The following is a 72089-nucleotide window of genomic DNA, read 5'->3' as shown; positions in this document are numbered from 1 at the left end:
TACCAGATGTCTATGGGAGAGCGCTTTGCCATCGACTTAGCTTGTCTTCACCAGACCCACTAAATTGACATTGCTGCAATGATCGCACAGTGCTGATTTAGCCAGAAGTATAGAAAAGCCCTGGGTCAGATTTATCTCTAGAGTCAACAGTTAATTTGGCTCACTATGCCTGTGACTTAAACTTGTGCCTTTTACTTAATGCTACACAATATCACCAATCGATGGACAAAGCAGCCCTTCTATGGTCTAGCACAGGGGTAGGCAACCTATGGCATGTGTGCCGAAGGTGGCACGTGAGCTGATTTTCAGTGGCACTCGCACTGCCCGGGTCCTGGCCACCAGTCCAGGGGGCTCTGCATTTTAATTTAATTTTAAATGCAGCTTCTTAAACATTTTAAAAACCTTATTTACTTTACATACAACAATAGTTTAGTTATATATTATAGACTTATAGAAAGAGACCTTCTAAAAACATTAAAATGTATTACTGGCATGTGAAACCTTAAATTAGAGTGAATAAATGAAGACTCAGCACACCACTTCTGAAAGGTTGCTGACTCCTGGTCTAGCATATTTTGTTTAAGTAAAGATGGTGGATGAGTATCAGGTGGTGGATGACAATTCAATGATTATACATGCTTTGAGGTTAGAAGAATAATGTTTTCATTCTCTGCATTATCACTGTGATTCTTCCCTTACATTATGTTTGCAGATCGGTGCCTGTTTGTGCATCTCAACAGGCGAATACTATATTTAGCTAATTTGAGATCATTTATTTTGGCAGCACTCTTACTTAATTTAAGTGAAAATCTCCCTTGCATGTTATGCAAATACACAATACAGCCTTCTGACAAGAAAAGAATATCACATTCTTTTCTATTCTAATTTGTCCCACTGGGACAAATTGAGAAGTCTAATGAAATTTGCTTTCTTCCCCTTTTATTTTGAAAATAACAAAGTTGTCAACACATAGAAAGTGAAATAATTTTCTGTGTCATACACCTTAGCAGGAAGTCTAAACAAGCCATATTTGATGTTATCTGACCATTACTACCTTCCAATGGGTACAATATTTCCTTATTTATACTATGAATTTAGTTAAGGCACTGTTGAAATTACTGTGTTATTGCATATCTTATTGTCCAGAAACAGCATTAATGTTATTACAGATCTTCTAAAATCACCTTATCAGAGCACTGAAGCAAATGTGTGTGGCTCAGGTAGCTTTCTTCCGTTTCATCTCAGAATGGTGTCGAGAACAGGGATGGCCTGAACACAAGAGATCCTGGCTTTGTTCCCAGTCCTGACAAGTGTACTTCCACTGTTCCAGTTAATCTCCCTGACCAAGTCTTCCTCATAAGGTGGGGGAATAATACTTTCCTACTACACAGGCAAGCTGAGAGGGTTAACGTTTAAAGTTCCAAAGATAAAAGTGCTAATTACTATCCTTATTATCTGAATCGTTGGCTGCTAGCTTCAGTAAGATAGGACTGGACAAGGCAAATGCCAGGCCTTCATTCCCAGCAAAAATATCAAATGGTTGCAAATAATGGACCCAGTCCTATTCAGCATGGAATTCCCCTAGACATCATTGCAAGTCCCATTGCACAGAACAGTTGCTGGAGTAGGCCCACCATGACGGATGCTGATTGTCAGCATTTTAGTGTGGTATAGTTCTGTCCACCACTGACAAATAAATAAAATAAACAGGCTTCCAATTCTACTGCATTGTTTGATGGGGTGGTGTAACATGTAAGCTGAATGGATGTTGGAAGCTAGTTTTCTCCTGTTAACAAGTAAAATGGGAAAGAAGCCAAATATATTCATTGAAAGACTGGCCCCTAGCCACAACAAGCTTGTTTGCTGCATAACTGATCTTTACTGATCACAAACGCATGCTCAGTAGTTGGAAGTACTGTATTATTTAGTGGTGCTATTGTGTTATTGGCTGGGGACAGAATCTTGTTCTTCCAGTCTTATTCACAGTTTACTTATAACTGGGTTGATAAGGCTGGGTTCGTCCCTTCATTTCCAACAAATCGCTTCCTTATTTTCTGATCTGTTTGTGAAATTCAGATTGATGTGTATTATGTTGACAGGTGGTATTAATTTGCAGTGAAATCATGCTGTACAATTACTAGCAATTCACACTGGTTAAGGGGCATTTAGTTAACAAAATGAAGCTATATTAACTGTGCTGTAGATACCAAGTTTATGATAGTTGACAAATCTCAGTTAGTAAAATATTTTCAGTTATAACTGAGGTTAATAGCTAGTCCCCTCAATAGTCAAGTTACTGTGTTTTACTGCTATAACTGTAAGACAGAGCAAAACTTTTCATACTAAACTTTGATTTCTCCTATGAGACCAATCAATTGTGACTTAGTGACCTGAAGCAATGAATATATATATATAATAGATGAAATTATAAGTCCATGACGAATCTCCCATTGTCTTCAGCGAGGCCAGGATTTCATCCCACTTATATGCACATAGTGCACATGGAGTTGCAAAGTCATAACTGAGCAATATTTGGATCTTGGTATGGCTGACTCTCTAGATAATGTCCTCCCCTTGAAATTTAATATTAACATCATGAACAGGAGCATATTGCAAAGCACTTTCACTTCTGTTCCTGGAATAAACCAGATACACTAAAAATAAAGTGTTGGGCATTGTTAAAAATACTGCTTTAATTCTGCAGGCTTAAACACTGTAGTGTTGAACTATATATGTCTAGTGAAAACTCTATTGAAAGTGGACTATATAGTATTAAATTATGGTTGCATAGGGATTTCTCCTTGCATCTTCTTGAACATTGTTTACCAGATAACATGGGATTTTTTTTCCTTTTATGCTTTTAAAAAGAAAAGAAAAAGAAAACAGTTCCTAACAGCAGCAGTAAATACGGTAACCAACACCCAGTGAATTGAATGGAAAGATTCCCATCGACGTCAGTGGCATCTATTTAAACTCCTGATCTATGTTCACTTATTGTCAGTTTGACAATATTTCTACCCCAATCTATTATATATTTACAAAGCAATACAATTTGTGTATTAATTGGAAAGGCCTGACCTGAACCTTGATTGAATTATCCTGGTTGAGAAAGGTTTCAACCCTGAATAACATTTTATTCAGGGCTTAAATTCAGCTGGAGCCCACTAGAACAGAGCTCCGGTAAAATATTTTCAAATCTGCGGGAGCCCTGGTGCACATGACCGGGCTAAAGCCCTTAACCCTAGTGACTGCTGTAGGGCTGAAGTCCCAAACCATGGCACCTGCTGCAGGGCCGAAGCCCCAAACTCTGGTGTACTCCACCTTCCCACCCCACAGGCTCCAAACTCTGGTGCCTACTGTGAGACTAAAGCCAGTTTGGTTTCTGTAGCCAATGGTCATTAGCTATTTGTTTCTGTGACTATTCACCCATTACAGACAATTACAGGAGGGCACTATAACTATATAAACACTGGGTTAACACCTTAGGAGTTTGGTTTGTGCTGTGGATGATGGCAGGTGAGTTGAAATGCAATAATTATGCAATACTTTTGTCTGAATTGCCCTCAGCTGCTTACCAACCTCTGTTATCAGAACCATTTAATCTCTCTTAACAACCTTATGAACATTGTCGGGGGATGGTCAGTTAAATCCAGGGCTACGTTACCAGTTTGTAATTTTGTCTGTAGAGGCTGGCAATTTTCATGATACCAGAATGGAAAAAGAGAGTTGGTTTCCAGTCCTGTGGAGGAGATCCAACAATCTATGTCAGAAAGATATTTTGGCTATTGGTCACCTCTCAGCATATTGATGAATGGAGGAGTTTGGTCAGTTATGTAGGTGAACCAGGCAGATCTGCACAGCTGTTGAACCTCAAGATCTAACTGGAATTTCTACCACACCAGAAATTTGCTGAAATATACTTACAGGACTGGACTGAAATGTGAATGAAAATTTACTATATTCTCAGCTAGCAGATGGAGTTTCCATGGAAAGGGAGACGTGAACCATGAGCACCATGCACTCCCCAGACCTGGCATCACCAGCAAATCTGACCCTTCTGCCTGCCTAACAATCATAGAATCACAGGAGTGGAAGGGACCTCAAGAAGACTAAGAATTATGTAGAGCATCCCTGGCAGGTGTTTGTCTAAACTGCTCTTAAAAATCTCCAATGATGGAGATTCCACAACTTCCCTAGACAATTTATTCCAGTGCTTAAGTATCCTGATAGGAAGTTTTTCCTAATGTCCAAACTAAACCACCCTTGCTTCAATTTAAGCCCATTGCTTCTTGTCCTATCCTCAGAGATTAAAGAGAATATTTTTTCTCCGTCCTCCTTGTAACAACCTTTTATGTATTTGTAAACTGTTATCAGTGGTGAAGCGGACAGGGAAAGAAAAAGATACTCCACAACTGTATTTCATTTCCTGACGTTTCAGATCAGCACAACAAGCCACTAGCTATCCACAGCAAATCGACACTGCACTGCATTTGTCCAACTACCAGACTAGATCCTTTTCTGATCCCCACCCTCCATTTTCACTGGCTTGCGCAGAATGGCTAGGTGCAGGGAGAGGCAGACTTCAGGCAGAGGGACGGGAACAATTTTGAAATCTTCTTGTGGAGAAAGGACTGCTGTAATGTTCTTTGGATTATCAAAACATTCACCTCATGGATCTTATGTTCCTCCATCCCATTCCATAGGCCTTAATTTATAAAGGGACAGTATGATTGGGGGTTGGGGTGGGAACCAACCATACTTTTTCCTACAACTCTCCTATCTCTATATAAGAAATTTCTAAACCAGTCTTCTCCCTTCTCCTGGTCTGTGTGGCCCCAAGACCATCACTGCCTGTGTGCTGGCTGAGAAATGCCTTGACCCAGGGGCACAATGATTGTTCCTTAATAATTTGTTTTATAACTTCTGCCAAATGTGTAATAGGAATGTATGGGAAATCAAAAAGTCATTGATTTATAGTTGTGTCTTGTTCAGGGACTATTTCAGGGTAGACCAGAGAAGGGGCTGCATTTAAAATCGGGAATGTAGCAAAAGGGGATATTGGTGGGGAGAGGGAGGGTCCATTGTAACACACCAGCCTCAGGTTCTGGTTCCAGCTGTGGCTTGGGATCCTCCTCAGGTTTGTCAGGGGGTTAGCGGCAGGGCTTCCTCAACTAGCTCCTCCAGTAGAGATGCAAAATGACATGTTCTTCACCCTCTTGGTCTTCCAGGGCATCCTCCATGGTCCCTGCTGTCTCCAAGCCCTGGCTTTCATTGGCATCCCATCAGATGATGAGGCCACCAGGGTTGAGGAGCGGGTTATGAGGCTCTTTAGCCTCTGTACTGGGACCCCTCGACAGACCCCAGTCCAGCTCGTTGTAGAAAGGACATGTACAATAAAGCTCTCAGAGCCACTGTTAAGAGCATCTTTGTTCCTCCAGTACAGGAGCCTCAGGTGCTTGAATAAAAGAGCGCAGAGGAAAGCTGTTCTGATGGTCAGTACAGTTTGCTACTACCAGTGAAAATGAGTGGACAGGGGCCTTTATAGATTGATTAAGGGGCAGGTAGAAAAGGGTTTAGTGCATTGTGAGAATGGAGGTGGAGGAGTACTGAAATTTGTCACCTGGTGCATGCCCCTTGCCCCATCCACACTGCACACTGGTATGAGTATGGGACCATGCCTTAACCCTCAGGTATGCTAGCTTACTTCCCCTGTACTCTCTTTCAGACACATGCTTCTGGGGTTTAAATGTGGACAGTAGGGGATTATGGCACAACTAGACACATGGACATGTGTCATTAGTGTAGATGTATATGCAATAACTGATTTGAAAGATTGAGTTTTTCATGAAAATGTTTGCAAAAAAATTGTCATATTTTGTCAAAAAGTTGGAATTTGAAATTTTTCAATCAGCTCCAGTAGAGAATTATATCTGAACAAAAGCAATTTCTCTCTCTTTCCCTGCCTCTTTTTTATAATGTAAGAGGTAGCTCAAAACTTCTGAGAAGAAACACTCAGATATTGAAAGTATCTGTTTCCACCACTCCTATGTCACAAGAAATAAAAGAGATTCTTATTCATTACTGAAATATCTTTTTTAATGCTTCTAGCATTTCTTATTGGCATTGCAATCAGCAGACTTAGCAGCAATAATGAAAAGTAGAAAGGTGAGAATGAAAAGTGAGATGAAAAGAGAAATGCTTGAGCAATAAAGGAACATATGTAAGGCAGACAGGTGGGATTGCGGTAGTTAAAGGTCTGTCAAGCTTTCCATTACCACAGCAGTGCAGCCCTAACTGAATGTTAATATAAGTGAACCACTTGGAAGACACCTTTGAAAGTCTTCAGAAATTGTTGAGAAAATAAGAGAAGCTAAAAATACATGAGAAATAGACAAGATTTAAGGAAGGAACAGAGATAAGCAATGCCTGAATGGTAGGAGTAAGAAATACACCCATATATGAGTGAGAAACATGAGAAGCAAGAAAGAAAATTAATGCCCTTATCTCATCTATTTTTCTTTTAGAGGCTCTGCAATAAAACAGAATTAAGTGAGCCAGTTTGGGAGCTCCTATTTTTAAAGTATAGTTTTATTTTATTGTCACGTAATGATAAATGGCCAAACTGGTTAATTTAAAATATGTATGAATGAATGGGGGAGCACTTATAGGCTGAAATTGTATCTACTGAGTTTCAGCCTGCAGTACATTCTTATGGCTGATTTCCAAATAACTGAAGAATGGGATTTACAATGGAAAAGTTGACAGGACCTTAATTATAATGGCATTAGATGGGTGCTACTATAATTAATTTGTTCAGATAAGGATAGCAACTGCAACAACGAGTTATTGGCTACAATTAAGACTGTTTTGGTACCTCCCATCAGACTTCTGATATTGTAATGGAAAGGTTACAAAACTCTGGATGCTAAATTTTCTTCCTGGCTTATATCAACCTTAAATACAATTGAAAAATCTGACAAAATAGAAAGCATCTGCTCTTCTCTGACAGAGAATAATTTCTTTAATGTTAAACAAGACACTAAGTGCTGTAAAGTAGACTGGTGGGCTTTAATTCAGCACATTACTTTTCTCCAGATCCTGGTTCCAAATTGCTCTGTCACCTTCCATTCACTCTCAGTGCACCCCCTTAAAAATTATATTTTGAAAGATCAGTCCAGAAAATTCCCGCATGCAAACACTCATTTTAAACTGTAGCCAAAGCAGAAATATAGCAGTCTTAATTTCTGCTGTAAAATGGAAAGGGAAGGGTTAGGATCACAGAAACTTTTGAGGAGCCATTCATTGGTCATAGTGATGGGGTAACCATCCCACACAAAGCAGAGCAGACTAAATTAGGCTAATTAGCCTGATAAACTGCAACTGGGGGAGAGCCAGGGCTTGATGATGGAGACCAGTTGGGCAGGGGCCAGCTGACCCAGCAAAGTGGGAACAGAGGAGGGTTACAGGGGAAGTAGTCTATAGTCATTCACTGGGAGGAGGGAGTTTGGGCTGGAAAACCTGGGAGACAGAAGAAAAAGCAGAGTGGTAGGAAGGAGAACAGGGTAATAGTCACAAGGTCTGGGAGGAAGCAGACCATAGTTGCTAGACATAGGGTCCCTGGATTGGAGCCTGGAGTAGTGGGTAGGCCTGGTTTCCTCTAGCAGACCCTTGAAAAGCGGCATAGGACCTTGCCTTGGATTGTAAGGGTACTTGGAGTGGCATGAGGACAGCTGACCCACTGTGACTTTGATACCCCCAGAAGAGGAAATGTGGATAGTGACCTGGCTGTAGGGCCAAGTCACTAAGGGGGGAGCATGCTGAATCCTGGGAAGTAAAAGGGGATGCAGCAAGAGGAAATGATGGAAGGGGTCTCAGGTGTGGCTGGAGCAAATCCCTGAGCAGCTAGGTGCCCTAGCAGTGAGTGAACACAGTTATATTCTAGAATTTGCCAACCATATTGCTTGTTTTCACTCGGGGGTACCATTTTCAGATTGCTGACATACTATTCATACTTATTCAGATTTTTGAGTTCCTTCCCATTAGTTAACATAGTGAGAATTCAATAATACACTATGTAGGCTGAGAAAATATTAGCTGGATATTGTGAGTAGATACAATAATTGTATTTCATTTGTTCTGACAATGAATCATCATTTCTTTTACATTACATCTTGTTGGAGGCATATCTGGATGATTATAGTCTGAATCTAGAAAGATTTCAGGCAATTTTCATGTAAAGCTTACTGGACAAAAAACTTGGTCATCTGTAAATTTCCAATTATATTTTTGTTTGGTATGAAGCACTGAGTCAATGTGAATATTGTTTTGAGGATTTTTGAGCTCATTCTCAAGAGAAACAATTCCAGGTTTTTCTAACTTCCTTTTTTAGGCCAAATGCTGAATTTTCAATTATCACACTGAGTTCCTAGGATACAATATGTATCCTCCTCCATAGAGGAGTCATGTAAATGGAACTCATTACCAAAAGAGCACAGAATAGCCAGGCTCTTGCCATCTTAAAGATAAAATGTAAGATACTTCTTTGACTTAGCTTCCCTGCACAATCAACAAGAGAGTTAAATCCTATCTGTCCAGGGGCAGGAATTATGCCCTTGCTGGAGTTTCGCAGTTCTGTAGGGCTCTCAAATCCCAGCAATCAGGCCTTGTCTACACTACAAGACTATTTTGAATCAACTTAGTTCGAATTTGTGGATTCGACCTTATGAAGTCGAATTTGTGTATCCATACTAAATACACTAATTCGAATTTCTGAGTCCACATTCACGGGGCCAGCGTCGACTTTGGAAGCGGTGCACTGTGGGAAGCTATCCCACAGTTCCCGCAGTCCCTGCTGCCCATTGGAATGCTGGGTAGAGCCCCCAATGCCTGCTGCGGGGAGAAATGTGTCGAGGGTGGTTTTGGGTAAGTGTCGTCATTGAATCGTCAATCACAACCTCCCTCCCTCCTTGAAAGCACCTGCGGGCAATCTGTTCGTGCACTTTTCTGGTCAGTGACAGCGCGGACGCCACAGCACTGCAAGCATGGAGCCCGCTGCGATCATCGCCGTTTTCTCCTCCTCGCACTTTATCGTCCACCTCTTCCACAGTCAGCTGATGAGAAATTGGGCTACTTTTCAATGGTGCTGCAAGCACTGGGGGACCATAGGGGACGTTTTACAAACATCAACGTCGGGTGGCCGGGCAAGGTTCATGATGCGTGTGTTTTCAGGAACTGTGGGCTGCTCAGATGCCTGCAGGAAGGTAGTTTCTTCCCGGACCACGAAATAACTGTTGTGGATGTGCAGATGCCTATAGTCATCCTCGGGGACCCAGCCTGCCCGCTAATGCACTTGCTCATGAAGCCCTATACAGGCGCCTGGGACAGCGACAAGGAACTCTTCAAATACCAGCGAGCAGCGTGACCTGTGACTGTTCAGTTTCTTTACAGAGAAGCTGAACCTGCCCCTGTTTCTTTACCCACTGACTGTTGACTCTCCTCTTCGGTTACATACCCCGTTCACCCCGTTACCCCCACTTCCAGCACACGTGTAAAAATAAAATACATGTCCCATTATTACTTAACAAAGGTTTCTTTATTCATGACTTTTCGTGAAAGGGTTGAAACTGGGACGCAGACTGTGCTGGGTAGGGTGTGCGGTGATGTAAAGACCGCCTCTAAACTCAAGGAATGACAGGGTCCTGCTCCTAGAGCGGTCCGCAGTGCCAGAATGCTTCTTTCAACGGAGCCTGCCATCCCTCTTTATGGAATTCTGTGTGCGGGCGGATATGTGACCTTGTGGTGGAGGAGGACGGATACAGATTCCTCAGCTGCGTGACTCAGCGGTCCAGGACAAGGACCGCTGTATAAGATCTGTAACCGCCCTCCCCCGCTGCAAAGTCACATCTCCCCCGCCCACACAGATCCTGGAAACCACCTCCCATACCGACCAGGGTGCCTACTGACTGCACCGTGTGTGTGACCCGCTGCTGATCCTGCCCCCGTGTCTGTACCCTGGGAAAGGTGACTGTCCTATGCAATTAACCACCCCCTTCCCCACGCCCCCCATTCAAACACAGTCTTCTTTGAAAAAACATAACGGAAACAGTAATTAACAGCAAAGCATTTTTATTAATTAAGTAGACAGTTAGGGGATGGGACTGGGATTGGGACTACTGTGAGTCTGGAAGTGAAGGACTTCGGCAAATGTAGGGTATGAGAGCTTTTGGGTACTTGAGCACTGTGCTGTGGTGCAGTGACAGTGTTCACGTCCCCGGCCGCCCCTCCTCCTGATTATTTTCGGTGAGGGGGGTATGGGACTTTGTGGCACGGAAAGCGCGGTTGCAGATACACTGCAGGGTGTCTCTGTCCTCCTGCGGTCCTGCAGAACATCCACAAGGCGCCTGAGCGTGTCCGTTTGCTCCCTCACTAGTCCAAGCAGCGTTTCAGTCGCCTGCTTGTCTTCCTCACGCCACCTCTCCTCCTGTTCGCTGTGTGAGCGCTGGCACAGAGAGACGGTCTCCCTCCACTGGCTCTGCTGGTCCACCTCTGCTAGGTAGCAGCCCATACGTTCCTTGAACATCTTGTCCCTTGTCTTTTTCTTTCGCCGCCTAATCTTTGCCAGCCTCTGCGAGGGGGATGCTGTGGCAGGTCTGGAGACAGTGGAAGCTGTGAGATGGGAAACAGGGAGTGAATTCCTTGCAAAGATACATTTTTGCGAACAATTAACTGAGTCTAGGCTGTCTCTGTGAATTCTGGGTTGAGACCCCTGTGCCTGCTGGGGCACAAATAATTTTCGCGGTGGAGTCTGGGTAAATGTTGCCAGTCATTCCTTCCTCCGGGAAAGCAACGGCAGACAATCATTTCAAGCCCGTTTTCCCAGAATTGCCCTGGCATACGCCATAGCGTGGCAACCATGGACACTGTTTTGCCTTTTGTGTATGTCACCGTATGTGTACTAGATGCCGCTGACAGAGGCGGGCCAGCAGCGCTACACAGCAGCATGCTTTTGCTTTTGCATGACAGCAGAGATGGTTACCAGCCATATTGTACCATCTACCATACCATAAATTGGTAATAAGATGGTAATAAGATGGGCATGGTTACCTGTCCTTTTGCACTGCACCATTTGGTGCTGTCATAAGTGCCCCTGGCCGAGCAGCCAGGGGCGCAAAAGCAAAAATTGGGAATGACTCCCTGAGTCAATCCCTCCTTTTTGGTATCTAAAAATAGAATCAGTCCTGCCTAGATTATGGGCAAGTGTACTAGAGAACCACTGTATCATAGAACCAGAGAGCACAGCTGCTCTGTGTCCGATCCTGCATAAATTTGGAGCTGTATGCTATTCACAGGGGGTGCTCCTGCAACAACACCACCTGTTCATTCTGGCCTTCCCACAGCCTTCCTGGGCTACCATACCATTGTCCCACCACTTGTGTGATGAAGTAATAAAGAATGCAGGAATAAGACACCAGTGACTTGTTTGTGAGAAATGAGTGGAAGGAAGCCTCCAGCTGCAATGATAGTCCAGGCAGGACATTAATTACTGTGGATGAAGGAGCCCATCATCCCTCTGCTAGTCCAGGGTCAATTCAATCTTTTCTTTACACAGGAAGGGTGGGGGCTGATGGAGCTCAGCCCCCTGTTGCAATGATGAGGACGGTTACCAGCCATACTGCACCATCTACCATGAAAAATTAGGGCCAGGCGCCCTTGATCGACCTCACAGATGCTAGTACGCATGGTTACCAGTCCTTTTGCACTGCCCCATGTGCCAATAGGCTGATGATGAGGACGGATACCAGTCGTTTTGTACCATCAGCCATCCATAGCGTGGGGGGAGCAAGGATGTTGGTGTTGAGTGCTGCACCATCGCGTCTATCTGCAGCATTCAGTAAAGATAGGGTGACATGTAAAAGAGTCAACAGAGGATTGTTTTCACTTCTGGTGGTGGGTGGGGTGTGTGCGCAAATTGCCGAACTATGCCCTGACCCACCGCAGACACTGTGTTTGACCCTAGAAGCATTTGGAGCTCATCCAAGAATGCAAATACTTTTCGGAGACAGCAGGAACTGTGGGATACCTTGCGTCCTCATTCCCCCCTCCCTCCATGAGCGTCCATTATATTCTTTGGCTTTCTGTTACGCTCGTCACGCAGCTGCGTGCTGAGTCTGTGCTATGCCGTCTGTCCGTAGATTTTTTAAAAATACTTTGGACCAGGCGTAAAATTACAGTAATTACCCTAATTAGATGCAGGAGTCTCCGAGCGAGATCACCCTGAGGACGGTCACTGAAGGAGATAGAGAGCGCATGCTGCGTGAAAGCTAGCACGAACCAGGGCCCGATGCAGCCGTGCTCGGGGAGGCAGTGCTCCCTGAGTACCTCATGAAAGCCTTGCGCGGAAAAGTGTGCTACCACGGAGCACCCAATAAGGCAGCTCTCTCCAGGAACCTCCTGCTGATGCTTTTTGATTAACGCAAGGAAAGCTTCGTGGAGATCTCCAAGGATGATTACTGTTCTATCCCCATATATAGAGAGCCCTCCTTTTCACAAACTTAAGATTCCTGTTATATTAAGAATAAATGTTAACATGGTTAAAGCACTTACCGACTGCTCCTTCCCCTGATTCAGGATCAGGGTTCATGGCCGGGGAGGGTTGGTAGGGGATCTCCGTGACGGTGATGAATAGATCCTGGCTGTCGGGGAAACCAGCATTGTAAGCGCTCTCGCCTGCCTCGTCCTCCACAAACCCTTCCTCATCTTCCCCGTCCGCGAACATCGCCGAGGAACTGTCCGTCGACACTGTCCCATCATCAGAGTCCATGGTCACTGGTGGGGCAGTGGTGGCAGGCTCCGTAGCGTCCGTTTGCCGGTTTGATTTTTTGGTTGCCTTGTCTGGGGTCCTTTATTTTCACGCGGCACTGCGTTGCATCCCGGCTGTATCCTCTGTCTGTATCATGGCTTTGGAGACCTTCTCGTAGGTCTTTGCATTCCGTGTTTTGGAGCGCAGCTCCGAAAGCACAGACTCCTCGCCCCACACACCGATCAGATCGAAGAGTTCCCAGTCAGTCTATGCTGGGTCCCTCTTTCTATTCACAGATAACATGAACTCCTCTGCTGGAGAGCTCTGCATCATGGCAGGTGCTGCGGAGCTCGCCCCGATGTCCAGCCAGGACGTCAGATTCAAAGTGCCCAGACAGGAAAATGAATTCAAATTTTCCCGGGTCATTTCCTGTGTGGCTGGTCAGAGAATCCAAGCTCCGACTGCTGTCCAGAGCGTCAACAGAGTGGTGCACTGTGGGATAGCTCCCGGAGCTACTAAGTTCGATTTGCATCCACACCTAGCCTAATTCGAGCTAGCCATGTCGAATTTAGCGTTACTCCACCTGTCGGGGTGGAATACCGAATTCGAACTAAAGAGCCCTCTAGTTCGAATTAAATGGCTTCCTGGTGTGGACGGTTGAGCAGTTAGTTCGAATTAACGCTGCTAAATTCGAATTAAAGTCCTAGTGTAGACCAGGCCTCAGCATGATACAAATGACTCGTTGGCAGAATGTCAAAACCAGAATTTGCAGGCTTCCCTTCATGTTGGTCTGAAGACCTAGGTTGGTTTTACATTGTAGGAGGATCTATAGCACTTAGTCACAGATATTATTATTGATATTTAAGATTTGCACTACCGTACACCAAGTTTGGCCCTATTATACTAGGTACTGTACAGATTTAAAAAATAGACCTGGTTTAAAAGAAAATGTATATAAACACACTTGCACAGAAAAATATAAAAATTAAATGAGAATATTTAGGTTGCAAATTCAAGCATGTGATAAAAAAATGCCAGATTTATGATTGATAGTATAACTGTAATTCTGCCCCCATGTGCATCCAAACAGCAATTTCACTTGCAGTACTAGTCAAAAAAGAAAATGGTATTTCTCAACAATTTATATCTCAGGAAAAACCTTAAAATGTTGTGGGCCAAAGAAAAGACACTTCTGGTCTTGAGGGTTTCTCCCAGTCATATTTCAAAGGCCTGTTGCAGACAACAGAAGAGTTGGAACTTCCCCAAAAGAGTTGCAAGAATCTTTTATAATGGGAAGCATTGCACAATGTAAATATAGAGATTGGTAACACTTCCAATTATAATCCAATTTCTTTATTGAAAGATATAGAACCAGTAAAAAGGAAACTTAGGTAGAAATGATGAAGACATGTTAAAAACTTTGTTAGTATGAAATTATGCTGCTGTTCATATTGAAAACAAAACAGATATTCACAAAATACAGAAGAACAGAAATAGGATTTTCTAGGTATCTTTTAAAATTATAGCTTGATTTTAAAACTGTTATAAAACAGTATGTTCTTCTGCTGCAAGAATGATCTTAGAGGCAAATAGGAGATAGGAAAACAGAATCAGAGGTTAGCTGCCATATTCAATGGGGTTACATAGGATGTACGTCTGGGAAGAATTTGACTGTAAGCAACTGCACAGTCAGAGAGAGCATGAGTATTGGAGTTTTGATAAGAACTGAAGTCTGAATCAGGTGGTCTTGCCTCCTAGTCCTGTGTGCAGACCACTAGATTTTGCCTTTCTTGCTTTCAAGTTATCTGCCTTTTTTCAAATCTATTCAATTAAACAATCTAGGTTAAATGCATAGCACACAGGCATGTAAATACAGACAGGCTTTTACATGTCAAAAAGAGGTGATTTAAAACACATGAGAATAGGTTGACCTTCTCTTTATAAATACTCTTGTACTGGCTGAAAGAGATGCATGGAAGAAAGCTGCACACCCTGGCAGAAACCATTGACCATAATATGCAGGTTATATTTCAATCCAAAGAGAGGTTCTGACAATATAAAAAAAGCTATATAGGAGATAAAGCAATTTAACTTGTATTTCCTTTGTATTGCTAAATATCAATATTTTACAGACCAGTGCCTATATTGCATGTATTGTATTACTTTACTACAATGTTTAGAATAGTTTACAGTCTTAATTTTTCCAGTACTGTAGTGTCATGTTTATGATGTTGATGGAATGAAACTTCTCATCCTGCCTAGGATAAGTGAATGGCAGGACTGTATTGATAAGTCAATCATACATATTTGTAAATTTTATATGCCTTGTAGTTCAACTCACATGTCGGAAATTGCCTTCTGATTATCATCTTCACCAACAGTTTGTATCTTTAATAGTTTGTATCTTTGGTATCCTCTTACCTACAATGGCTTGAAGCTGTTACTACATTTAGTGTGTGAGGTACTGTAGCTACTTTATTTGTCTTCCATCTGGAAAAGGGTGAGAACTATAAATAACTTTTGGAAGCTTCCTGTTTTTGCAAAAAGTCAAAATGGGCAAAGTGTTCCAGAGCACTTAAGTGAATGAGACTGAAGTCACTTAGATGATCTTGAAAACATTGTCCAATATGCCTAATAATCACGATAACTGGTTGAATGACAGAGGTCAGAAGCAGGGAAGGTACTACTGGCTTTTGTTGATATAAATGCTACTTGCAATTCAGTAAAGGCAGGTCCTCAGAGATGCTGAGTCACACCAAATGCCTATTGTTTTCAGTGGGAATTGAAGGTGTTCAGCAGCTTTCAGAAACAGACCCTTGGTATGTCTATGCTGCACCTGGGACCATTCCTAACAAAAGGAAGAAAGGAGAGTAGCAAAATATGGACCCTGGACTTCAGAAAAGCAGACTTTGACTCCCTTAGGGAATGATGGGCAGGATCCCCTGGGAGGCTAATATGAGGTTGAAAGTTGTTCAGGAGAGCTGGCTGTATTTTAAAGAAGCCTTATTGAGGGTGCAGGAACAAGCCATCCCGATGTGCAGAAAGAATAGAAAATATGGCAGGCGACCAGCTTGGCTTAACAGTGAAATCTTCGGTGAGCTTAAACTCAAAAAGGAAACTTACAAGAAATGGAAACTTGGTCAGATGACTAGGGAGAAGTATAAAAATATTGCTTGAGCATGCAGAGGTGTAATCAGGAAGGCCAAAGCACCACTGAGTTGCAGCTAGCAAGGGATGTGAAGGGTAACAAGAAGGGTTTCTACAGGTATGTTAGCAACAATAAAAAGGTCAGGGAACATGTGGGACCCTTACTAAATGGAGGAGGCAACCTAGTGACAGATGATGTGGAAAAAGCAGAAGTACTTTTAACCTTGGTCTTCACAGACAAGGTCATCTCCCACACTACTGTCCTGGCAACACAGAATGGGGAGGAGGTGAGCAGCCCTCAGTGGTGAAAGAACAGGTTAAGGACTATATAGAAAAGCTGGACATGCACAAATCCATGGATCCAGATCTAATGCATCCAAGGGTGCTGAGGGAATTGTCTGATGTGACTGCAGAGCCATTGGCCATTATCTTTGAAAACTCATGGTGATCGGGGGAGGTCCTGGACGATTGGAAAAAGGCAAATATAGTGCCCATCTTTATAAAAGGGAAGAAGGAGAACCCGGAGAACTACAGCCTCACCTCAGCCCCTGGAAAAATCATGGAGAGGTCCTCAAGGAAACCATGTTGAAGCACTTGGAGGAGAGGAAGGTGATCAGGAACAGTCAACATGGATTCACCAAGGGCAAATCATGCGTGACCAACCTGATTGCCTTCTATGATGAGATAACGGTCTCTGTGGATATGGGGAAAGCAGTGGACATGATATATCTTGACTTTAGCAAAGCTTTTGGTATGATCTCCCAGAGTATTCTTGCCAGCAAATTAAAAAAAGTATGGATTGATGAATGGACTATAAGGTGGATAGAAAGCTGGCTAGATTGTCGGGCTCAACGGGTAGTGATCAATGGATCCATGTCTAGTTGGCAGCTGGTATCAAGGGGAGTGCCCCAGGGGTCGGTTCTGGGGCTGGTTTTGTTCAACATCTTAATTAATGATCTGGATGATGAGATAGATTGCACTCTCAGCAAGTTTGCGGATGACACTAAGCTGGGGAGACAGGTAGATATGTTGGAGGGTAGGGATAGGGTACAGAGTAACCTGGACAAGTTGGAGGATTGGGCCAAAAGAAATCTGATGAGGTTCAACAAGAACAAGTGCAGAGTCCTGCATTTAGGATGGACGAATCCCATGTACCGCTACAGGCTGGGTACCGACTGGCTAAGCAGCTGTTCTGCAGAAAAGGACCTGGGGAATACAGTGGATGGGAAGTTGGATATGAGTTAGTAGTGTGCCTTTGTTGCCAAGAGGGCTAATGGCATATTGGGCTGCATTAGTAGGAGCGTTGCCTGCAGATCAAGGGAAGTGATTATTCCCATCTATTCAGCACTGGTGATGCCACATCTGGAGTACTGCATCCAGGCAAACAGGAGCTGATAACAGGGAGTTTTGCAAGGGAGTTCTCCAGGTGAAAGAGGAGCAAATACAGCACCCTTGAGGTAAGTGACTGTCTATAGTGTGTTTGTTTGTGTTTGGGGGTTACTTGCTGTGTGCTGAACTTGTGTTTGTCCGTCTGTTTGTTTGGTTGGTTGGTTGAAGGACCGTGTGCTGTGGCTGGCAGTTGGAAGCTGTGAGTTTCAAAGGAAGGTTTGAAAGCTAGAAGCCTCTGTTAATTGGCTGAGCCTTAGCCAGTGGGTGGGGCTATCAAGCAGTCCAGGGCTTTATAAAGCTGTGCACAAGCAACCAGAGAGCTTTGCGACCAGGGGCTGCTAGCAGGGAGTTTTGCAAGGGAGTTTGGAAGGGGGCAAGGGCCCCGTGCTGTTTTTTAAAACTATAAACAAAACTACATTCAAAACTTCTTGATTTAAACAAAACCCTTTCATTAACTAGGAGACAATGCAGGCAGAAGTCCAGCAGCAGAGTGGGGGCTATACAGTTTATTGTGCTAAGTGCAGCATGTATGATTACCTGCCCTGTGGGCGGGTGGTGTATGTGTGCATTCAGTGCAAGGAGCTCCTGGCCCTCAGAGACCATGTATGGGCTTTGGAGGCCAGGGTGGCGGAACTGGAGGCGCTAAGGGAGGCAGAGAGGTATGTTGATGAAGCTTTCCAGGATAATGTAGAATTGTCCCACCTTTGGTCACACAGCCCCTGCGCTGTTGAGGAGGATGAAAGGTCTAGGGAAGCAGAACAGTCAACAGGAGCAGAGGGAAACCTTCCTATAGTTGAGGCCCTCCTTCCAGATGGTGCTGGGGTTGCCTCTCTGGGGGAGGGAACTCCAGTTACTAGGAAAAGGCAGGTGTTAGTAATGGGAGATTCGATCATTAGAAACATAGATAGCTGGGTTTTCAATGACCAGGAGAACCATATGTGATTTGCCTGCCTGGTGCGTAGGTTACAGCTCTCTCGAGGCATCTGGACAGACATATGTGCAGTGCTAGGGAGGAGCTGGTGGTTGTGGTGCATGTAGGTACCAATGACATAGGGAAGGATAGGAGAGATGTCCTGGAGGCCAAATTTAGGCTGCTAGGGAAGAGACTGAAATCTCGGACTTCTATGATGGCATTCTCAGAAATGCTCCCAGTTCCATGCACAGGGCCAGGTAGGCAGGCAGAGCTTCAGAGTCTCAATGTGTGGATGAGATGATAGTGTAGAGAGGAGGGGTTTAGATTCATTAGAAATTGGGGAAACTTTTGGGATACAGGGAGCCTATACAGGAAGGATGGGCTCCACCTAAACCAAAGTGGAACCCGACTGCTGGCACTTCACATTAAAAAGGTTGCAGAGCAGTTTTTAAACTAGGAGATGTGGGGGGGAAGCCAACTGCTGCAGAGGAGCATGTGGATCGGACAGAGACTTCTCTTAGAGGAGAGTCTATTGATAGAGATTCTCTAGGTTATAGTCAGGAGCAGAGGATGGAAGCTGATAATGTAAGGGTCAGATCAGATGAGAAACATTCACATAAAGAATTGGACACATCAGAAAAGGGTAGACAAACAGTGACAAGTTTTTAAAGTGCTTGTACACAAATGCTAGAAGTCTAAATAATAAGAAGGGTGAACTAGAGTGCCTCGTGTTAAAGGAGGATATTGATATAATAGGCATCACAGAAACCTGGTGGACTGAGGACAATCAATGAGACACAATCATTCCAGGATACAAAATATATTGGAAGGACAGAACAGGTCGTGCAGGGGAGAGGGGAGGGAGAGGAGTGGCACTATATGTGAAAGAAAATGTAGAATCAAATGAAGTAAAACTCTTAAGTGAATCCACATGTTCCATAGAATCTCTATGGATAGTAATTTCATGCTCTAATAATAATATAACATTAGGGATCTATTATCGACCACCTGACCAGAACAGTGATAGGGATGATGAAATGCTAAGGGAAATTAGAGAGGCTATCAAAATTAAGAACTCAATAACAGTGGGGGATTTGAATTATCCCCATATTGACTGGGAACATGTCACCTCAGGACGAAATGCAGAGACAAAATTTCTTGATACTTTAAATGACTGCTTCTTGGAGCAGCTGGTACAGGAACCCACAAGGGTAGAGGCAACTCTAGATTTAGTCCTGAGTGGAGCGCAGGAGCTGGTTCAAGAGGTAACTATAACAGGACCGCTTGGAAATAGTCACCATAATATAACAACATTTTACATCCCTGTGGTGGGAAGAACATCTCAACAGCCCAACATTGTGGCATTTAATTTAAAAAAGGGGAACTATGCAAAAAATGAGGGGGTTAGTTAAACAGCAATTAAAAGGTACAGTGACTAAAGTGAAATCCCTGCAAGCTGCATGGGTGCTTTTTAAACACACCATAAAAGAGGCCCAACTTAAATATATACCCCAAATTAAGAAACACAGTAAAAGAACTAAAAAAGAGCCACCGTGGCTTAACAAGCATTTAAAAGAAGCAGTGAGAGATAAAAAGACTTCCTTTAAAAAGTGGAAGTCAAATCCTAGTGAGGTAAATAGAAAGGAGCATAAACACTGCCAAATTAAGTGTAAAAATGTAATAAGAAAAGCCAAAGAGGTGTTTGAAGAATGGCTAGCCAAAAACTGCAAAGGTAATAACAAAATGTTTTTTTAAGTACATCAGAAGCGGGAAGCCTGCTAAACAACCAGTGGGGCCCCTGGATGATCAAGATACAAAAGGAGAGCTTAAAGACGATAAAGCCATTGCGGAGAAACTAAATGGATTCTTTGATTCAGTCTTTACAGCTGAGGATGTTAGGGAGATTCCCAAACCTGAGCTGGCTTTTGTATGTGACAAATCTGAGGAACTGTCACAGATTGAAGTGTCACTAGAGGAGGTTTTGGAATTAATTGATAAACTTAACATTAACAAGTCACCGGGACCGGATGGCATTCATCCTAGAGTTCTGAAAAAACTCAAATGTGAAGTTGCGGAACTATTAACTAGGGTTTGTAACCTGTCCTTTAAATCGGCCTTTGTACCCAATGACTGGAAGATAGCTAATGTAATGCCAATATTTAAAAAGGGCTCTAGAAGTGATCCTGGCAATTACAGAGCAGTAAGTCTAACGTTGGTACCGGGAAATTAGTCAAAACAATGCTAAAGAATAAAATTGTCAGACACATAGAAGAACATAAATTGTTGGGCAAAAGTCAACATGGTTTCTGTGAAGGGAAATCGTGTCTTATTAATCTATTAGAGTTCTTTGAACATGTGGATAAGGGGGATCCAGTGGATATAGTGTACTTAGATTTCCAGAAAGCCTTTGACAAGGTCCCTCACCAAAGGCTCTTACGTAAATTAAGTTGTTGTGGGATAAGATGGAAGGTCCTTTCATAGACTGAGAACTGGTTAAAAGACAGGGAACAAAGGGTAGGAATTAATGGTAAATTCTCAGAATGGAGAGGGGTAACTAGGGTGTTCCCCAAGGGTCTGTCCTAGGACCAATCCTATTCAACTTATTCATAAATGATCTGGAGAAAAGGGTAAACAGTGAGGTGGCAAAGTTTGCAGATGACACTAATCTGCTCAAGATAGTTAAGACCAAAGCAGACTGAAGAACTTCAAAAAGATCTCACAAAACTAAGTGAATGGGTAACAAAATGGCAAATGAAATTTAATGTGGATAAATATAAAGTAATGCACATTGGAAAAAATAACCCCAACTATACATACAATATGATGGGGGCTAATTTAGCTACAACAAATCAGGAAAAAGATCTTGGAGTCATCGTGGATAGTTCTCTGAAGATGTCCACGCAGTATGCAGAGGTGGTCAAAAAAGCAAACAGGATGTTAGGAATCATTAAAAGGGGGATAGAGAATAAGAGAGAATATATTATTGCCCTTATATAAATCGATGGTACGCCCACATCTCGAATACTGTGTACAGATGTGGTCTCCTCATCTCATAAAAGATATTCTAGCACTAGAAAAGGTTCAGAAAAGGGCAACTAAAATGATTAGGGGTTTGGAGAGGGTCCCATAGGAGGAAAGATTAAAGAGGCTAGGACTTTTCAGCTTGGAAAAGAGGAGACTAAGGGGGGATATGATAGAGCTATATAAAATCATGAGTGATGTGGAGAAGGTAGATATGGAAAAGTTATTTACTTATTCCCATAATACAAGAACTAGGGGTCATCAAATGAAATTAATAGGCAGCAGGTTTAAAACAAATAAAAGGAAGTTCTTCTTTACACAGCGCACAGTCAACTTGTGGAACTCCTTACCTAAGGAGGTTGTGAAGGCAAGGACTATAACAGTGTTTAAAAGAGAACTGGATAAATTCGTGGAGGTTATGTCCATTAATGGCTATTAGCCAGGATGGGGTAAAGAATGGTGTCCCTAGCCTCTGTTTGTCAGAGGATGGAGATGGATGGCAGGAGAGAGACCACTTAATCATTACCTCTTAGGTTCACTCCCTCTGGGGCACCTGGCATTGGCCCCTGTTGGTAGACAGGATACTTGGCTAGATGGACATTTGGTCTGACCAAGTACAGCCATTCTTATGTTCTTATGTTCAGTTTTGGGCCCCCCCAAAACAGAAAGGATGTGGACAAATTGGAGAAAGTCCAGCGGAAGGCAACGAAACTGATCAGAGGGCTGGGGCACATGACTTACGAGGAGAGGCTGAGGGAACTGGGGTTATTTAGTCTGCAGAAGAGAAGAGTGAGGGGGGATTTGATAGCAGCCTTCAACTATCTGAAAGGGAGTTTCCAAAGAGGATGGAAGTAGGCTGTTCCCAGTGGTGGCAGATGACAGAACAAGGAGCAATGGTCTCTAGTTGCAGTGGGGGAGGTCTAGGTTGGATATTAGGGAAGACTATTTCACTAGGAGGGTGATCAAGCACTAGAATGGGTTACTTAGGGAAGTGGTGGAGTCTCAATCCTCAGAGGTTTAAGGCCAGGCTTGACAAAGCCCTGGCTGGGATGATTTAGTTGGTGTTGGTCCTGCTTTGAGCAGGAGGTTGGACTATATGACCTCCTGAGGTCTCTTCCAACCCTGATAGTCTATGATGATTCTATGCTTCCCAGAATGAATGGACAGACACATGCTAGCTCTCCTTTAGTTTGCATTCTAAAAATAGCAGTGAGCCTGTGATGTGGCTTATCTGCCCAAAGGCCCCAGGGTCTCTGCATGAGTAACTTTAATTCAGGCATTGCCTAACTTTCAGATTGCAAAGTCAAGCACTCCATTCTTTTAAGGGAATTCTTTGGCTGTAGTAATGTACAGAGCTGGCTATAATATTTTTAAGTCATTGACATTTTGAATCTTTGAACTTTAAAAAATGCAGCATTGTGATTGTTGTGACCAGTTCTAATAATATTTGAGCTGATAATTTTAGACTAAATATAAAAGGCAAGTCACAAGGAGGCAGAGCTTTATCATTGAGCTATTGGTCTTATTGCTGAATTTCTTGACTTTTGGAGTGCTTGATTTCACAAATTTAATGGTGCAATACTGCTATAGGATTTTACTGCATGGAATTATATACACATTCAGGTATACCATGCAAAGGACCATATCCTGAGACATTCAGTACCTAGAAACTGACTTCAAAGAGTCATCCTCAGTACTTCTCTAGGGTTGGCCAATAGAGGTTTTATAAGTCCCCTCATTTACACACACACACACACACACACACACACACACACACACACACACACACACACACTGTGATTTGTGGGGCCATATATTCCAACACCACGTCTATTCTTAAGACCTCTCTTTCATAAATAAAGACCACTGAGGTGCAAATTTTTTCTTGTGAGTCAGGAGTAGAGTCTACAGACTCTCTGCTGTGCAAACAATTTCTCATTTACACTGTACTGCTGCATAAGGTGTTTCTTTACAAATAAGGCCTCAGAGCATAAATCCTGTTCCACTGGTGCATGGAAAAACAATCATGGAACTTCAAACATATTCCAAATATAAATGCTGCTATAAATCAAATACTGCTACAAGCTGCTTATTTTCCATGTCAAACACTGCACACAAGTGTATCTTTGTGTGCTTAACACCTGGTATTATGTTGTCTCTTCCAGTAAACTTATCTATAAAATGCACACAGGATCAGAGTTCGTTTCCTGGGGCATCTTCTAGGCTCCGGGCAGGGCTCCAGCATTCACCCAGGCCACTGTTCTGCAACGTTCGGTAACTTTCCCTCACCAGTGCCAGTCCTAAGAGACTCAGTCCTCTGGCTGGGCCCCAGAGAGTCTTCCCCTTCTCCAGTTGTTAATAAACAGAACAAAGGGGAAATTAACACAAAGGATTCATCTGAAAGCCAGGTTAAGGCTCTTTTCCTTCAGGGAATGCTTATTGGGCTGTAACCCTAAACTAAGTTCACAAGTAAATAGAGAAAAATAGTCTCCTCTCAAAGTGTATCAGAATCAGGCCTCTCTCCCTTCCAGAAGGGGGTGTTGGGCAGTGGTCATCTGAGGCCCTTCAGCCAGCCCTCCCTCCAATAGCTGAGGACTAATGATCTCCTTTCCTCTCTGGAGTGCCAATCAACAGATCTGGGTTTCTCTTTTTTAAGCTCCTCCCTCCAATTGTGACATCTCACAGCTATGACAGGGCACGGCCAGCTCAGCCCATATTAGCTCATTAACCCAGTGTTGCCCAGTGTGCATTTATATATCACAACGCAGCGCTTTGCATTTGCATTTTTTTGAGAGCCTATTGTTTCATGTTTAGTGACGGTTCCAAAATCAAAGTCTGGAAACATGAAATTCTTCATCTACTTACAGAACAGGTACAGCTAAGCATTGGTGATGCAGATTGCCTCTCAATCTTGATGAGGAGGTAGCAGCTCTAGAAAGTTCAAGATAGTAAATCAATTTCCACGACCATTTGTTCCTCTCCTCCATCCGGTGAGACTGCTGACAGGGTTGCCTCTTAGTGCTAATGTGGTGATGGACACCTTTTGGAACTGGATTGAGACCATCAAATCACTTCACAAATGCTACAAAACAGCTATGGTAGATTTGGTTACTGCTGAACTAGATTTCTGAACTTGCACTAGTAAAACTCTCTCTGATCTGTGCAGCAGATAGTTTCTCTGTAGTGAATCTGTGATATTTTGTGTTAGTTCTGCATGCAGAACTTTCACACCGGTAAGAGCTCTGACAAAATGAGGGCAAGATTTGCAACAGAATTACAAGCTGTAAAAAAAAGATCTACAGCGTGTGAACTTCAGAGGACCGTTTGGTTGCAATAGGCTCCATATGCTATTACCCCTGAGCAATCTACTCTCCTCCTTATCTGTTTCCTTCAGAAATATGGTAGTTTTAAAAAAATAAAAACATTGGAGACAACTTTTCACTCCTCCAAAAGGAGTATTAGAGTCATATTTATATACATTAAGCCCTTGTGTAGTAAAGGAAAAAATGAACCTTGGTCTACTTGTTCCATCAGCAGACTCAGCATGCAGTGCCACACGTAGGCTTAACAGTATGTCACTGAAGTTATAAAAATAATTTTACAACTGTATATTTACCAAATTTATCTAGGTAGGTCTGGATGGCTTTTTTCCCCCTCCACTTTTCTTTCCCTTTTTGTGTCAATAGGACACACATGGCTTTTAAGCAACTGCATCAAAATTCTATTTAGTGTTACTATTTAATAGACTGCATTGATAAACTCTAACTGTACATTTTACTGTGCAGACCAGTGGATAATAGTTATGGATGTTTCATTTCAAGAGTTTCTTATCATCCAGATTTTTGTTGCAACCTAGGAGTACAAAAAACAGTAAATGGAAAAAGGAACATTTTCTCAGTGCAGGTTACCTAATGATTTTGGAAATATTCTTCACTGGATCAATTTTTTCCAAGACAAACAGCTTTTTACATAAAAGTTAATAAGATGTAATAACTCAATGTCCTGTTATTCTGCTTCAACTTGACAACAAAGTAAATTCCTTCAAAAAGTAGCTGTTTACAAGCTTTACAGACATCTCAAACTTTTGTAGCAAGTGCTTCCTTTCTTCTAAGGTGTTGTTGAAAGTAGTAGTGATTGGGAAGGGTGAAATAAAAATTAAAATTACACTAATTACACTGAAATTACAGCTACAACGCACAGTCAACCTGTGGAACATCTTGCCAGAGGATGTTGTGAAGGCCAAGACCATAACAGGGTTCAAAAAAGAACTAGATAAATTTATGAAGGATGGGTGCATCAATGGCTATTAGCCAGGATGGGCAGGAATGGTGTCCCTAGCCTCTGTTTGTCAGAAGCTGGGAATGGGTGACAGGGGATGGATCACTTGATGATTACCTGTTCTGTTCATTTCCTCTGGGGCATCTGACACTGGCCACTGTTGCAAGACAGGATATTGGGCTAGATGGACCTCTGGTCTGACCCAGTATGGTCATTCTTATGATGTTTGATAAATTGCTCCAATATTTCAGTTTGTTGTTACTGTATTTATTAATAATGTAGCTTTTTACTGGTCATTGCCATAAATCCTATATAAATCAGATAATGCATATTTCCATGATAAAGTAAAGGGAAAATTACAAAAGATGTGAGCACATGTGCGTGTGTGCACATGCATGCAGACATGTTTATTTAAAACAAACAATATTAAATTTGTGCTAATGTCCTCTATTGTGGCTAGTAAACGCCATCTGATAGCAGTAATGTCTAATGTGTACACGGGCCTGCGGCAGCTGAATAAAACTTGTTGAAATCCTCCCCAAGCTTAAAAATAGTTCTTTCAGCTGTGGATACTGCTTAAAGCCCTCAGCTTCAGGCAATACACCGCAATCACATGATCTATCTTGGGCAATATTTTACTGCTGTCACCCTTCAAGCCAATGCCAATATGTACAGCAGGTAGGCATGTGTGTATTACAGACAGTCATGTTCTAGCACTATTAATAGACTGAACCCAGCTACCAGGTAAAAACTTTGTTACTGCATCCAACTTGAATTATTGTCCTCCTATCTTTTGACCAAAGGTTATGGCAAAATCTCCTTTTCTGATTTCCCAGTTCATCAGACTATGGTTTCTTGTTGAATAATCTCTGCCTCTTTTAGATAACCAGAAATCTTTTGAAACAATGCTGTCTTCAAAGACAGCTGTTGCTCATGGAGAGACTCTGCTGCATTTTTTGGTTTTAATACAAATTCTAGCAAAATTTTGTTGAGACAATCTGCTTATCGTCTATAGGGGATGTGCAAGTTCTAATTAGAGGAGACCTGTTTCTGCAGGTAATTCAGCTTTGAAAAGGAATCTATCTAGAAGTGATATATATATCACTTCTGTATTCCTTCCATAGTGGAATTACATACAGAAACAGATTTATTTAACTAAATTATGTATGTGAAAATATATATGAACATACATAATGAATTGGGATAGCTCAGTGGTTTGAGCATTGGCCTGCTAAACCCAGGGTTGTGTATATAAAAACTGGTAAGTTTCCTAGAAAAAAAAAAAGTTGGTTTCCTATTCACTGGTGTAGTAAAATCTCCTGCAAGAAGAGGATTCTTCTTCTAGTATAATGGAGTGTTCTAGTATAATTCAGTGGTTTTTAAAAATATTCAAGTAAGAGGTATAATACTGTGAGGACCTCTCTTTCAGCTTTCCTGACCAGCACACTGGAACAATTAAAGAAAAGTCTGGCCGATGCTCCCATAGAATCCATCTGCCCTGTGTTTAGTATATGCTGAGACAAGACCCTGAGACATTATACACACAGCACTTTTTACTCCTACAGCGTAGTTGTGCTTTGTGTCTTTGTGACCGGGGGGGTGGGCTGTTGATTGAGCCAGGCTTCCCACATTGGCCCAGTGTGGGTTGGGTACCCTCCAGCACCAGTCATTGTGATTCCCTGTTAAAGCAGGTAATTGCAGCACGGTGGGCTCCAGACCCCGGCGGGGCCCAGCAAACAAACAGTCCGTAGCCCCTGAGCCTCCAGGCAGGGGTCGACAACAGCAATTAGAGTTCCAGCCCTCTGGGCACAGCAGAACACCGATCAGCCTGTAGCCCTAGGGTGGGACTGGGGCTGGGCAAACAAATGGTCTATGGCCCCTAAGCCTCCTGGCTGAGGCTGGTAGTATCAACTGGGGAATTGGCCCCTTGGTGGAGCAGAACAGCAATTAGTCTGTAGCTCCTGAGCAGGGTAGGCCATACAGTCTATGGTCCCTGAGCCTCTAGGCTGGGACCAAGAGAAAACAGCAAGCCCACCTATTGGAACGTGGGGTGTGTCGGGGGGAACCCATCCCCTCCTGGTCCACCGGATTCTGACCCAGGGCCCTATGAAGCCAGGGACTTTCCCGCTAAGGGTTTAGGCATCAGCTTATAGTACATCCCCTGGGTCATTTCCTACCACAAATTGCATCCCAGGCATCTCCTCGGCTGTTGCTGGCCTGGTGTCCCCATCAGTCTCCACAGTCGGTGAGTCGTCTGCTGTGCAGTCCAGGTTTTCAGACTCTGCTGCCTGGAGCATCACCGGCACTTCTGGAGGAGCTGCAATACATCCTTCCTCCTCCTCAGTCAGCCCCAACTGAGCTGGGCTGCCTCCTTTTCTCTGGCTCTTCCACCTGGAGCATGTGCAGGAAGAAAAGGGGGTGTGGCCTCCTGGGCCCACAGTCATTGGTCTGTCCTTGTTGGCCCAGTGCGGGGTTGATACACCCTGTCACAGTCTTGTTTTAACTAGCTCCCTATTATTGTAGGACAACCACCACGACACTGCAAACCAGGGGCGGCTCCAGGCACCAGCACGCCAAGCGCGTGCCTGGGGCAGCAAGCCACAGGGGGCGCTCTGCCAGTCGCCACGAGGGCGGCAGGCAGGTTGCCTTCGGCGGCATGCCTGCGGAGGGTCCACTGGTCCTGCGGCTTCGGTGGACCTCCCACAGGCAAGCCTGCCTGCCGTGCTTGGGGCGTCAAAATACCTAAAGCCGCCCCTGCTGCAAACACAACTTCTCCTAAGACTATTCTATCTTATTAGGTTAAGATGTTAGAATGTCAGGTCTTGAGGCCAGATTATTGCTGGCTCTACATAGTTGCATAAGGGGAAGAATATGGAAGACATTTTCTGAAAGGCTCCCATTCAAGGTCCAGATGTAGCATGGTTTACAAGTGAAACCTCAGCTCCATTCTAGTACCATCAATGTCTGACTTTACAAGCTGGGGTGAGGATCATGGCCACATACACAGACTCTAGCAATGACTAGTGATGGCTGGGCCTAGGTGGAAAAATCAAACTATATCCCTAAAGGGTATTAAAGCTGCTGTTGTAACATGTGCTTCTTGGTGTATTCTACGGAGATGAAGCTTGCTTACAATTATATAGAAATGTTGAAATGTAAGTATGCCCAAAACTATTGCCTAAAAATAGGTTTGACAATAATCAAGAAAGGCCTAATAAAATATGAGTAAAGAGTAGTGAGACAACTCAGAGGCAAGCTGAAGTTAAGTTAGGATTTCACCTCAGGTCATGTTGTAACCATATTTTGGTTCTAACTGGTTTTGACGTGTTTTGGGAAATGCCATTTAAAACACTAACAAACACTTTATCTCTATTTGATAGTTATTGTTATGGCATATACGTAGATGTTAATTAAGATGACACTTAATGTTAACAAGCCAATAGCAAAGGAGAAAATATTTAACTATGGTAAAAAGGTGGATTTAATATTAATTAAGGCACATTATTCACAGTCCTCCACTACATTAAATTATCTGTAACAGCCCTGAAGGCTCAAAACTTAAAGAATTGTTTGGTTTTATTCTTTGCTTTAACCACTTAACTGGAAACACACAAATCAAAGGTTATATTGGGAGCTCCAAGAGGAATTCTGGATGAATCAGCCCAACTCCAGTTGGACTCCTGTGGCAGGGCAGTCCCACTATACCTCTTACTTCCTCTCTCCCACTCCATTGTGCCTTAAAGGCACAACACAGCCATGAATTTGTCTCTCTCAAACTAAAATCCTTATTCCTAGTTATAACCACCCTGCTTGGTTCACGCTATACAGTTCTTGTTTCTCATGAGCTTAAATCCTTTAGAAACAGTTGCCAATAATTATCTTAGCCCTCCTGAGCCATTGATTATCCAAACTATGCATCCTTCATCTTTAAGTCTTCTCTCGTGATAGATAATCCCAGATGACTCAGCACAAAGGGGTAACAAATGTTTATGTAACTTTATTGAGTCATAAATAAGAAATGTTGTCACCAGAAGTATTCAATATTTATCCTAAAATAAATCACTTTGTATATGAATTCTTAAGTACTGGGACATGGGAAGGGGTTCCCTGTAACCAGTGCAGCATGAATATAGGGCAAAAGTGGTTTGAATATTCAAACTTCTGTTTGTCTCCAGAGCCACCCAAAAGTTATTTATCCCTAAAAACATCTTATAATTCACAAGTGGGTGGGTAACACTCGGGGATGGGCGAAGCAAAAACGTAGATGGGTTATGGACAATAAAAGTATCAGGGGTGCAGAGAAAAGTCTCTCTCATTTTCAGATGTGCGTTTTGGTTTGGGGATAGGCTAAGTGATGCACCTGCTATGCTGAAGCAACCCAGTATCTCTTCCATTTAGCCATGCTTCAGCACAGAATGTAGCTGCATATTTTGACTTCCACTGGATTGAGTACGTTGGGACTTCTAAAATTCCAAGTCTCACATCTGTCTGATTACATAATGTTCGCTGGACAGGGCTTTTATCACAATTTACATTGGATTTTGTAATGTGTACTGTCACAACCCTATACATAGTTATGGTTCTGTATGGCCAATTGTTGGTCCACGGCCATCTTGTTCTGCTAAAAGGACAAGGCAGCCTCCATCTTGGACCAGGTTCTTGTTCCACAAGAGAGGGCAGAGACCTAATTCTGCCCAGCAACACCGTGGTGTCGTGTGCAACCCTGAGCTGCGGTGTGCAACATTCTAGTGCTGTGTGCATTTTTCCCGCTCTTTTCTGCCTGGTCATCTAGGGGTCAGGCTAGTGCCTTGTGCAAAGATGCCAGTGTGCCGTGTTGGCATGGGGGGCAACAGCTTGGAGCCTGAAAGGTGTAGGAGCCAGGGACCAATCAGTTGCTGACATGAGTGAGTGAGACCCTTCGAATAAAACTAGGTTTCCCCCCAAAACCTTTGTGGAGTGTCCGCGTGTCAGCTGAAGGGCCTGATCAACCTTTCAGCCAGGGTCTCCTCCCGTTATAGCTAGCTCGTGTCGTGTCATTTTGGATTTGTCGCTTTGGATTTATCGTTTTGGATCTATTTCTATCAGCTCGTCATGCTTCTGGTGTCTGTCCTGCTGGTCAGCTGCGCCTGGAGTGCGGTATTTGCTTTCTAATTTCTGACAGTTTGCTTACCCAGCTTCCCTTTTTTTCCCCCTTCCTAACTCGGTACCAAGTGTGTATACAGTATATGAGAGTTGAATTATTGAGCTCATAATTGCACAGTTGTATTTGTATAGTTGTTCTGAGTTTTAGTAGATAGTTAACTATAGACTGTTTTAAGTTGTGTGAGTTACTGCTCTGTCTTTGTGTAGAGTGTTTGGTGCTGGGTGCTGTCTCCACCTGAGGATTAGCTGACCAAGGGGTTTCTGTCCCCGCGGTCTGTGAGAGTGGAACCTGCACAATCGCAGCCGCACCACACTCTGGGTAAATCCCTTAGTGTGAAAGCAACGGCGGTTGAGGCAGTGGCTTGTGGGTCTCTTTTTTGTGTTGCACCGGGCACCGCTCTGACGAACCCGATTTCCATCTTGTGTAATTGGTGTGTCTGCCTAATCAGTGTGAAGCAGTGAGCAGTATAGATTTGTATTGTTAATGATTTTGGGTGTGTTTGTATTGTTTAATAACATCCTAGCTAAGAATTGACCCCTCCTCGGCCAACATTGTAACTATCCCCCCAATAAACACAGCCACTTGGCTTTAAACTTAATTCTGGTCCAGCCTGGTTTTTCCTCTCCCAATACCAAAGCTGATCGAACCGCAATCGGTTTCGGACATGTACATTCTGGAAAACTTGAAAAAACAAAAAAAGGCCTTTATCAACCAATGTTGTAGATTTGATTTGATATACAGTAAGGACATCAGGACAGGGCCTGTGTTTTCTAAGATACTGTCAAGGATGATTACCCACTCTGGCACTTTGAGTGCAGAAGATGGGGGCCCACAAGGATTCTAAAAATCAATACTGGCCACTGCAGGCTTGTATTAAACTCCCAACATTACAGCTTCTCTCTGACCTTAGATGGGTAGATGCTGCCACCAGCCAAATGCAACCCTCGCTTTTTGGTACCCAGGAAGGTGCACTTGGGAATTCCTTCCTGTGGGGTACCCTCAAGCCCTTTCACCACCCCCTCCATGGAAGAGCTGAGAAAGAAACAAAGGAAATTAGCCGTTTCCCCCAGCTAATTAAACAACATATGCACAAACCTGTTGGACACCAAAAATGCAATTCTGTTCTTAAAAAAGATAAAATTTTATTACAAAAGAAAAAGAAAATACATCCGGAAACTCAGGCTATTGCAATATTTAAAAAACCCACTTACAAAAATTGAGCATCAAGAATATCCTTCTTGAGGTCCAGCTTAAAGGTTCCAAGCAAAACAAAAACATTTTGGCGTGAGCACAGAAGAGTCCACAAGCCAATAAGAAATAAACAGATATAAACCTAATCATGTCTTTTTTAGACATTTTTGATCTACTTACATATCTGGGTTTCCAAATAAGCAATTTCTAAGTATGATTCTGATGATTTTCATACCTGGCCTCCAGCTTCTCACACCATAACTGCTGCCCTGTTCCCTTCTTCCCCAGAGAACAGACACAAAGGGAATTTTTTGTTCCAATTAAAAAAAAGTTCTAGCTCTCCCATTGGCTCTTTTGGTCAGGTGCCCAATCATTTCCCTTTACCTATGCATGCAGTCACACTTCTTAACCCTTTACAAGTAAAGCAAGTAGAGAACAGCTACCAAGAGGGATTCTATAGCTAACTGGCTGACTGGGTGTCCACAAAAGGGAGCTACCCCACACCCCCTCATTTATCACAGGGATATAGATTGCATGGGTAGGGAAGAAAAATCAATGTTCACTAAATACAAAATGAGAAAGCTTGTTGATATAAAAAAACCCTGTTTTACCATTTTCTGAGAAGAGTTTAAGTATGGTCTTCAAGACTAAGCCCATAACAACTACAGTTGATATTGCCAAATTAAAGATTAATTATCAACTGACTTTTTTTTTTAATTAAGATCTAAAAAGTCAGTGGCAGAGCTAGGGTTAAAAATCCCTAAGTCCCAACACTCTGCCCTAGGACAGTGGTTCTCACACTAGGGCTGCCGCTTGTTCAGGGAAAGCCCCTGGCGGGCTGGGCTGGTTTGTTTACCTGATGCATCTGCAGGTTCAGACGATCGCAGCTCCCAGTGGCTGCGGTTTGCCACTCCAGGCCAATAGGAGCTGCAGGAAGCGGCGTGGGCTGAGGGATGTACTGGCCGCCACTTCCCACTGCCCCCATTGGCCTAGAGCGGCAAACTGCAGCCACTGGGAGCTGCAATCGTCCGAACCTGCGGACGCAGCAGGTAAACAAACCGGCCCAGCCCGCCAGGGGCTTTCCCTGAACAAGCAGAGGCCCTAGTTTGAGAACCACTGCTCTAGGAGACAACAACTCTTAGGTCACTTAATCAGTACCTACTCTGCATAGTATACCCAGACTCAGGTTTAAGCCCAAATCCCCTACCACCCACAAACAAATCCTTCTGATTCATGATAGAAACCTATTGGTATTTAGGCCTGCAGACTCATCAACGGGTCTGGGTCCAACCCTGGAGTCACTGGATCAAGCACCTGGAGTAACCCTGATGCTGATGCTGGTCCCAGATCAAGCTAGGCCACTGGAGAAGCCACAGTATATCCTGGGTCCATATTCAGAGGCCCTGTTTCAGAAGCATCCCACAGCTGAAGCAGCATCAGCAGAAGTAGTGCTGGAGCTGGAGCCTGAGCCTCATATGCGTCAATATATAATTTAATTGTAACGGGGTGGGACTCACCACCTGGCGCCTCCTGCTGGTGACTCCGGGAATTGCTCTGTCCAGTGGAGCACCCCCTCCTGGTGGTGTCCCGTCCGTCGTTCTTTCCTCTGTTGCTGTCTCTGGACCCGCGTTGCTGCCTGCTCGGTGGCATCCTCTTCGAGGCCACTGCCCTCTGGCAGTGCCCCTTAGTCCATCTGCACCCCCTTCCGGGGGTCGGTGATCAGCAGTCCCACACCCCAGCCACTATGTCCAACTGCCCTCTGAGTCCAATCCCTCTTGTCAGGGATCTGGCGTAGTATAATGGCCGCTCCCTACGGCCATTGGCTGGGTGTACTACAAGGGGGGAAGGAGGGGACCCAGGCCCACCCTCTACTCTGGATCCCGGCCCAGGGACCCTCTGGCAGCAGCCTCGCTGTCCTCCTTCTCTCCCCTCCTCTGTCTGCTTCCCTGGGCCGCTTCTCCTACGGCCCCTAGCACCCGCTAGGCCCTTCCCTTCAGGGCCTGCAGCCTGGCGGCTATGGGCTCAAGCTCTCTAGCCTTCTCGAGCCCTGGCTAGCACTGTGCTGTCCATAGTGCTAGTCTCCATCCTTGGAGACTGACTCTTCCCCTCTCGAAGGCCTGGGACAGACTGACTGCTCCCTTCCTGAGCAGCCTTTATATATGTCTGAGCCTGGCCCTGATTGGCTGTCTCCAAACTGGGCCCTAATTGGCTCTCAATAAGCCCTTCTTTGATTGGCTCCCTGTCTGCGCAGGCACCCTGGCCTGCTGCAGCCCACTTTCACAGGGAGTGGGACAGTCCGCCCCACTACATTAATATTAATATATTTCAGTATATTGTAAAACTGAAAGGGATTTCCAGATTATACCAAATTAAATTATTATTACAAACAGGGGGTTGTAGTGCGTTTCTGCTGGCGATGGAAGACATGCTACTTCTCTAGCTCCATTCCCTCTCCCTCCAATATCATGTGGGGATTCAAAATGAGTCCCTGCAAGTTGGTGGGGGGAAGGGGGAAGAAGAGGAAAGAAATTAAACAACCAGTTATCATGATTTCTTTTCAACACACATGCTTATTGTTAGAAAGATGGGTTGAGGTATTAAACTTAAGAACTGTAAGGCTCTCTCACCCCTGGTCGGAGGGAGGCCACTCAGGCTAGTTCTGTGGAGCCAGGACCAGAGCCTGTAAGATAGACAAAAGTCCTAATGGGGCTGCGCGGTTAATGGTCCCTGACAGGCTCTAGCCTGGAATGGGTAGCGCAAGTGGTCTGCCCTTAAGTACAGTCTACTAGGGCGGGGCTCAGGCTGCCAGCAAACAAACAGTCTCAAAGGGTGCGGGATAAGGGGGCTCCTGTCCTGGGATAGAGCCTCCTTGCACCGTGTTGGGGTTCTGCCACCTGGGGTGGGGTGGCAGGGGGACCCGGGCCCACTCTACTCCACTGCATCCCAGCCCAGGGCCCTGACAGGGGCAGGATTGGCTTCCCCTGTGTCGGTGGGGATCCAGCCACAACACACCGACTGAACCATGCCGGGCTCTGCAGCCGGCCACTCTGTGGCTGCCCCTGGGCTACTTCCTGCCTCCCCAGAGTTTGGTATCTGTGGCCTTCAGGCCTCTTCCGGCTCTTCGGGGTAAACGGCAGCAGGGACTCCGGGCCAGTCCTCGTCCGCAGCTGGGGCTCGGGAACAGCCAGGCGCCAGTTCCTCGCAGGGCCTCTAGGGAACGAGCTGAGCATCCTCCTCTGTTGCAGGCTCACCCTCCACTGAGCTGTAGGGCCGGTCTTCTATACTTCTGGCTCTGCCCTGGTCCTTCCAATGAGGGGGCGGGGTGATCTAGGCTCCTCCCCCTCAGGGATGGGTAAGGCTCCCTCACTCCCCCAGTTGGAGGGAGGCCAGTCAGGCTCACTACAAGAACCTTCCCTTCCCTTTCCTTGAAGTACAGTGCATTTTATAAATTGGCAATGCTGGAGTGTCCCACTGATGATGTGATCCCACCAGTCTGTACTTGTGGCCCTGCTCAAGAAGCACCAGTCTACATATGTGGAATGTGCTGCAGCAGGCATGAGTAGCATCAGCTGGATCACAGCTGCCATGTCTGTATCCCATCCCCCTCCAACTAGTGCCACTGATGAAATGTCTGAGTGTCTCAAATATATTGTGCCTGATCCTTGAAATAGGAGTTACAGCATAAGCAGCAAGAGTTCTACCATCACTGCTGAATCAGTGTTGCTGACTCTGTTTACAGGAAGCATGCAGATCCAAAAATGGCTAAAATTGATGTGTTGAAGGGCTAAGAGAACTTCTGGTCAAGTGTTGCAGGACAGACAAGTACTCCCACAACACACAAATAACCAAGTCACATAGTGGCTACTGTTAGGAAGGGTGCTAAGAACCCTGGGATATGACTCCCAGAACCAACCATGTCTGACTCATGTCTATGTAATAAAATGTGGACATGTCAGCAGAGATGTCACAGTTTAGAGCCATTTCACGTGTATTTCCCCCCAGTGGTTTGAGCAAGGGCATCTCCCCTCAGCTTTCAGCTGCCCAGCCCCTGTCTTTCTTGGGTGGAGACCGGCATCTCATTCCCTTCTGAGTAGCTGCACAGTTCTCTGCCTTCACTGTGTTATTCCCAATAGAGGCAGGCTGCCCAAGCACTGCTGCTTGCTTTCTCTTCAGCGATTGATAAGAGTCATTGTCAACAATTATAAGTTACCCCACAGAGCACTTCTTATGCAAGCCTATTTTATTCTTGAGGTAAAAGCACTTCAGAGAACAAATTAAAACAAAAAAAGAAACTATATGTATACTAGTAAGCTTCCCAGAGGACCCCCTCTCCAATCCTAACATGGACTTTGGTAGGAGCAGTCTTTCAATACCCCAACCATGCTGTTTCCTTTCTGTTCAGAAGTTCATCACAGATTCAGCTCAGAAGAAGCACTCAATCTTATGTGGCCTCAGCAGGCCCAGTCCTTCCAATCCTCCCCTAAAGAGTGGGGTTCTCCATGGACCAGAGGTCCTGTCTATTTGCTGGATAAGGAAGAAAGCCCTGTGCTGATTTAAAACCAGGGTATTTATTCAAAAATACTTTATTTGTCTGTTGGTCCCTGGAGAATCCAGTTTGAGGTACGATATGTAAACCTCTCCAAGGAGTGGCTTCAAAAGTCTGATACAAGGAAATACATTAGCATCTCATTCCTACTAGAGAAGGTACATAGCATTCCACAATAACACATACACAATTACATTTATACAATGGACACCAGAGGTATTAACCCTAATTCAGTAAGGTTCAACTTAATTCAGTAATGTTTATCTTAATTCATAAGGTTTGTCCAGGATATTGTCAGTCTGTCACAACAGGTATGAGGCGCTTGTGTATGCTGGAGCATGAACTTGGAGAGAATAGGTCTGCAGGTGCCAGACCCTCAGACCACATTTACTGTGCAATGTAGACAGACTCTTGTTAAAATCCCAACCTAGCCCTGATGCCATGTTTAACAGTAAGACTTCAAGGTAAAAAAGCTAGCTATGATATTAGGGATAAAGTCTCCCTTTTGATAAATAGAACCCAGCTTCAACTAACACTAATGGAATATTGAGACATCTAATAGGAGAACTAAACATTATTGTCTCATTATTCAATTGATCAAATACTACCATCCTAATAACAGGATTAGGAACCCTACTAACCGCCGCCTATACCCTATACATACTAATCACCACACAATGAGGAGAAACCCCTTCACACACAAAAACAATTCCCCCAACCCATACACGAGAACATCTGCTCATAATACTTCACATATTACCAATAGCGCTGTTAATAGTAAAACCAGAATTAATCCAAGGCGCCTAAGCGCATTGCACCGTTAATATAGTTTCAAAACAAACATTAGACTGTGACTCTAAAAATAGGAGTTAAAATCTCCTTATAAACCGAGAGAGGTATTATACAATAAGAACTGCTAACTCCTATGTCTGAGACTAACCACCTCGGCTCCCTCACTTTTAAAGGATAGAAGCAATCCACTGGTTTTAGGGGCCATTAACCCTTGGTGCAACTCCAAGTAAAAGTAATGACTTCACTAATAATAAACTCCACCCTCCTTCTAACATTACTCATACTAACACTACCCCTAATAATACCCACGTACCCTATCAAATAATGGTTAGTTACAAAAACAAAAACAACTGTAAAAACAGCATTCTTCACTGCCCTAATTCCATTAATCATCTTCATCCATCTAGATATCGAATCAATCATCACTAATCTCCACTGATCGAACATATTTACATTCAACATCAACATAAGCTTTAAATTCGACAAGTACTCCATTATATTCGTACCCATTGCCTTATACGTCACATGATCTATCCTAGAATTTACCCATTGATATATATCTGCGGACCCCTACATCACAAAATTCTTCAAATACCTACTAACCTTCCTAGTAGTCATAATAATTCTAGTAACAGCCAACAACATACTCCAACTCTTCATCGGCTGAGAAGGAGTAGGAATTATATCTTTCCTACTAATCGGATGATGACGAGGACGGACAGAAGCAAACTTATCAGCTCTACAAGCTATCCTTTACAACCGCACAGGAGATATTGGACTAATTCTTAGCGTATCTTGATTAGCAATAAACATAAATACATGAGAACTCCAACAAATCTTTGCCAACACAAACCCAATTCCACTACTCCCACTCCTTGGCCTTATCTTAGCTGCAACGGGAAAATCAGCTCAATTCGGCCTTCACCCCTGACTACCGGCAGCTATAGAAGGCCCAACCCCAGTCTCAGCATTACTACACTCCAGTACAATAGTCGTCGCTGGCATCTTCCTACTCATCCGAATCCACCCCATCCTAACTACCAGTAATTTAGCCCTCTCAATCTGTCTATGCCTAGGAGCTACCACTACCTTATTTACAGCATTCTGCGCTCTCACCCAAAATGACATCAAAAAAATCATTGCCTTCTCCACATCAAGCCAACTTGGCCTTATAATAGTAACTATTGGTCTAAACCAACCACAACTAGCCTTCTTACACATTTCTATGCATGCCTTCTTCAAGGCCATGTTATTCTTATGCTCCGGCTCTATCATCCACAACCTCAATGATGAACAAGACATTCAAAAAATAGGAGGACTGCACAAACCCCTACCAATCACCTCCTCATGTCTAACCATTGGCAATATAGCACTCACAGGCATACCATTCATAACTGGATTTTACTCCAAAGACACCATTATTGAAGTTATAAACACATCATACCTAAACGCCTGAGCCCTACTCTTAACACTAATCGCAACCTCATTTACCACAATCTATAGCTTACGAATTATAACATTCGTGCAAACAGGACAACCCCGATATCCTTCCATTATACTACTAAATGAAAACAACTCCACAGTCATTAACCCAATCACTCGCCTTGCCATAGGCAGCATTATTGCCGGACTTATCATCTCACTAAACACCATACCACTAAAAACCCCACCAACAACAATACCAACATACATAAAAATTGCAGCACTAGCGATAACAGCTCTGGGCCTACTATTAGCTCTAGAATTAATTTCAATAACCGACAAAATATCCACAAAACCCTCTAATATCCACAACTTCTCCAACTCACTAGCCTACTTTAACACTCTAGTTCATCGTTTATTCCCAACAGTTAACCTAAAATTCAGCCAAAACACTGCCACCCCCTAATTGACTTATCCTGATATGAAAGTATTGGCCCCAAGGGCCTAGCCAAATCACAAATCACCCCAATTACACTAATCTCGTCACAAAAAGGCCTCATCAAAGTCTATATAACTTCATTTATCCTATCAATCATACTACTAATTATCATGGCCTAATCGCACGAAGCACTCCCCGGGACAGTCCACGAACCAACTCTAACACAACAAACAACGTCAACAATAACCCCCAACCAGCGACCAAAAGCAACCCACTGCCAAGACAATAAAGCCATGAAATCCCACTAAAATCTAAACGAACAGCATATAACCCACCAGCATCCACAGTATCAGCACCAATCCCTTCAATACTCCACAAATCGCAGCCCATTTTTATAAAAACTACAATAATAAAAAGGTAATATAATCCATAAAATACCCCTTCCAAACTTACTCAACCCACAGGAAAAGGCTCCGCTATCAATGCAGATGAGTACGCAAAAATAACTAATATCCCCCCTAAATAAATTAAAAACAAAACTAAAGAGACAAAAGACCCTCCTATACCAACCAACACCCCACACCCAGAAAGCACACCAAAAATTAAACTAACCACCCCATAATAAGGAGAAGGATTACAAGAGACACCCACCATTCAAAAAACAAAACAAAACCCAAATAAAAACATAAAATACATCATAGTTCTTGCCTGGACTTTAACCAAGACCCGTGATTTGAAAAACCACTGTTGTATTCAACTACAAAAACATTAATGACCACAAATCTACAAAAAACTCACCCAATAGTAAAAATTATCAACAACTCATTCATCGACCTCCCAACCCCCTCTAATATCTCTGCTTTATGAAACTTTGGATCACTATTAGGCACCTGCCTAATCCTACAGATCACTACCGGAATCTTCCTAGCAATACACTACTCACCAGACATCTCACTAGCATTCTCATCAGTAGCCCATATCACCCGAGACGTACAATACGGATGACTTATCCACAATATACATGCCAATGGGGCCTCCATCTTCTTCATATGCATTTACCTTCACATTGGTCGAGGACTTTACTATGGCTCATACTTATACAAAGAAACCTAGGCCTCATCTTAATGCTCACCCTTCTACTAATCCTAGCATTATTCTCCCCAAACCTTCTAGGCGACCCAGACAACTTCACACCAGCTAACCCCCTATCCACTCCCCCCCACATCAAACCAGAATGATACTTCCTCTTCGCCTACGCAATCCTTCGATCCATCCCAAACAAACTAGGAGGCGTACTTGCCCTTCTAGCCTCTATCCTTGTACTATTTATAATGCCAACCTTACACACATCAAAACAACGTACAGCTTCATTCCGACCACTGACCCAAGCCCTATTCTGATGCTTAACAGCTGATCTACTAGTACTTACATGAATCGGAGGACAACCAGTCGAAGATCCATTTATCACTATCGGCCAAGCAGCCTCTATCCTATACTTCACAATCCTTCTAACACTTATACCCCTCATAGGACTAATTGAAAACAAAACACTAAACCAAAAATACTCTAGTAGCTTAATCTACAAAGCATTGGTCTTGTAAACCAAAGACTGAAGACTACAATCTTCCTAAAGTAATCAAAAGAGAAGGATCCAAGCCTTCATCCCCGGTCCCCAAAACCGGAATCTTTATTAAACTACCTTTTGGCAACGCCAAAAGTTACCCATTTTATTCTCCCGTGCCCTGCAAAGAGATGTCTATTATACCCTGCTATGTATTATCGTGCATTCATTTTTTTTCCCCTAGCATATCACTAGTAATATTACTGCTTGATTTCTTTAAGGACTTAACAAGCTTGATTAACACATAATATTCTACTTAAGACATGGATATTATTTAGGTATTGTTAAATTAATGGTTTAAGGACATAAGCTTACATAATTGTTTTACACCATGAATATGGCCCAGTATTTGGTTATTTCTTAATCTAGCTAATCACGAGAAATAAGCAACCCTTGTTAGTAAGATACAACATTACCAGTTTCAGGCCCATTTAATGATGGCGTACATAACTGATCTATTCTGGCCTCTGGTTGTTTTTTCAGGCACATAGCATTATTGAAGTTCATTCGTTCCTCTTTAAAAGGCCTCTGGTTAATGTGTTCTATACATTGGATTTATAACCTGGCATATTGTGCTCTTAAATGCATATAGTAGTTCTCTTTTTCTCTTTCTGTTCTCAGGCCCTCATAACTGATACCTGCCAACTTGAAACTGGACCTATGTTCAAATTGATTGGTCTGGCAAAATTGATATGGTATTATTAAGTTAATGCTTGTAAGACATATATTTTTACAAAAACTCACGACAGTAATCTCAAACCATTCGTTAACTAGATATATTTTATTTTAGCTAAACCCCCCTACCCCCGTCAAAACTAACACCTAGCCCGAATAGCCACTTACTTCTCGTCAAACCCCTAAATCCGAGAGCAACTAAACTGGCACAAATGCTAGCTATAAGGTACTGTTGCAAAACAAGATACCTACTAAACTAAACAATTCTAATAAAAACCACTATGTCTCTCCCATATATATTATTATATTATTATATTATTATATTATATATAATATATAATATATATTATATTTATATTACCATTATATATATATCTCATATAGTTATTGTAGCTTATCGCAAAGCATGGCACTGAAGTTGCCAAGATGGGTAACCAACATACCCCAAAAACACAAAGATTTGGTCCTAGCCTTGCTGTTATTTTTTGCTAAACTTACACATGCAAGTATCAGCACACCAGTGGAAATGCCCTAACAGTCCTATCAGACAAAAGGAGCAGGTATCAGGCACACCATGACAGCCCAAAACACCTAGCTTTGCCACACCCCCAAGGATATCTCAGCAGTGATAAAAATTAAGCAATAAGCATAAGCTTGACTTAGTTACAGCAAACAGAGTTGGTCAATCTTGTGCCAGCCACCGCGGTTATACAAGAAACTCAAATTAACAGAAAATCGGCGTAAAATGTGACTATAATTATAATCTAAAAAATTAAGGTAAACCCTCCACTCAACTGTCATACGTAAAAGTATACATTACCCCAGTATGAAAATAATCTTAATGCAATAGAGTCATTTGAACCCACGATCGCTAAGACACAAACTGGGATTAGATACCTCACTATGCTTGGCCCTAAACTTAGATATTTAATGCACAAAAATATCCGCCAGAGAACTACGAGCAAAACGCTTAAAACTCTAAGGACTTGGCGGTACCTCAAAACCCCCTACAGGAGCCTGTTCTATAATTGATAATCCACGATCCACCTCACCGTCTCTTGCCAATCCCGCCTATATACCACCGTCACCAGCCTACCCCATGAGGGCCATAAAAGTAAGCAAAATAACTAAAAACAGTTAACAAGTCAGGTCAAGGTGTAGCTAATTGAGATGGGAAAAATGGGCTACATTTTCTATACTAGAAATACATTTACGGAAAGGAACTATGAAATAAGTCCCACAAGTAGGATTTAGCAGTAAACCGGGATCAGAACGCCCAATTTAAGTCGGTCCTGAGGTGCGCACACACCGCCCGTCACCCTCCTCAAATAACTCAACCAACATAAATAAACCCACAATAAACAAACAGATGAGGCAAGTCGTAACAAGGTAAGTACACCGGAAGGTGTACTTGGAACATTCAAAATATAGCTTAATCAAAAGCATTCAGCTTACACCTGAAAGATGTACATTAAAACAGGACTATTTTGAGCAACAACCTAGCCCAACCATAAAACAAAAAACTTAACAAACAAAACCATCCTACCAAAACCAACCAAAACATTTTCACCATCTTAGTATGGGCGATAGAAAAGATTGTTGGAGTAATAGATACAGTACCGCAAGGGAAAGATGAAAAACAATGAAATACTCACTAAGCCATAAAAAGCAAAGATTAATCCTTACACCTTTTGCATCATGATTTAGCCAGCATATTCAAGCAAAGAGCCCTAAAGTCTGAATCCCCGAAACCAAGTGAGCTACTTAAAGGCAGCCGCACCAAGGCTAAATCCGTCTCTGTGGCAAAAGAGTGGAAAGACCTATAAGTAGAGGTGAAAAGCCTAACGAACTTGGTGATAGCTGGTTGCTCAATAAAAGAATATAAGTTCAACCTTAAACTTTCTAAAAACAACCTAAAGTAAAAAGAAAAGTTTAAGATTTATTCAGTTGGGGTACAGCCCAATTGAAAAAGGATACAACCTAACAACAGAGGACAAAACACCAAAATACAATGACCGTAGGCCTTAAAGCAGCCATCACCAAAGAAAGCGTCAAAGCCCACCCACTCACTATTAAATAGTAACATAAAAATTTTTCCCCTGACAATATTGAGCCACTCTACTTAAATAGAGGAACTAATGCTAAAATGAGTAACAAGAAGACAAAACTTGTCTAACGCACTAACTTAAGTCACAACAAACTACTGACTATTAACAACCACCACTATAAAACAACAACATTTTAAACCACCCTATAGACCTAACTGTTAACCCAACACAGGAGCGCACACAAGAAAGATTAAAATTTGTAAAAGGAACTAGGCAAATAAACGAGCCCGACTGTTTACCAAAAACATAGCCCCTAGCCACACAAGTATTAGGGGTAATACCTGCCCAGTGACATTGTTAAACGGCCGCGGTATCCTAACCGTGCAAAGGTAGCGTAATCACTTGTCTTTTAAATAAAGACTGGAATGAATGGCCAAACGAGGTTCTACCTGTCTCTTACAAATAATCAGTGGAAATTGATCTTCCTGTGCAAAAGCAGGAATAACATTATAAGACGAGAAGACCCTGTGGAACTTCAAATACAAATCAACTATCACTGACACCCACCTACGGGTCCACATCAAACTAGCATCTGATTTATATTTTCGGTTGGGGCGACCTCGGAGTAAAATAAAACCTCCGAAAAAAGAATTCTCTCTAAACCTAGACCCACCGCCCAAAGTGCTTCCGGCAAAACGATCCAATATACTTGATCAACGAACCAAGCTACCCCAGGGATAACAGCGCAATCCCATCCTAGAGTTCCTATCGACGATGGAGTTTACGACCTCGATGTTGGATCAGGACATCCTGATGGTGCAGCCGCTATCAAGGGTTCGTTTGTTCAACGATTAATAGTCCTACGTGATCTGAGTTCAGACCGGAGCAATCCAGGTTGGTTTCTATCTATAAACTTAAGTCTTTTCTAGTACGAAAGGACCGAAAAGACAAGGCCTATACTAAAAACAAGCCTTACCTTACATTAGTGAAAACAACTCAACTAATAATAAGACAAACAAACCACAGCCCTAAAAAAGGGCCTAATTGGGATGGCAGAGCCAGGTGTAAATGCAAAAGGCCTAAACCCTTTATTCAGGGGATTAATTCCCCTTTCCAATTATGAAAATACTACTAATTAACCTAATATCACCACTAATATACATAATCCCAATCCTCATTGCCGTAGCTTTCTTCACCCTAATTGAACACAAAGTACTCGGCTATATACAACTTCGAAAAGGCCCTAACGCTGTAGGGCCACAAGGACTACTTCAACCAGTAGCAGATGGCGTAAAATTATTTATTAAAGAACCAATCTACCCGCTAAATTCATCAATCACATTATTTACTATTTCACCAATCATAGCCCTAACACTAGCCCTATCAATTTGACTCCCTCTCCCCATACCCTTCCCACTAGCCGACCTTAACTTAGGCCTTTTATTTTTAATTCCCATTTCCAGTTTCATGGCCTATTCAATTTTATGATCCGGATGAGCCTCAAACTCGAAATACGCCCTAATAGGGGCCCTACGGGCAGTAGCTCAAACTATCTCATATGAAGTAACCCTAGGAATCATTCTACTTTCCATAATCCTTTTCTCAGGGGGATTTAATATACAAACATTTACAACAGTACAAGAACCTATATACTTAATATTCTCCTCCTGACCACTAATAACAATATGATATATTTCCACACTAGCTGAAACTAACCGAGCACCATTTGATTTAACCGAAGGTGAATCTGAACTCGTATCCGGGTTTAACGTCGAATACGCTGCTGGTCCCTTCGCCTTATTCTTCCTGGCAGAATACGCAAACATCCTAATAATAAACACTCTAACCGCCATTCTATTCCTAAATCCCGCCCACATCAACAGTACTCCAGAATTATTCACCCTATCACTAATCTCAAAGGCAATACTTCTATCAGCAGGATTCCTATGAATTCGAACCTCCTACCCACGATTCCGATATGACCAACTCATACACCTCCTATGAAAAAACTTCCTCCCAATCACCTTAGCACTATGCTTCTGACACATATCAATACCAATCACCTTATCAGGACTCCCACCAATACCATAGGACACGTGCCTGAATTAAAGGACCACCTTGATAGGGTGAATAATAGAGGTTAAAATCCCCTCGTCTCCTTAGAAAAATAGGACTTGAACCTACACCAGAGAGATCAAAACTTCCAATACTTCCATTATACTATATCCTAGTAAAGTCAGCTAATTAAGCTCTTGGGCCCATACCCCAAAAATGTTGGTTAAAATCCTTCCTGTACTAATGAACCCACATGCAAGCACAATCATTATTACTAGCCTAATCATAGGACCACTACTCACAATTTCCAGTGACCATTGAATCTTAGCATGAATAGGCCTAGAAATCAGTACCTTAGCTATCACCCCATTAATCGCCAAACAACATCACCCCCGAGCAATCGAAGCAGCTACTAAATATTTCCTAACACAAGCAGCCGCCTCAACACTAATCCTAGCTTCTAGCACTACCAATGCATGACAAACAGGCCAATGAGACATTACCCAAATATCAGATACACCCTCATGTGTAATCCTCACCACAGCCCTAGCTATCAAACTAGGATTAGCCCCCTTCCATTTTTGATTGCCAGAAGTACTACAAGGAGCCACTACAATAACAGCCATAATCTTAACCACCTGACAAAAACTAGCACCACTATCCTTACTACTACTAACAGCCCAATCTATAAACACACTCTTAATAGTGATACTAGGACTGACGTCTATTATTATTGGAGGATGGGGCAGGCTAAATCAAACCCAACTACGAAAAATCATAGCATTTTCCTCTATCGCCCACCTGGGATGAATAATCACAATTCTTACCTTATCCCCAAAACTCATAATATTAACACATATGCCATTATAACCTCCACAATATTCCTGATAATTGAACTCCTAGAAATAAACAAAGTTTCCGTAATAATAACATCATGGACAAAGCTACCAATGCTGAACGCCACAATAATACTCATCCTTATATCACTAGCGGGTCTGCCACCACTAACAGGATTTATGCCCAAATGATTAATCATTCAAGAATTGTCTAAACAACACATATGCTTCACCGCCACTACAATAATCATTATATCAATACTAAGCCTATTCTGCTACCTACGAACCTCATACCAAGCAACCATTACATTATCTCCAAACTCCACCAGCTCTTCGCAACAATGATGACACAAACCCAACCCAACACACTATCTTACCCCAATAATCATACTATCCGCCGCCCTACTTCCAATCGTACCCACCTTATCAGCCATTATCTAGAAACTTAGGATCTGACCCATACTTAAACCAGGGGCCTTCAAAGCCCCAAACAAGAGATAAAACCTCTTAGTTTCTGCTAAGACCTACAAGACTCTATCTTATTCTAATGAATGCAACTCAAACACTTTAATTAAGCTAAGGCCTTACTAGACAAATGGGCCTCGATCCCATGACAATTTAGTTAACAGCTAAACACCCAATCCAGCGGGCTTTTGCCTACTTTTCCCGCTCTCTAAAAAGCGGGAAAACCCCGACACCGATAAAAGTGTATCTTCAAATTTGCAATTTGATATGAATTTCACCACGGAGTTTGATAAGAAGAGGAATCAAACCTCTATAAAAAGGTCTACAGCCCAAGGCTTAAACATTCAGCCATCTTACCTGTGTTTTTAACCTGTTGATTTTTTTCTACAAACCATAAAGACATTGGCACCCTATATTTGATTTTTGGGGCCTGAGCAGGTATAGTAGGCACAGCACTAAATTTGTTAATCCGTGCAGAATTAAGCCAACCGGGAGCCCTCCTAGGGGACGACCAAATCTATAACTTTATCGTTACAGCCCATGCCTTTATCATAATTTTCTTCATGGTCATACCTGTTATAATCGGTGGCTTTGGAAACTGATTTGTACCCTTAATAATTGGAGCGCCAGATATAGCATTCCCGCGTATGAACAATATAAGCTTCTGACTTCTACCCCCATCCCTACTTTTACTTCTAGCTTCCTCGGGAATTGAAGCAGGCGCAGGCACAGGCTGAACTGTATATCCACCATTAGCTGGAAACCTGGCCCACGCTGGCGCCTCTGTAGATCTAACTATTTTTCCCTTCACCTAGCTGGTGTGTCATCAATTTTAGGGGCCGTCAACTTTATCACCACAGCAATTAACATAAAATCTCCAGTCATATCGCAGTACCAAACACCTTTATTTGTATGATCGGTACTTATCACAGCCGTCCTATTACTACTCTCGCTACCAGTACTCGCCGCAGGTATTACTATACTACTCACAGACCGAAACCTAAATACAACCTTCTTCGACCCTTCCAGGGGAGGGGACCCAATTTTATACCAACATCTATTTTGATTCTTTGGTCATCCTGAAGTATACATCTTAATCTTGTCAGGATTTGGCATGATTTCACATGTTGTTACCTATTACGCCGGTAAAAAAGAACCATTCGGATATATAGGAATAGTTTGAGCAATAATATCCATCGGGTTCCTGGGCTTTATTGTATGGGCCCACCACATATTTACTGTTGGGATAGATGTAGACACCCGAGCTTATTTTACATCCGCAACAATAATTATTGCTATCCCAACAGGAGTAAAAGTATTTAGCTGGCTAGCCACTCTACACGGAGGGATGATTAAATGAGATGCTGCTATATTATGAGCACTTGGCTTTATCTTCCTATTTACTATCGGGGGTCTTACAGGCATTGTGCTAGCCAATTCATCCTTAGATATTGTATTACATGATACCTACTATGTAGTAGCACACTTCCATTATGTTCTCTCTATAGGAGCTGTATTCGCTATTATAGCAGGATTCACCCATTGATTCCCACTCTTCACTGGGTATTCATTACACCAAACTTGAGCGAAAATCCACTTCGGAGTAATATTTGCAGGCGTTAACATCACCTTTTTCCCCCAACATTTCTTAGGTCTAGCCAGAATACCACGACGTTACTCTGACTACCCAGATGCATACACCCTATGAAATTCTATCTCATCCATCGGATCTCTAATCTCCCTAATAGCAGTAATTATAATAATATTCATTATTTGAGAAGCATTCTCTTCAAAACGAAAAGTAATAACAGTCGAACTCACAACTACTAATTTAGAATGATTACATGGCTGCCCACCCCCATACCACACCTACGAAGAGCCCATGTTCAAACCCAAGAAAGGAGGGAATCGAACCCCCTTAAACTAGTTTCAAGCCAATCACATAACCTTTATGTTTCCTTCTTACAAGACGTTAGTAAAACACATTACTTAACCTTGTCAAGGTTAAATTATAGGTTTAAGCCCTTTACGACTTAATGGCACATCCATTTCAATTAGGATTTCAAGACACAATATCACCCATCATAGAAGAACTCCACCACTTTCATGATCACATCCTAATAATTGTATTCTTAATTAGCACCCTGGTACTCTATATCATCACCCTAATAATAACAACTAAACTAACATACACCAACACTATAAATGCTCAAGAAGTAGAAATAATTTGAACTGTCTTGCCAGCTATCGTCCTAATCACCATCGCACTACCATCCCTACGAGTTCTTTACCTAATAGACGAAATCAACAACCCACACCTAACTATTAAAGCCATAGGACATCAATGATATTGAACATATGAGTATACTGATTACAAAAATCTTGAATTTGACTCCTATATAATTCCAACCCAAAGCCTTCCAAATGGACATTTCCGACTTCTAGAAGTAGACCATCTCGTGGTAATACCAATAGAATCCCCAATCCGAATGCTAATCTCAGCCGAAGACATTTTACACTCATGAGCAATTCCATCATTGGGCGTAAAAGCAGATGCAGTCCCAGGGCAATTAAACCAGTCAACCTTCATTATAGCACGCCCAGGAGTATTCTATGGACAATGTTCAGAAATCTGTGGAGCTAACCATAGCTTCATGCCAATTGTAGTAGAATCTGTACCCTTAAAACACTTCGAAAGCTGATCTTCACTAATACTCTCCTAACCACTATAGAAGCTAAACAGGATAGCGCTAGCCTTTTAAGCTAGAAAAAGAGAACTCTCCGCCCTCCTTAGTGATATGCTGCAACTAAACCCCGACCCATGATTCTTAATTTTCTCCTCCACATGATTAGCATACACCATAATCCTGCAACCAAAAATCTCATTTTATCTATCCACAAATAACCCTATCAACAAAGACAATAAAATAACTAACACAAACCCATGAACCTGACCATGAACTTAACATTCTTTGATCAATTTATAAGCCCACAAATCCTAGGAATACCGTTAATTATTTTAGCCCTACTTATACCATCAATCATTTTCCCAACTCCAAACAACCGATGACTAACCAATCGCCTGTCAACTCTACAAGTATGAACAATCAATTTATTTACAAAACAACTAATACTGCCCATTAACAAAACAGGGCACAAATGAGCTATTATCCTAACATCACTGATAGCCATACTCTTAATAACCAATCTATTAGGACTGTTACCATACACATTTACCCCTACCACCCAACTCTCCATAAACATAGGACTAGCCATCCCAATATCACTCGCCACAGTACTCACAGGTCTTCGAAATCAACTAACAACATCACTAGGACATTTATTACCAGAAGGGACTCCAGCTCTACTTATCCCAGTCATTATTATCGAAACAATCAGCCTCTTTATCCAACCTTTAGCCCTAGGCGTGCGACTCACAACTAATCTGACAGCCGGACACTTATTAATTCAACTTACTTCTACTGCAGTACTAGCCCTATTACCAACAATAACGACCCTATCTATTCTAACTGGAACCATCCTCCTTTTACTAACAATCCTGGAGCTAGCGGTAGCTATAATTCAAGCTTACGTATTTGTCTTGCTTCTATGCCTCTACCTACAAGAAAACATCTAATGGCCCACCAAACTCATGCCTACCACATAGTAGACCCAAGCCCGTGACCATTAACAGGTGCAGCAGCAGCATTACTCATAACTTCCGGCCTCGCCATATGATTTCACTATAATTCAATATTGCTAATAATCCTAGGTTTATCAATTATACTACTCACCATATTCCAATGATGATGAGATATTGTGCGAGAAGGGACCTTCCAAGGACATCACACCCCTCCAGTACAAAAAGGATTACGATATGGCATAATCCTATTAATTACATCAGAAGTATTTTTCTTCATTGGATTCTTCTGAGCTTTTTACCATTCAAGCCTGGCCCCTACACCAGACCTAGGAGGAGTGACCCCCAACAGGAATCACACCATTAAACCCGTTTGAAGTGCCCTTACTAAACACAGCAGTCTTATTAGCCTCAGGTGTAACAATCACCTGAGCCCACCACAGCTTAATAGAAGCCAACCGAAGCCAAACCATTCAAGCTCTTAGTCTCACAATTTTATTAGGACTATACTTCACAGCATTACAAGCCATAGAATACTATGAAGCACCATTCACAATCGCTGATGGCGTATACGGTTCTACATTCTTTGTTGCAACAGGCTTCCACGGACTACACGTAATCATTGGATCCACATTCTTAATTGTATGCCTACGGCGACAAATTAAACACCATTTCACCTCCACCTACCACTTTGGATTCGAAGCAGCTGCTTGATACTGACATTTCGTAGACGTTGTATGGCTCTTCTTATACGTATCAATCTATTGATGAGGCTCATACTTTTCTAGTATAATAGTACAAGTGACTTCCAATCACTAAGTTTTAGTTTAACCCTAAAGAAAAGTAATGAATCTAATAATTTCAATCACAATAATTTACCTGGCCCTACCTACAATTTTAACATTACTAAACTACTGATTCACACTAACAAACCCAGATAACGAAAAATTATCCCCATATGAATGCGGCTTCGACCCATTAAAAACCACTTGTCCACCATTCTCAATTCGATTCTTTCTTAGTAGCAATTTTATTCCTCCTATTTGACTTAGAAATCGCATTACTACTACCTCTACCATGAGCCATTCAACTCCCACATCCAACCTACACCTTCACCTGAGCCTTCATTATTATATCATTACTAACCCTGGGCCTCCTTTACGAATGAATTCAAGGAGGATTAGAATGGGCAGAATAGATAGCTAGTCTAACACAAGACAACTAATTTCGACTTAGTTAATCGTGATTAAATTTCACGGCTATCAAATGATCACATCCATACATTTTACCTCTCTCTGCGCCTTTATCATTAGCACCCTGGGGTTTTTATTACACCAAGCCCACCTAATCCCCACCCTACTTTGTCTTGAAGGAATAATACTATCCCTATTTATAGCCCTATCAATATGGTCTATCCAACTAGAAACTTCATCATTTATACTTGCCCCTATACTAATATTAACCTTCTCAGCTTGCGAAGCTGGCATGGGCTTATCATTACTAGTGGCATCCTCACGGACTCACGGCTCAAGCCACCTACAAAACCTAAATCTATTACAATGTTAAAAATAATAATTCCAATAATTTTATTACTACCGACAATCATACTCTGTAAATCAAAACAACTTTGACCAACTGCATTAGCTCACAGCTTCTGAATCGCCCTTCTAAGCCTACAATGGTTCAAACCTTCCACAGAATTAATAATTTTCTCCAACTGCTACCTAGGAGTAGACCAAATCTCCGCCCCCTTCCTCATCCTATCATGTTGACTCACCCCAATAATAATCATAGCTGGCCAAAACAATCTAATCATAGAACCTACTCCACGAAAACGAACCTTTATTTTCATTACCATTTTACTACAAATCTCACTAATTCTAGCTTTTTCAACTACAGAACTAATCATATTCTTCATCGCATTCGAATCTACATTACTCCCCACACTAGTAATCATTACACATTGAGGTGGCCAAATAGAACGACTAAACGCCGGAATCTACTTCCTATTTTACACTCTTATCGGGTCTCTGCCACTACTAGTAGCCCTCTTAACCACGCAAACCTACAGCGGCACCCTATCTATTTGCACACTGCAACTATCCACCTACCCTGACACAATAAACCCATGAACCCACACAATATGATGACTCGCACTATTTTCTGCTTTCATAATTAAAATACCCTTATATGGATTACACCTATGACTACCTAAAGCACACGTAGAGGCCCCAATCGCAGGGTCAATAATCCTAGCAGCAGTACTACTTAAACTAGGAGGATATGGCATTTCCGTATAACAATAACACTAGCCCCACCATTAAAAATGCTCACCTACCCATTCATAATATTAGCGCTATGGGGAGTAATCATAACCGGTTTTATCTGCCTACGCCAAACAGACCTAAAATCATTAATTGCTTACTCATCCGTGGGTCATATAGGCTTAGTCATCGCTGCAACACTAACATGAACCGAATGGGCATGCACTGGGGCTATCACACTTATAATTGCCCACATCATCATCAATACTTTTCTGCCTAGCCAACACAAACTATAAACGAACTAACAGCCGAACGCTACTTTTAGCTCGAAACATACAACTACTACTACCCTTAATAGGACTATGATGATTCTCAGCTAGCCTAACCAATATAGCCCTTCCATCAACCATCAATCTAATATTTTCTCCAGGCACTTGTACAGGATATATAGTTTTGTATTTACTGACCACTTTTATACTTTGAAATAAATAGAGGAATATCTGCTGATATTGAATCAGGATATAGTTCCTCTTATTTGGTATAGATGAAAGCCATAGGATATCAGAAAGATTTAAATATCATACATTTCACAGTGCTTAAAGAATATTTGACTAATCACCTTCTATACAGGGATCTTTTACCGTAATAACATGCTTTTTTTTTTCTTACAGCTATACCTTGGAATGGGTCTTTACCAAATTAATAACTCAGAGTTGTAGGTCTTTCCTTTCCATTCATAGTATTTAATGTCCCATCTGAAATGATTATTGGTACCATCATTACATTATCTCATTCATTGAAGCAAAAAATATTTTCTTAGTTTATGTCAGGGGTTGGCAACCTCTGGCATGCGGCTCGCCAAGGTAAGCCCCCTGGCGGGCTGGGCCAGTTTGTTTACCTGCCATGTCTGCAGGTTCAGGCTATCACGGCTCCCACTAGCCGCGGTTCGCCGCTCCAGGCTTCCCACTGCCCCCATTGGCCATTCCATCTCCCTCCTAATCCCTTTTCTGTCCCTAATATCTCCCTCCACGTGTCAAATGTTGTCTCGTCTGTGCTTCCTACCTTCTTTCCTCCACTTCATTTTGAGACTTCTGCCTCATTGTAGAAGATTGCCACCTCTTTCACATACAGTCGCTGCTGCTTCCACATCTACTCTCTCACTCTCACAACCTCTATGTCCTCAGAGTTACACAATGCTGCTCTCTTCCTCTTGTCTTGGGACTACAGGGAATAGCTTTTTTGCAGCATCACCCAAGGGAGGGGAGAGATCTCAGTGGAACAGCAGCAGCTCCTGAGGAGGGAACAGAAGTATGCCTCATTAAGGGGATGTTCCACAAGCTGGGAGTCCTTTCTTTTTTGTGGACCAGCCACTAGACAGGGATAGACAGGGAAAGTGAGCGCACACACACACACACACACACACATACACACTTAGCCACTGTGTTACACAAGCACAAATCTACATTAAAAAAAACATTGACATTGTAATTTCAGGTCTAATTCTGTCCTTTGTTACACACAATTTAATCCAATTTTAGTCATGTGTGACAAGGGCAGAACTTGGCCTTTAAGAACTGAATTTTTGCACACTGGGTAATAGTTCCATGTAAATTTATGTAAGCAGTGTTCTATTCTGAAAGTCAGTGTAGGATATGATGGACAGACGTAGTGAGTAAGCAGCAGGTTATGTGAACGTCTCTGTAACGAGCAGTGTGTGTGTGTGTGTGTGTGTGTGTATTAAAGAAGTTTAGTGTTTTGGAAAGCGTACACCGAGGTTGAAAACAACTTGTTATGTTTTCAGTTAAAATATCATCAATATTTCATTCAAGTCAAAGTTTATTAACTATTTACTACATTGAATTTATCTCTGCTGTAGATGAAGATCACATTTATTTTACCAATAGCAAAGTGAGAAGGAAAAAATAGTGAATGCTAGAACTGCAGATAATTGGTATAAGAAGATACCAGTAAGCATTCTAGAACATTTACTTGATTTTGTGATTGTAAAAAAAAAAAAGAAAGAAAAAAAATACTGTAAAGAAAGACAAGTGAGTGTATATCAATGCACATTAACATTTTTGTGTACATAGAGGATTCTGCTCATTATAAACTCAAGACTGCTGGATATGTTACATTAACACATTGAGTGCTGTGATGTTTTGAATCAATGCTGCATAATTCATGCTAAAATACCAGACAAATTAAGAGGCTGAATTAATCTTTTTCACATTCAACTCTTTAACATAGCTATTTACATTTCTAATATGTATTGTTAGCTGTACTTTGATGCTTTTCTTCATCAGTCTCTAATTTCCATATACTAAGACCTGACAGTCTGAGAAATATTGCAAGAAGCTAATAGTATTTGTAAACTTAATCTTAGTTAATATAACCTAGAAAGGTATTCAAAATACTCTCAAACTTCTCTTCATTGCCTTGAAACCTATGAAATTACATTGTCAAGAGTGTTCCTTCCCAATATGTGACATTAGTCACTTTTTTTCCATTTCCAGTGTTTCAGAATCATTAACTTGGCAACCAGTAAACTTATATTAATCCAGATGATATTTTCCCTTGAAACTATTTTTAACTCAGAAATATCATGTAGGTGGGGAAAATTATGTGGCAGTAGAAGAATAATCTCATAATAAATTAAGTTTCCAATGTCACATGGACAACTCCTGTACAGTTTAAAAGGATTTGACCCTAAACCATAATGTATTGAGCCTTACAACTCACTCCTGGGCCATTTGGAATCCAGAAATTGGCAACCAATATTGTGAATGGACGCTCTACTACAATTTTCCATATTGACATCATAACTTAGGCCCTACTCTGCAAGATGGGCAGAGCACTGCATGTGAGTGGATGAACTTGCAGGACTGGATCCTAGTTCACCTAGTAGTTCTTTTTTAGCTTTGTATAGATATGTATAGTTCCATGTCTTCATTCATTTAAAATTGAATATTTATTCCTATTTTTAAATCCAAAATACCTCTTTCTGCTCAAGTCATTCCTCCCATCCCCCAAACACGTATACACTATTACCATCACTCTCTGCTTTTGATACAGAATCTATCACTTGGAATCACAATGCTTCAGACTGTTAAAATGACATTCTACTACTGATTTTCATGTCATTAGTACTTGTAGCACTTTTATGCCCTGGTATTCATATTTTTAGAATACTGAAGATCTCTCCTGTATAATTTAAATCAGATGGGTATTTTAGTAAATAAATAGTCACCATGATAATCCAAAGGAAACATAATGTGTTATTCCTTCCACATCTGAGGATGATAAAACATATCCCCTGAAATTTAATTTACTCTTTGTCTACCTATGGATAAAGTCCTCATTATAGAGCTGACAAAAAATGGCTTTCATGCAATGTGTGGATGTCAATACATTCTGAATAAAAGAAGAAGAGTGACATTTCTTTTAACTGCATTAATTTAACCAGTCTTTCAATGCAATATTTTAATCTTATCAGAATTATGACTAAACTTTGAAACAAATGTTATCCTATTAGCGTCATCTTTCCTACTTTGATTTTTAAATCATTCTATCAAGACATTTAGCCCTACATCTTGCCTGAAAAATTATGTTCTTTTCACTTATAAACTCTATCTAAAAATTGTTTTTGAATAACTAGATATCTCTTATCACATAATGGGATATATTTTCTTCTGGGCCTATACCTGGTGTCTTCTTGGTGCAAATTCTGCATATACATTCTTGAGCCTACATGTTGCATGTGCAAATACTTAAGTTTCTGATACTTGAGCTGTTTAAATAGCTCTATATTTGCGTGCCCAGACCTATATTTGCATGAATATACTTTCAATAGTCCAAAAGTATTAGGTCCAGATTCAGGAAAACACTAAAGCATGTACTTGTGTTCGTCCCTATTAAGGAAATCTCATAAATACATGCTTAAAGATTAACATGTGCTTAAGTGCTATTCTGAATAGGGGTGCTTTCCTGACTCAAAGCCTTTGTTTACACAAAGGCAATGCAGGCAAAAGCATATGTAAGTGACTTTGCAAGTGCACATTGGAAAGTCAAGGCGGAGGGATGGGGAGGGGACGAATACATGCCAATGTGCTTCTCTCCGTACACAAAGTGAAAGAAAGGTACACTTCTTTTTTAGAAATTTAGAATGATCACTATTCGCTAAGGGCCATATATATTTTTATTGATTTTTTTGGAAGATCTTTAATTAAACCACTGCCCTCTTTTCAATACTATAAAATCTAAATAACTGCTTCCTTACTGTATGCAGTCAGGCATTAATTTTTTTGATAGTTAACATTCTAAAACACTTCAAATATTTTTAGTTTTTCATTAGTACTACCCCAGATTACAAAGCTATTTGCTTTGTCTCTGTGACAACTGAGTATATTTTAGCTAATTGTTCATGATGTAAAACCACTTTTTTCTCTTTAAATAGTTTAGCATTAAAGATCTTTGACTCCATAATATTGCACCTTGTTTCTAAAGATAAAGATTTTGAACCCAAAGTATTCTTATGTCACATAATCACTGACAAGCAAATAAGAATATTTCCATCTTTCAGTTTCAGTAAGACCTGCCACATCGATTTAATCCCCTCATGTAGGATATTCATATAAAAACTAAATATATCCAGTGTTTGACAGTTTTGAAGTTTCTGTTTCTTCCAAAAGTACGTTGCATCTTTCAAATAAAAGAAATTTCCCAGCACATTCTTGTATCAGGCATTTAATAACAGAGTATAGCTGAGATAAGATTTTATTACAACAGTTGGATGAACATAAGGGTTAACCAAAATGTTAGGACTAAAGATAATGGTAAAACTGGTTATGGTAAAATAAAAAAAATCAGTCTCAATGAGCCAATTCTTTCTATATTGTACATCTAATCAATACCACTGTATGCCGTTTGTTCTTAGAGAGCACCCCTCTGATACCATAACAGTGTACCCGGGTCTTAGTGGCATTAAGCCAGTATTGTCTGCCTGGCCTTAAGCTTGCCATCTGCTTAAGATACCATAGAATAAAGCTGTAGCCAAAGTTCAAAACGTTCAGTGAGACATAATAGGCATGGTCTCATTTAAAAAGAGAGATTTTTTTTTAGTTGTAAACAATCAGTCAAGTCTCCAAGCTATGCTGTGTCTTTACATGGTACAATGGTCAGAATGTCACAACGATTGATCTGGATACAGGGGGTGTTACCATGGCTGGTAAGGCAGTAGCACCAGTTTTAAATGTCACACAGGTGAAATTCCCACTCCAAGTGGCAGCAGCATAACTGTGAAGTAACTGGTTTCTCCACTAATGAAAGCCCTGATTGGCGAGAAAGAATGATTTCTAGGTAAATTCCCAAGGGTGATAGGAGGGTACCATAAAGTGTGTATACATTCAAGAATCACTTCACCAACTCCTGAAATGTCGAATCTGTTTCTCAGTACACCATAATTTTGGACAGAAAAGGAGGAATACCATATCTAATAGAAACTATAGGCACAATTTAAGAAGGCAATGGCATATTGCAATTACTGAAGCTGGAATCTGGCTGGGACAGCAGAACTAACAATATTACTCTTGCAAAAAGTATCTAAGATACCTAATGATCACAAATGATCAGTACCTCAGCTTTAAATTATTCAAAAGACAAAATAATACATGTTATTGTATAATAGAAAAGAGAGTTTGTTTCCTAATATTTCTCTTATTAAGATGGGGAAACCTTCACAGTTTAACAACTTTAGAGTTGTCCACCTCAATGGATGAATGACATTTTTAAAGAATACTGAACTCCTACCATTTTCTTCTGTGAGGCAGTCCTCTAGTCCAAAAAGTGAAAAGCTATCTCCACCATGATAACTGTGCAATGTATTGGGAAATAAAATTTAATTTCAGTTGTCATTTCTGAGCCTACTACTAATGACCACCATTAGGCATAAAGGGTAACAAATCTCATTTGTGATAATAGCAGCATAGGAACTCATTGAGACTACAAATTAAAGCTACATTTCTAAATGCAATCGAGATTGTAAACCATTTTCCATCTTGTTTTAATATTGAGTAATCAATCACACTAACATTTTAATATATTAATAAAGTTCAATATATTTACAGTGCTTATATGACTCCCATTACCATAGTATCTGAGCATCTCAGGATCTTCAATGTATTTCTCCTTGTAATACCCCTGTGTGGTAGGGACGCGCTTTTATTCCCATTTTACAGGTGGGGAACTGAGGCACAGAGAGACTAAGTGATTTGACCAAGGTCACACAGGAAGCTTGATGCTCAGCAGGAAACTGAACCCGCATCTCAAATTCCAGACTAGTATCCTAACCACTGGTCCATCCTCGTCCCTAATCAGACAACGTATTTTAGTTTTAAAACCTTTAAGTAGTTTATGATTGTTAAAGCAGGATGGAAACTTTTGTATAAATTCTCACACACTGACAATGACAAATGATTTATACTTATTGGAGATACTAAATTAAGCTGTTAAGATCTAATTTAAATTAAATCAACCAAAAGCTAATTTAAATTAAATCAGCTAGTTGTTCAAATATTTTTCTAGACGTTTGCAATAGATATCAATCCTTCTTATTTCAGTCTCATTTGGAAAATGTATACATTCCTTTAATGTCAGTTGGTTTAGATTAGAATAAATAGAAGTATCAAAAGCAGAGACAGAAAAGGAAAAAAAGAAATTAACAGAGAAACTGTGGAAATGTTCTTTGCTGTTAAATATTCAAAGAAACATTTAGAGATTAATGTTAAAGTTAATATGAAGTCCATGTACTTCTCTATATTTAATTTATCAATATTTTCCCTTACAAAGTCAAATGGAACGTTTAGAAGGTCATGAATTTCTAAGATTTTAAGCAACCTGTCCTTCAATGGTTGGGTTTAGTGAGTGGATGCTGGGTGGTTTTCTTGGCCTGTGATATACAGGAGGTCTGATTAGATGATCTGGTGGTCCCTTCTGGCCTTAAACTCTATGACCTTACACATTTTTGAGTATTATAAAATATTACAACAACAGGAAGACCAACAGACCACCAGGATATGGGTAATTTTACAGGAAGTCCGGAGCATCTAAGACTGCATTGTCTCCTTCACTGAGGGTATGTCTATACCACCCGCTGAATCGGCAGGCAGCGATTGATCCAGCGGGGGTCGGTTTATCACATCTAGTCTAAACGCGATAAATCACCCCCCAAGTGCTCTCCCATTAACTCCTGGACTCCACCAGGCCAAGAAGAGCAGGTGGAGTCGACGGGGGAGTGTCAGTAGTCAACTCACCGCAGTGAAGATACCGTGATGAGTAGATCTAAGTACGTCGACTTCAGCTATGTTGTTCATGTAGCTGAAGTTGCGTAACTTAGATTGATCCTCCTCTCCCCAGTGTAGACCAGGGCTGAGAGATTAGTAGAAGTTCCTTAAAGGCAACAACTTTCAACTGCTTATGATAAGTAACTAGTAACTCAAAAGCAGAAAAAAAAAACCAGGAGTACTTGTGGCACCTTAAAGACTAACAAATTTATTTTAGCATGAGCATGCCACAAGTACTCCTGGTTTTTTTTGCGGATACAGACTAACACGGCTGCTACTCTGAAACCTGTCAAAAGCAGAAGTAACTCCTTTTGATATTCTAATGGCTTTAGATGTAACACTGTTGAGATGTCATAAAAATTAAGTGTAGCTTTCCCTTCAGGTACAAGATTTTTAGTAAGTAAGAGCCTTATCCAAAGTCCACTGACACCAATGGAAAAACAAATTGGGATTTGGATTAGGCCCAAAGGAAATTTCTGGGAATTTTGAGAAACTTCCAAAATCAACACTAGGCTGTGGGACGTTAATGCCACACCCTTGATCTCGTATAGCTTTGTGTCTGGCTTTTTGAATTTTGGGCAGGAGTTGTGAGCCTCTCTTACCACCAATTCTCCAATTTAATGACAGTAGCTTCTGGAACACTGTTTTATTGTAAACACAGTTTATGGACCCCATAAATCAGTTTTCACTCTCTGATATACAAACATTTATATTGCTGCTACTTCCCCACCTCCTATAACCCAACTCACAGGCAGTACACGGAACAAAGGACAATGATGTTACAATGGAATGGTGTTCCTGGTCATGTTTGAGAATGGTTGGAGGGTGGAGTTTGTGGCAGGACTGGTGCGAGAAATCACAGACAGGGTTTCTGTTCCAAAATACTGAGAGTTTTATGTTTAAGAGAAAGTTCTTCTGACTTCAGTCCAAGAGGTGTGCCCATCTCCAAGAAACAGTGAGGTGTCAGAGCGTGTAATGTTTCTATGCCATACACAATACATTTTCTAGCCAGCCACGAACCTTCCAATTTTCCCATTAATGTTCTTCCAATACTTATGAATAGCTTTCATATTGGTGTTGTAGCAATTATTCAGATGCTCAGCCAACAGAAAACTATCATAGGTCCTGGACATAAATCTCTGACACACCCAGATCTGCTCTCATACATTGTATGAGCTGTACACCAGGATATGACCCAGGTCGTTTCCTCCTGAATGAATCACCACCTCTTAAATCATCAAAGCCTCTTGAATTATCGGTTAGGTGCTACAGACTGGGCAATACATGATGCCAATGCAGGCCACCTCTTTCCTTCCAAATCAGCCTGTAATCAGCGATCCTCATATCACAATGTACTCCTTGCTCTCTCATAAACTTCTGAAACATTGTGGTCCCAGGTGTGATGCTTTTGGGTTTAAGCCACACCAGTAAGAGACTGTGTAACTGCCTGCCCTGCAACTCTGGGTGTGTTAAACGTTATGCTGCTGTGCCTTGCAGCCCTGAAAACAGCAGCCAGCATACACGCATGCAGGTCACACTCCAGCTTCTACCGCCCATTTACTCTTTACAGGTGATAACATCTTCCCAGTTCTGAGCTTCCCCCAAATCATCTGCTTATGTGACAATCTGCTGAAGTTACCAGAATTGTGAGTTATTGTGTCACCTCTCTCAGGCTCAGCAAGTGAGAATTTTGCTACTGCTATGCTGTGTAACAACCCCTTGACTCCAGCTTGTCCATCTTGCCAGACAAGTTTTCAGGACTCTGCCAGGCCCAATCTTGTCTTGCAGGTATCAAACAGTGAACCACTATTCCCAAGCTCCCCAGAGACATGTCTCTGCAGTGTCTAGCACTCTCCTGGAACACACACAGGAATAATTAAGTTTGTTGATCCTTTAGAGAGACAATACTCTGCAGCTCATTAATTTAACAGGGTTAGACAAACACTCTTATTTCAATCACAGTGCTGAATTGGCTTATAAGTAAAAGTAAAACAAGTTTATTAACCAAAAGGTCACATGTTTAAGTAATAACAAGTATAAGGAGTAAAGGTAGAAAGATAGGGTTACAAACAAACAAAAGTAAAAAACATGCTTCTGAGACTAAATCTTAACATCATCAAGTTACAATCATTGCCTAAGCAAGTTTCTTACCAAATTCAGTTCCCAGAGACTTCAACCTCCTGGGTGGAAGGACCCATTGTTCTGTGATTTCAAGGCCTGAGGCCCCTTGGAGGCCTCAAGTGATGGACAATGATGGGGTTCTCTCTCCTTTCTGTTTATAGCCCAGTAAACTTTTGAAATGTATTCTTTGAAAAGTAAGCCCAGAGCTTCTGTCTCCTACTGGGGTATAGATGCCATGGTGTCTTCCCAAAGTTCATTAACTCTGTTTCAAGAGACAGAAAGATTTCCTGGGTGTGTAGTCTCAGTCCCTCTTGTGATTTGTATGTAAATAGGACTTCCATTGTTTTGATTCCACACTGCTTAATTTACAGTGGATACTGGTAGATAGTTGCCTTCCTTCCTGTCTAGGAGAAACACTTTCTCCTTGTTATTGGTCACAGACTTTAAAAGCATATATTTGAGTATCCATAATTTGTCATGTAGTGTTAATACAGACATTTCACAATGATATTAGTCACCAGTGTGTCACAGGCTTTCATAAAGACCTTTCTCAATACACTTTTATAATGCAGTAATGTTGTATTCAATGAGCTGATTCAATTACTTATCATTTGGGGTTCAGACCCCCTGTTTTTATAGTGAAGAGGGTATCTCCCCCACTTGCTAGGTTGATGGCTTTGGATGCCTTTTATGTAAATGTACCTTCATTATCTCTGCCTGATGACCAAGCTAATCATAGAAGTAAATATATATTCCTTTATCTAAGGCAGACTGTACTTATGCATTGCTTGCCAAACACATACATAATTGTAGCACATACTTATAACTCTTTTTACACATCCTGTGCATACATCACAAAAGAAAATGATCAATAAATTATTAGTTTTTCAATGATATATTGCATGCCAACTTTTTGGTCTGTATCATGACCACAGTGCGTTAGGTGTGCTGAGTATGTCAGGCCTGATGAGTTGCTGACACAAAGTAGTTGCTGACACTGGGCCCCTGTGTCACATTAAGAATCTCCCAGAATCCACCCATTAGCAACCTTGGCAGCTCACATATTTCTTTTTTTCCTGAGCTGTCAAGGTACCTATCAGTTCGAAACGTCCATGAAATCAATGGTGTGCAATAACAGAAGTGTTGTATGTAAGACACGGGAGGTAACCGTTGCACTCTACTCAGCATTGGTGAGGGCCTCAACTGTACTGTGTCCAATTCTGGGTCCCACACTTCAGGAAAGATGTAGATAATTTGGAGAAAGTCTAAAGGAGAGCAACAAAAATGGTAAAAGATTTATATAGCCTTCCCTATGAGGAAAGGTTTTAAAAAAACACATATTTTAGTCTTGAGAAAAGAAGAGTGAAGAAGAACCTGATAACAGTCTTCAAATATATTCAAGGCTGTTATAAAGAGGACACCTCTGATAAAGAGGACTGTGATAAATTGTTCTCCATGTCCATTGAAGGGTAGCGGAAGAAGTAATGGGCTTAATCTGCAGCAACGGAGATTTAAGTCAGCTATTAAGAAAAACTTTCTAACTATAAGGGTAGTTAAACTCTGGAAGGTACTTTTTTTCTTTTCTTTTCTTTTTTCCATCTAGTAATGGCCATAGATGTAATCCAGTCTTGTAATTTTTCATAATTTATTGTATTACTTAACGTTTAGAGCATTGTTTCCATGTTTTATGGTACTTCATAAAAAAGAAATATCAAGCAGACAGCCATTCGTAGAATGGAAACAAAACAAACTGAAAAACTTGAAAAAGTAGTCTTCAGTTGGGTTTGAAACAAACTCTGGAATCAACTAAACTCAGTTTCCCCTGAAAGCTTAGTCCATCAGGATTTGACCAGGTAGAAAAATGCATAATACAGAGAAAACAAAGGAATGTTTGGGAAACCAGTAGCAACTCGTGGATAGAACATAGTGATCTGTTCATTATCCATTAGGGGCCAAATTCTCTTCTAGCAAAACTCCATTCACTTTATTGTCTTTCTGTACCCAATATTGTCACTAAACTGGTATAGAGGTAAGAAGACTGGTGACAACAGAAACATTTCACTTTGATCTCTAATGCATTGGCAGAGAATGAAGGTGAAAACAGAGTATGATGTGGCAATAAGAAAGACAATGGAAAATTAGTCCAGTAGCTAATTATGAATGGACTGAAGTCCATTTCTGGAGGAAGCAAGTAGTACATTTAGAAGATTATTACAATAAGTTTGAAGACAAAAGTTACAATAAAGAGTCTCAAACTTCATGAATGGTGAAAAGTAAATTAGATATTTAAAATTACTTCAATTTTAATAAACAAATATATTACCAATAGCAGGTCAGGATATTTATTTTTAATAAGGATTTATGATCCAAGAGTGTTCAAGTATGACAGGGTTTTTTTGTTTGTTTTTTGTTTGTTTTTTCCGAAAAATGGACCAGATACTCTTCTCATTTATTCCAGTTTTATGTGGATGTAACTCTATTGTGTTGAAATTATTCTAGATTTACACCAGTTTACATAAGAGCAGCAGAACTCTTGACAATGTTCTTTTAGAGAAAATATCTGTCTGTCTGTGATTATTTACATATGGGATATATTATTTCACCCTGCAACAGCACTCAGGGTAAATTTCTGGCCCTACTGAAGTCAATGACAAAACTACCCCTGATGTCAGTGGCACCAGAATTTTATACATACTGTCTGGACTTTGGTCAGTGTTGCTTCAATAGCTGTGGCTGTCTGAGTCTCACTTTTCTATTTCGGTGTCTCTTATATACTTGTAGATTAATCCTGTATACTCCATGGGTCAGATTGTGGCCTTTCATTAGGCAAATGCATAGTGTGGGTGACTCAGGTCCCAGCACATGAGCTAGCAACAATTGTGGAGGAGGCAGGGCTGTGGTGCAACTCCCCTCTGTAATGTCCAGTACAACTAGGGGAGCATGATTTACATTGTGAACAGGTGGTGCATTCATCATACATGCTTGTGAGCTCCAGGAGAAATCATGCCTCATAGAGTGTGGTTCTGCAGTGCCCTTACTGTGGCCAGGGGCGGCTCCAGACCCCAGCACGCCAAGCGCGTGCTTGGGGCGGCATGCCGCGGGGGGTGCTCTGCCGGTCGCGGTCGGTGGAGCCACGGGGGACCAGCGGACCCTCCGCAGGCACGCCTGCGGGAGGTCCACCGGAGCCGCGGGACCGGCGACCGGCAGAGCGCCTCCTGCGGCATGCCGCCCTGCTTGGGGCGGTGAAATGTCTAGAGCCGCCCCTGACTGTGGCCCAATACCAATCTGGACTGTGAACCTTTTATTCTAACTGATAGCAACGTATTTCTGTTATATACTCAATGTTCTTAATTTAGACATGGGGACCTCTTGCTGGACTGCAAGGGATGAAACAATTAACACACTAATCCTGCAATATTTAAATCATTAGAATATGTTCACACATAAAGGTGAGTGGGTGGCCATGAATATTTGTTAGCCTATGCTCCCCATATGATGATATGTGCACTGGTAGTGCTTTATTCATATTTTATACTTGGTATTTAAATACCACCTTTAATTCAAAATACTCATTAAAATGATCTAGGTTTTATGGATGAGAAGATTTAGGATCAAATGCATCACCTTAGGGTTAGCTGTCCCTAAAGACACTGAGAACTGCCTTCCTGTTAATGTATATAACTTATGACTAACAATATTGGTTGTTTACCTGTGTAGAAAATAAAGCATGCTTGCCCAGAAAGAAACTTGAGAACACTTTTTATTTGAAAACTCAGAAGTAACTAATATAGAAAAATTAAAAATGTATGAACACTTTTAAAACAAGTTCCCTATTTTTCAACAGCTGGTGAGCAAGCATGTGTTAATTTGTTTGACCTATTATCTTGAACATCTATTTGTTTGTGGTCTCTGCTTTTAGAAGAATTGGCATTAATTATAAGTGTGGCAGTAATTTAAAATGTCAGTTCAGACTTTTACAGCTTGAAACAGTTCATCCTTCAATAATTAAGTCAATAAAATTAACTTAATTTAATTTAAACAGTGATGCTTCTTTTTTAGGCCTTGTGGAGTGATTACAATTAGTAATTCATAATTAGTATTTCATTGATGTCCATACACCGGATTGCCAGGCATCATCAAGATACAGTGATGATTGGAGGTAATTTGATAAACATTCAGAACTGTTGCATTAATGGCTTGCTTCCCAGTTATGTCTGGAATTAATGAATGCATTTAAATGTTATGGAAATGAATTTAAAGGACAGCTCAACCTTAATTATTATACAATTTCCCCCCAACATTCTAATTATAACTTCACTAATTATCAGATTTTAGTATAAAAATAAGACTTATCTATAAAACTAGAATGTTGATAAACAAGTGTGTTTGCTAAAAATGTACTGACCATGTTAAAATAACAAGAGGTGCAGGTTTAAAGTTATTTAGAAAATAATGAATGTCTTTTTCACCCATTCACATTTAATTTTCTAGAAGAGTAATAGGAGAGTGAGTGAACAATGAAGGCCCTCTTCACTAGTGTTTAATTTCATACCTTAGCCCTTTCAAGATACTATTCAGAGGCTGAGGGGCTAATCCTACATTGGGTTGGTGTTTAAAGGTGTATACAGTGGAAGACAATGGGGCCAGTTGTGCTTCCATTTAAATCAATGACAAAAATGTATGAATGCTTCCATTTAAATCAATGACAAAGTTACCATTGATTGCAATGAGAGTACGAGTGGGTTCAAAGTGACATTTGTTCTTGAGAACCCTGGATGCAAACAGCTGTTTCCTTCACACATGGAAGATACTAATCCCTATATACCCATTACTGCTACCAGAAACACTTTTAGAAAGGTGGGAGTATTTTGAGATAGATTGTGATACTGACCTGGGGAAGAACAGTTGTGCCATGATTCTTCTTGTGAGGATGTGCAAAACTTCAGTTATAAGAAAAGGGGAAACAACCTGCCAGCTGTAAGAAGATGCAGCAGTCAGGTACCTAATTTAACTACCGTATTTTCCGGCGTATAAGGCGACTGGGCGTATAAGACGACCCCCTAATTTTCCAGTTAAAACATAGGTTTTGGCCTATACTCGCCGTATAAGACTATCCCCCCCTTCCGAGGCAACACCATTTAATAGCATCAGATTTGATTTAAATAATTTAAATTAAAATGGTTTTGACTTACCGGTACTTACCGGGAGTCAGAGGGCTCTGGGCTGCCCGCTGTGGCGGGGAGCCCAGAGCCTTTTAAATCCCAGCCGCAGTGGGGAGTCAGAGGGCTCTGGGCTGCCCGCTGCGGCGGGGAGCACAGAGCCTTTTAAATCCCAGCCGCGGCCGGGAGTCAGAGGGCTCTGGGCTGCCCGCTGCGGCGGGGAGCACAGAGCCTTTTAAATCCCAGCCGCAGCCGGGAATCAGAGGGCTCTGGGCTGCCCGCTGCGGCTGGGATTTTTATACCCGGCGTATAAGACGACCCCTGATTTTTGGGGGTTGTTTTTTAGTATAAAAAGTCGTCTTATACGCCGGAAAATACGGTAATTTAAGGCTGATCCTTTCTGTCTGTCAAATTTAACTGGCCAGCTGTTAGAAACGCACACTAGGAAAGGTTCTGACACTGAGGAAGTTTAATAGCAACTAGGTGGTGTGATAGACCCAGGTCAGTTGGGAACAGCAGAGTAGTCCTGTTGGTATCCAGGAAGTGGGTGGGTGAAGCCCACCCACTGCAAAAAGACCTCCCCCCAGCCTAAGGGGAGGATCCACAGATCTGTGATACCAAATAAATACGGGGGACAACTAATGAAAAAAACAGGATCTGGAGTGAGGTCATAGGGCTAAACGAAGTGAACCTGATGGGGACACTGAGCAGAGAAACCCGGACACCGCCCACTGCTCCTCGAAGGCGTCAAGGGAGCCAGCAGACGCCGCCCAGAGGAACAGCGGAGGAGTAGAAGGGAGATACACTACTGGCCACTGGAGAAGCAGGTGTCTGTTCCCTGAGTGACCAGAGCAGGGGCTGCTCCAGGCTAATGAGAACACTGGACTCCAATTAACCTGCTAAGAGTCAGGTGAGGCTGTTAAGCACCTGACTCTAATTAAGGCCCCTCTGATGCTATAGAAGGGCTCACTCCAGTCAGGCCCAGGGGGAGCCAGAGGAGAGGAAGTGCATGAAAGGAACTGGGAGCAAGAGGCATGCAAGAAGCTGAGAGTGAGTAGGCATACTGTTGGAGGACTAAGAGGCACAAGCGTTATCAGACAACAGGAGGAAGGTCCGGTGGTGAGGACAAAGAAGGTGTTGGGAGGAGGCCATGGGGAGGTAGCCCAGGGAATTGTAGCTGTTGCACAACTGTACCAGGAGGCACTCTAGACAACTGTAGTCCACAGGGCCCTGGGCTGGAACCTGGAGTAGAGGGCGGGCCCGGGTTCCCCCCAAACCTCCCAACTCCTGATCAGACACAGGAGGAATTGACCTGGACTGTGGCTTCTACCATAGGGGAAGGTATCTGGGCTGTTTCCCGACCCACAGGGTGACTCTGTGAGGCGAGCAAATCTGCCAATAAGCACAGAACCCACCAAGGTAGAGGAGGAACTTTGTCACAGTGGCTATAAAGAAGAAAAAAAGGCCTGAATTACTACTTTTAAAAGAGGTCTTTAAGTTTGGTGCTTGGTATTTGGGGGAGGGGGAGGACCACAACTCTTGTTTTGCTGGTGGTTTGTGCACTAAAATAAGGATACAAACTTGACTTAATTCCTCTCTTACATTTAAGTGAGGTGATACATTCACTCAACGTACAAGAAGTGGGATTTGAATGTATGCATATATGTGGCCATTTGGCAGCTGTTTGCTGCATCACCCTACTTTGCAGCTATTAAGTATTCTTGTTTTATTTTTCCTCTCTCTTATAACTTACATATTGGAACATCCTCATCCATCCACAGGCAGACATACACCAGAAAGCAGGCTTAAAAATCAGTATGTCCATGCATGAGCTCTCTGCAGCATAAAGAATAGCACAAAGCAGCCAGTCTATCATTGATATCTGAAGGAAGCAGGGCTATACAACATCTTAGGGATCTGATGGCATTACAACATACTCATAATATTCTGTCATGATTATCAATACCCTTTAAAATGTGAATAGTTTGATGGTATACAGTAGTCTTTACCTGTGTGGCATTATGAAGAACACAACACAGAATCACTAAACTTGTTATAAACCCATGATTTTATGCTTTCTGAATCTTTGTAGGGGTTCAACTACTCAAATACAATTCCTCTCTATCCTAGGCATTTAATTTGTTTTAGTTGTTTCAGAGAGCTTTTCAAAATGCCCTCAGATGCAATTTCAGCAGGATTTCTTAAACAAATTACTAGATGTAAATTACTGATAGTGAGAGCTGAGAAGAGACAAGTACATTGCTATAACTTAGCATGGTGCCATAGGCATTTGTGTGGCCTCAGACTGAAGCTACTAAATGACCTAGATGCTGCCCCTAGAAAGAGATTTTTAAAGACTCATTATTTCAGTCCTAGAGAGTCAAGCTGTCAGTGCTCTGAGCTGATAACTCTGCTGCTGGAGAAACAGCATGTGGAAGACAGACAGCTATGTGAGGGACACCAATAACAGCAGGAGCCCGTACCACCTCAGCACTCTGTTTGACATGCCCATTTAGTTTGTAATTGGGTTATCTAACTCTGAAAAAGCAGAACATGTGCCGAGACTGAGAGGCCTTGTATGAGTGGATATATATTGGCACATATTATCCTTTTATTGGACCTGCACAACTCCATTGCTTTCAGTAAGGATGAGATGGGTGTGAGTGAGCACAGAAATTGGCCATTCTATTTTATTGACTTTGTGACAAATGGGTTGGGCATTTGTTCCTATTTAAGCATTTTACATTGTAAATACAGTGGCATTTCTATTTTCTTTGAAAGTAAAATATTACAGTGGTTCCAAAACTCGGCATGCTCTCTTCAGCTTTCTGCAAAGAGGTACAAGAAGAAGAAAATGGATATAAAAGTGAAGGACAGCAACAACAATGTAAGTTAGATGTATGCTTTTAGCTCCATTGCAATCCTTTTAAAGGCATGGCAGGCCAGACTTTCACAGCTATTTAGGCATCTAACGCCCATGGAAATCAATGGGAGTTAGGCACCTGAATACCTCTGAAAATCAAGCCTTTCCTGGTTCAAAATGTAAATTAACAGATTTGTGTACTAGCAGTGCCCTCTACTGAATGGACTCAGAACTGTTCAAATGTGTATCCATCTATGGCCCCTATTACCATATTGGAGTAGCTGATACAGGATTAAATTAATAAAGAATTAAAGGAGGGTAATATAATTAATGCCAATCAACATGCGTTTATGGAAAATAGATTCTGTCAGACTAACCTGATATCTTATTTTAATGAGGTTACAGACTTGGTTGATAATGGTAATAGTGTTGGTGTAATAGACATCTGTAGGGCATTTGACTTGGTACTGCATGACATTTTGATTAAAAACTTAGAAAGCTATAAAGGTAACACAGCACACATTAAGGTAACTGATAGGTCTCAGACTGTAAATAAATGCAGAATCATCAATGATTGGAAGGGTGTTTTTTAATAGTGGAGTCTCACAGGGACAGATTTTAGGCCCTGTGCTATTTAACTTTTTTATTAGTAACTGGTAGAAAGCATAACATTATCACAGATAACATTTGCAGATGACACAAAATTGAGAGCTTGGTAAATAATGAAGAGGACAGGACACTAATACAGCGAGATCTGGATCACTTGGTGAACTGGGTGCAAACAAACTATACATTTTAATACAACTAAATGTAAATAGATACAGGTAGGAACAAATAACGTACACCGTACATATAGGATGGGGGAACTCTATCCTGGGAAGCAGTGACTCTGAAAATGATTTAGAGGTCATGCTGGATAATCAACTGAACATGAGCTCCCTGTGCAATGCTGTGGCCAAAATGGCTGAGGAGATCCTGGAAACATGGAAATATCAGGTAGGCATACAAAGGGTATTTTACTTCTGTATTTTGCACTGGTGCAACCACTGTTGGAATACTATGTCCAGTTCTGGTGTTCATGATTCAGGAAGGATGTTGATTAATTGGACAGGGTCCAGAGAAGAGCCATGAACATGATTAAAATATTAGAAAACCTGCCTTATAGCAAGAAACTCAAAGAACTCAATCTATGTTGCTTAATAAAGACAAAGGTAAGGGGTTACTTTATTACAGTCTATCAATACTTATATGGGAAACAAATATGTAATTATGGGTTCTTCAGTCTCGCAAGGACAGGTATAACACTATCCAATGACTGGAAGTTGAAGCTAAACAAATACAGCCTGGAATTAAGGCTTAATGTTCTTTTTTAACAATGAGAGTAATTAAGCATTGGAACAATTTACCAAAGGTCATGGTAGATTCTCCATCACTGACAATTTTTAAATGAAGATTGAATATTTTTCTAAAAGTTATGCTCTAGGAATTATCTGGGGAAAATTCTGTGGTGTGTGTTATATAGGAGGTCACACTAGATTATCATAACAGTCCCTTCTGGCCTTGGAATGTACATAAAAAAAGATCTGAACACTTCACAATCTTTTAATGTATTTATGTTAGCAATAGCCTCCTGAGATAGGGAAGTGCTATTATGCTGAAGAAGAGAGAGACTATGGTCCAGATCATTAAAGGCGCAAACAATATTTGATGTTTGCTTTAAAGCCCCATCTCCTTGAGGCATGCGATTAGGTGAGAATCCCAGCTTTCATTAAAAAAACAAACAAACAATAACAACAATACAGCAAAACAGAAATATCTATTTCTCTAGCCCTCATGCTTGTGGGACAAATATCTTGAAAATATGAACCCAGTGTACCGTAAGAGCTCAAGAAAACAGAAGGCAAAGGAAAAGAGCCCCACATTTA

At 41.6% G+C, this 72089-nt stretch overlaps 7 pseudogenes; all 7 read left to right on the top strand.

Moving 5' to 3' along the window:
* Nucleotides 1–37221: 37221 nt before the first annotated feature.
* LOC123361963 lies at nucleotides 37222–39259 on the top strand (annotated as a pseudogene).
* Nucleotides 39260–39289: 30 nt separating this feature from the next.
* Nucleotides 39290–40681, top strand: LOC123354165 (annotated as a pseudogene).
* Nucleotides 40682–44826: 4145 nt separating this feature from the next.
* On the top strand, nucleotides 44827–46675 carry LOC123361964 (annotated as a pseudogene).
* A 1017-nt stretch (nucleotides 46676–47692) lies between these two features.
* LOC123354099 lies at nucleotides 47693–49142 on the top strand (annotated as a pseudogene).
* On the top strand, nucleotides 48817–49501 carry LOC123361965 (annotated as a pseudogene).
* A 186-nt stretch (nucleotides 49502–49687) lies between these two features.
* Nucleotides 49688–50538, top strand: LOC123361962 (annotated as a pseudogene).
* A 41-nt stretch (nucleotides 50539–50579) lies between these two features.
* LOC123354038 lies at nucleotides 50580–53167 on the top strand (annotated as a pseudogene).
* Nucleotides 53168–72089: the final 18922 nt, after the last annotated feature.

This window comes from Mauremys mutica, chromosome 1 (genome assembly GCF_020497125.1).
Source record: "Mauremys mutica isolate MM-2020 ecotype Southern chromosome 1, ASM2049712v1, whole genome shotgun sequence".
Taxonomy (NCBI): Eukaryota; Metazoa; Chordata; order Testudines; family Geoemydidae; genus Mauremys; species Mauremys mutica.
Note: the sequence above shows the minus strand (reverse complement) of the source record. Positions and strands in the feature narration are given on the sequence as shown.